Source organism: Triticum aestivum, chromosome 5A (assembly GCF_018294505.1).
Source record: "Triticum aestivum cultivar Chinese Spring chromosome 5A, IWGSC CS RefSeq v2.1, whole genome shotgun sequence".
In the NCBI taxonomy this organism is placed as follows: domain Eukaryota; kingdom Viridiplantae; phylum Streptophyta; class Magnoliopsida; order Poales; family Poaceae; genus Triticum; species Triticum aestivum.
In genome coordinates, this window is record NC_057806.1 from 600,999,750 (window position 1) to 601,071,838 (window position 72,089).

General features: G+C 46.5%; 2 protein-coding genes across 4 annotated transcripts; both read right to left on the reverse strand.

Moving 5' to 3' along the window:
* Positions 1-33,908: 33,908 nt before the first annotated feature.
* On the reverse strand, positions 33,909-37,611 carry LOC123105199 (protein NRT1/ PTR FAMILY 6.4). 2 transcript variants are annotated; one of them, XM_044527213.1, is made up of 5 exons: positions 37,361-37,611; positions 37,133-37,247; positions 36,790-37,007; positions 36,158-36,708; positions 33,909-35,026 (listed from the first exon to the last, which is right to left on the reverse strand). In XM_044527213.1, the coding sequence occupies exons 1-5, from the start codon at positions 37,361-37,363 to the stop codon at positions 34,129-34,131; spliced, it is 1,785 nt and encodes a 594-aa protein (XP_044383148.1). In that variant the 5' UTR covers positions 37,364-37,611; the 3' UTR covers positions 33,909-34,128. The 2 variants fall into 2 exon arrangements, with proteins under 2 accessions (XP_044383148.1, XP_044383147.1); XM_044527212.1 differs by lacking the exon at positions 37,361-37,611 and having other exon boundaries at positions 37,133-37,253.
* Positions 37,612-46,900: 9,289 nt separating this feature from the next.
* Positions 46,901-54,683, reverse strand: LOC123105201 (scarecrow-like protein 21). 2 transcript variants are annotated; one of them, XM_044527214.1, is made up of 4 exons: positions 54,425-54,683; positions 52,886-52,960; positions 50,976-52,486; positions 50,359-50,872 (listed from the first exon to the last, which is right to left on the reverse strand). In XM_044527214.1, the coding sequence occupies exons 2-3, from the start codon at positions 52,905-52,907 to the stop codon at positions 51,003-51,005; spliced, it is 1,506 nt and encodes a 501-aa protein (XP_044383149.1). In that variant the 5' UTR covers positions 52,908-52,960; positions 54,425-54,683; the 3' UTR covers positions 50,359-50,872; positions 50,976-51,002. The 2 variants fall into 2 exon arrangements, with proteins under 2 accessions (XP_044383150.1, XP_044383149.1); XM_044527215.1 differs by lacking the exons at positions 50,359-50,872; positions 50,976-52,486; positions 52,886-52,960 and adding an exon at positions 46,901-48,740.
* Between the last annotated feature and the right edge of the window lie 17,406 nt (positions 54,684-72,089).

The following is a 72,089-nucleotide window of genomic DNA, read 5'->3' on the forward strand; positions in this document are numbered from 1 at the left end:
TAGGCTCACTTTCATATTCCGCATTTGTGCCTAAAATTGCTAAGTAACAATTAAAATTTGTAATTGTACCTATTCACCCCCCCCCCTCTTGGTCCATCTCGATCCTTTCAATTGGTATCAGAGCCTCGTGCTCTATTCTTGTGGCTTAACCGCCCTAGAGCGAGATGAACCCCGATGGGACTCCCCTTGTTGTAGATCCGAAGGATAAAGGCGAGGCTTCTTCTGAAGTAAAGACCTTTACTTCCGAGGATCTAGAACAGGCCCTTGCTAAGCAAAAGGAGGAGCATGATGCTTCTCTTGAGGCCTTGGTCCAAATGAGGATAGCCACGTTGTCCACGGTGCTTGCACCACTTTCGGGTGGTGCGGCTTCGAGGCCAAATGTGCCTACTCCGTCACTTGGTCAACAACCTCCTAGCAATGAACACTCCAGTGTTCCTTGGCTTTATGCAAGACCCCAAGTTGAGAAACCTAAATATAACCCTCAAGGCAAACCTCCTTTACTTGATGCCACTTCCGATTTTGCTTTGTGGAGAGTTGCTATGCAGGATCATCTTCGATATGGAAATGATGAGATGCTGGAGATCTTGGAGTATGGTTACCATGTGGTTGATCCAAAGAATCCTACACCAAGAGAAATTTATGACAAGAATCTCAATGACACTGCAACCATGTGTATAAGGAGAGGTATGGTTGAAAAGCAAAGGAGACCTTTTATACACATCACAAGTGCCAAGGAACTGTGGGAAAGTATTATAAGATCCAAGACCGGTACCTCCACCCTCCGGAGTGCTCAATATGAAATTGCCAAGGGGCAATTGCAAAACTTTTGTATGGAGAAAGGTGAAACTCCCAATCAACTCCTTGAGCGTCTCATGACTCTCACAGCTGATATTGAGTCATGTGAGTGTGGCAAGACACAAGATGGATTCAACATGACAAAGCGATTCCTTGTGGACAAGTTGCTTCATGCTCTTGCTCCATATCACCATCAAATGGTATGGGACATAAGACAACACCATGCCTTCAAGGAAATGACTACAGACGACATCATATCCACTTTCCAACTATTTGAAGAGTCAAAGGCAAATGCTACAAAACATCTTGCCATGCATGGTACTCCATCGTCAAAGATCAATCTTGCATTGAAGGCTAAGCATGCATGTGAAGATGAGCAAAGTGAAGAAGAAGATGATGATGATAATGAAGAAGATGGTGATGAGGTTGAATCCGATGAGGGCCCTTCATATGAAGACATGGCTCTCTTTGTCAAGAAGTTTAGCGCAGGAAAATTTAAGGGAAGATTTCAAAAGAAGAAAGTAAGAAAATGCTACAACTGTGAAGAAACCAACCACTTCTCAAACGAGTGCCCGTATGAGAAGAGAGAAGACAAACCAAGGTTTCCCAAGACCTTTCCCAAGAATAAGTTGCCAAATCCTTTGAACTCCAAGCTCAAGAAGAGAGATGGGAAAGCAATGGTTGCTCAAGAAGAATCCGATCCGGATGATGTTAGTGGTGTTGTCGGAGTTGCTCAAGATTCTCAAAACACATTGAGGCTAGTCAACAAGAGTGGTGAAGTTGTCACCTACAACTACATGAAGGATTACAAGGGCAACGCTCACAAGTGTCTCATGGCGAAGGCCGTGGTAGAAGATGGAGAGGACCAACACTCTCCTGACAAGGTCAAGGTAACCCCACGATCAAATCCTCCTCTTTTCACTCCTTCTACTCCTAGTGATGAGTATCCTGATGCGGAGGATAGTTATGAGGATGATGATATAAATGATCCTATGCTTGCTAAACTAAATAAGTTCATGTGCTCCCTTAAGGGAAAGAAGCTCACTATGTTTCGTATGCTTATGGAGATGGTGAGTAAGCACACCATTTCCATTAAGGAAATCGAAACCCTCGTCACCGAGGAAAAGGAAAAATATGAAGTCCTTGAGTGAAAAGTCCAATATGAGGAAGCACGCAATGATGAACTATGCTTAAACATTGGTGCAAACATTGATGTTCATACTAGAGATCTTGCCTCCTTGAAAAAGGCTATCGACTCTTGCGAAGAGTTGATGAATGATAAAAGTAAACTTGTAAAGTCTAATGCTTCTCTCTCTAAGGATTGTGAGCTTCTATCCGTGTCCCTCAAGACCAAGGAAGAAGAGCTCACCCTTCTTACAAAGAGTTTTGAGACACTCAAGCTTACTTATCTTGAAACTCTAGCCAAGGCTTACTCTTCTCCTATTATCAATGTTGACGCGTGTACTACTAACTCTAGTAGTGATCTAGCATCTATTCTTGAGGAGAATCGCTTTCTCAAAGCTCAAATCGAGAAAGGGCTCATGACATGTGCTCAAGGGCAAAAGAACCTCAATGAGGTGTTGAGCCAACACAATGAAGTGTTTGCCAAAGAGGGACTCGGGTTTGACCCGAGCACAAGCAAGAAGAAGACATCCTCTCAAAAGTGCACCACCCCTCTAAAAGAAACTTTTGTACAAGAAGGGCACAAGGAGAAAGGTAAGGTTGATTGTGGTAAGGCCACAAGGGGCATGCCCACTGTCAACAAGCCAAAAGAGTTCATGCATGCATCCTATGTTCTTCGTAAGACTAAGGATGGAGAAGTTTATGCAAAGTTTGTTGGTCCTCGAAATGCATTTCGGTTTTATGCTATTTGGGTCCCTAAGACCCTTGTGACTAACTTGAGAGGTCCCATTGCAAAATGGGTGCCTCTAACCAAGTAATAATTGTGTGTAGGTTGCCTTCTCCGGTGGAGTAAAATGGGTGATTGATAGTGGATGTACCAATCATATGACCGGAGATAGCAAATTGCTCTACGACTTCATGGAAGCTATTCAACCATTTATGAGCATTATGTTTGGTGGAGGATCAAAAGGACAGGTACTCGGTTTGGGTAAGGTGGCTATCACAAATGACATGTCTCTTGCAAATGTCATGCTTGTCCAATCCCTTAAATATCATTTGCTTTCTGTTCGCCAATTGGCTTCTGTTGGCTATGATACACTATTTGGACTAACGGATGTGAAAGTCTTTAAGAGAGATACTCTCGAAGTGGCCTTTGTTGGAGAGTTGGATGGCAACCTTTACACGGTTGATTTCTCGAAAGAGAGCACATTCCATGCAACTTGTCTAATGGCCAAGGCCGACAAGGGGTGGCTATGGCATCGCCGGCTAGCCCATGTCGGCATGAGAAATCTTCAAGATCTCTTAAAGGGAAATCACATCCTTGGACTAACAAATGTCTCTTTTGAGAAAGATCGTGTGTGTAGTGCATGCATAGCCGGGAAGCAACATCAATCAAAGCACCCACCCAAGAATATTGTGTCTACTTCAAGGCCTTTGGAGCTCCTTCATGTGGATCTTTTTGGGCCTCCTTCATGGGATAGTCTTGGTGGGAAAAAGTATGGACTTGTCATTGTGGATGATTACTCAAGGTATACATGGGTCTTCTTCCTCAAATCCAAGGACGAGACGAAGATCACCTTCATTGACTTTGCCAAGCAAGCACAACGCAAGTTTGACAAAGAAATTCTGGCAATAAGAAGTGATAATGGATCCGAGTTCAAGAACTACACCTTGGAAGAGTTCCTTAGTGATGAAGGGATTGAGCATCAATATTCAGCTCCATACACTCCCCAACAAAATGGTGTTGCAGAAAGGAAGAACCGCACCCTTGTGGAGATGGCAAGGTCCATGTTGGATGAATACAAGTCGCCACATAGTTTTTGGGCCGAGGCCGTCAACACTGCATGGCATGCATCAAACCGGCTCTTCCTCCGCACGATATTGGAAAAGACTCCATATGAGCTCCTAACCGGGAACAAGCCAAATGTCAAGTACTTTCGTGTATTTGGGTGTAAATGCTTCATCCTCAACAAAAGAGAGCGGTTAGGAATCTAAAACCATTGAGGGCATATTTGTTGGCTATGGATCAAACTCTCACGCCTATAGAGTCTACAACAAATCCAATGGATGTGTTGTAGAAACTTGTGACGTGGTGTTTGATAAATTTAATGGCTCCCATGGGGAGAAAGTTGATCTAAGTGATGTAGGTGAAGATGATTCTTCTCAAGATATCTTGATGATGGGTGTTGGTGCACTTCTTCCAATGGAACAAGACCCTCATGATGATGAAGAAGAATATGAAGGCCTCACACACCATCAAACTACTTCAACACCCATACCACCACAAGCCCCTCTTACTCAAACAATGCCCATAGTCCATGTACAAGATGATGATCAAGTTCCTCTTCATGATAATCATCAAGAACAAGATCATCCTCAAGGGCAAGAACAAGAAAGTGGAATCATTGACAATGAACCTCAACAAATGCAAGAAGAAGAAGAACATTTTCCACCACACATTAATGATCCATATGTTGAGGACGTGGATGATGGACATGAAGTTGAACCTCGCGAAACCTTAGCCTCCATCATGCCTCGAGTGGCCGGTCGTGTTGATGTTGATAAAATCCTCACCGGCATATCGGAAGGTAGAGTCACTCGTAAACAATTGACAAACTTTTGTGCTCACTTCTCTTTTGTGTCTAGTGTTGAGCCTCTCAAGGTACAAGATGCGTTGATAGACAACGATTGGCTCATTGCTATGCAAGAAGAGTTGAATAGTTTTGAACGCAATCAAGTGTGGTCATTAGTCAAGAGGCCAACTACGGAACACAACGTCATTGGAACAAAGTGGATTTTCAAGAACAAGCAAGATGAGAATGGCGTAATCATCCGCAACAAGGCAAGGTTAGTGGCACAAGGGTACTCACAAGTTGAAGGTTTGGACTTTGGTGAGACCTTTGCCCCCGTTGCCCGTCTTGAATCCATTCGCATCTTACTTGCTTATGCTGCTTTCAATGGCTTTACATTACATCAAATGGATGTGAAGAGTGCTTTCCTTAACGGTCCTCTACAAGAAGAAGTATATGTATCACAACCACCTGGGTTCATTGACCCCGATCACAAAGACTATGTGTATAAACTTCATAAGGCTTTGTATGGCCTCAAACAAGCACCTCGTGCTTGGTAAGATCATCTTAAGAAGTTTCTACTCGATGATGGTTTTGTGAGAGGGGTGATCGATCCCACTCTTTTTACTAAGAGGGACAAAGGTGATTTGATCTTATGCCAAATCTATGTAGATGATATCATTTTTGTTCTCCTAACATTCATTTATGCAAGAAGTTTGCGGCATCAATGACCAAGAATTTTGAAATGTCACTCAATGCGGATTTGAAGTTCTTCCTCCGCTTTCAAATCCAACAATTTCAAGAAGGAATTTTCTTGTCTCAAGCCAAATACCTCAAGGATATCCTAGCAAAATTTGGTATGACTGATGCTAGCCCATGTAAGACCCCCATGCCAACCAAAATTGTACTCACTGAAGACTCAAACGGTATCCCCTTCGACCCGTCTAAATACCGCTCTATGATTGGTTCATTGCTTTATCTTTGTGCATCTAGACCAGACATCATGTTTAGTGTATGCATGTGTGCTAGATTTCAAGCTTCCCCTAGGGAAAGCCATCATAAGGCGGTTAAGCATATTCTTATATATCTTGTTCACACCCCAAAGTTGGGTCTATGGTACCCCAAGGATGCTAAGTTTGATCTCGTTGGGTACACAGATGCGGATTGGGCTGGAGACAAAGTGGATCGTAAATCCACCTCCGGTGCATGTCAATTTCTTGGACGCTCCTTGGTAAGTTGGTCCTCGAAGAAGCAAAATTGTGTTGCCCTCTCCACCGCCGAAGCTGAATATATTGCAACCGCCAGTTGTGCAACTCAGTTACTATGGATGAGGCAAACTTTGAAGGATTACGGTATCACCTATAGACATGTGCCTCTTCTATGTGATAATGAAAGTGCCATTAATATTGCTGAGAACCCCAAAGATCATACCCGCACCAAGCACATTGACATTAGGTACCACTTCTTGAGAGATCATGTGGAGAAGGGTGATATTGACATTGCTCATGTTGGCACAGATATGCAACTTGCAGATATTTTCACCAAGCCATTGGATGAAGCAAGGTTTTGTCAACTTAGGCGTGAACTTGGTATCTTGGAGCTTGACAACATTATGTGAAATCTAGTACTCATTCATGCATGAACATTCTGTCTTGTCTTGATGTAGGCATATATTTAGGGGGAGACATTCAATTCATGAATATTCTCACCCTACATAATGCATAAATAGAACAAACACTCTCAAAGTTTCATGGTTCTTGAACTATGGGCTTTAATATGATGGAGTCATGACCATGTGCTCAAAGTCTACATCTTTGCGGTCCTATGGTCCATATGCTCAAACATGTGACCTCGGTCACCGCTTTTACCTTGCATGTATGGACCTTTCATTACTTATTTAAGTTGGGTGGTTATTTTTATCTTAGTATGACCATAGATGACTCAGACTTCTACCCATATAAATCACTAAAAACTCCTTGGCGGGGTCTATATTCAAGTCTTTGTGTTGACTCCTTGAAAATCCATTCCCCATCCTTCTCTCTGTCCAGTGGCCGGACATCCGGCTCCTCTGCCGGACATCCGGGCCCTGTAACAAATCCCTGCTGCTGCGCAAGCCACCATCCTACATCTCCGGTGGTCGGATTTCCGGGCTGGTCCCCGGATGTCCGACCCATTGAACCTATTTCTTCTGCTCCCTGACCTCCAACCGCCGGATATCCGGGCCATGCCACGGATGTCCGGCCCGTCACCGCACCATATAACGGAGGAGGGGCTCGGGCTTTATGGGGAGTTACTCACTCGCTCCCGTTTCCTCTCCCCATCTCACCACACAGCCCGTCGCCGCCGGGGTGTGCTCCGGCGCTGCCCCGGCCAGTCTCCGTCGATCTCCGGCCCCGATCTCCTGCCCACGGACTCTCCTCCTCCCGATCTACGACTCTATCTAATCCATCTCTTGGGTTGTGGCTTGAGTCTCTCGGGAGGGGCCGGTGTTCGGAGGGATTCACCGTCGGAGTTCTTCATGGCTCGCACCAAGAACTGTGGTCCCACGCGTCCTGAGGTGTCTTCTCGGGTTGATCGCTGGCAAGGCTCAACCGGCATGCTCGGCCTAAGAAGAAGAAGACCACCACCAAGAAGAAGAAGCAGGCACCATCCACCAGTCCATCGGCCTCGGATCTAGATGATGCGGACTATGTTGGAGAGGAAGAGGATGACAGTGCACCAAGACAGTCTGTTGGACAGTCCAAGCCCGGTACTAGGAGGGCGCCGGTGCCTCAAGTTCGTGGTTCTGCCATGCCCATTACCCATGGTCGTCGCATCTCCATGGAGCTTCCTGACAGTGGAGGTCGCCCCACTCACGACTTCACAACTGTGGGGGCGGGGCAATATCTTCAGTTTCATCGGGATGTCAATCAATATGAGATGGTGGCTGATGCCGAAGATCCTCGGTTCCGGACTCGTATGCAGCAGGATCTCTATTCCAGTTTTGTCCATGGGCGTGGCCTTGCTCCTCACTCATACTTGGATCTCAACTTCCTGCGTGATAATCCTGCCATGTTCCTTAACGATCCGGTCAAGATCATTGATGATATGACTCTTGGTCCCGCAATGACCTTCAGGTGTGATTGGAGTGAAGCTGCCATCCTACAGTTCTATGCCACCTGTTTCTTTGGTCCGGACAACACTCTCACTTGGATGACCGATGACACCACACTGAGCATCACCTATGACAGGTTTGTTCAGATTTTGGGTCTCTCCGGTGTTGGCCATTGCATCCACAGTATGGATCCAGAGTACAAGCCCAAAGGGATTGATGCTTGCATGCCTCTTGTAAAACCTCCCTCTCAGCTCACTGATGAAGAGAAAGCATATCCAGTCAATGAGGTATCCATCTTTCGTGCTCCCTTCTTCATCCTCTATCAGTGTGTGCTTCGCACACTCTACCCTAAGAAGGGAGATCGCTCGAGGGCTCGCAACTATTGCATTGACTTGATGGTTCGTATGCATGAGAAACCCACTGAGCCTCTGGACACAGCCAACTTCATTTGGCATGAGATCCGTCTTTGCAGCTTCATTCAGACGCGCCAGTTCCCTCATGCTCCATTTATTCAGGCTCTGATTGATCACACTGCTCCCTTTGAGGTGGTTAAGCCAACTGTGCACTCCATTTGGAAGCCTCCTCCTCATATGCGCGTGGTAGCTCCTGCTCCTACTCGGCCTAGGAGGTCTGCTGGTGGGAGGACGGCTGCTCCCACTCCGCCCACTGGTTCTTCTATTCCATCTTCCTTGACTGCTCCTCGTGGTCGTTTTGCATCATTCTTGGGTAAGGCTCAATCTGCTATCATGAAGGCAATCACTTTCAGCTGTCAGCAAAATCATGATGTTCAGAAGCACCTAGTCATCTCCAAGAATCTGCTCAAACAATGCCTCTGTGACCGTGGGAGTCCCGTTAGTGATGATGATCCTCTTCCCGCAGCTCCATCCTCGTCCACTTTCGGCTTTCCATCTCGTGCTGAGTACCCCGAGTTCTTTGATGATGATGATGACATCTGTCGGGAGTGATTGAGACTGTTTAGTTCTTCGCCCCTTTTTACTTGTTGTTGTCAAAGGGGGAGAAGTAGTATCTTAGTAATATGGTCATGCTATGAGATGTTATTTCAACTTTATGTTGCTACCTCTGGTACTTGTTCGTTTGAGACTATGTTACTATCGTGTGCCTGCTTGTTCGTCTGAGACTATGTTATGTTAGTGTGTGGCCATGAAATGTTCTCAGTCTATTTGATGTGTTATGATGATTTCATATGTGCTTGTCTCTCTTTTTTTCTTATCTCTTTGTGTTACATATGCTATCATACGAACTTTTGTGTGGGTCATCCTAATATACTCATCGCATGCACACAATGAGGGGGGCTAAAAGCAAATTGTAACTAAACATATTTTGTATCCTTTTTGCTCTCATGATTGTCATTGCTAAGATTATTTATTACATTTATGATACTACATGTATGATTGTCATCAACAAACAAAAAGGGGGAGATTGAAAGTGCAATCATGCCCTTATATTATGTTTTGATGTTAATGACAATCTACATGTAGGGGACTAACAATGGTTGTCAAGTGAATCTCAGGTGTTGGTCCCCGGTTCGTCAAATTGTGTGTGGATCAAGAGCATACGAAGTGGGTTCTCTCAAGGATGAAGTGTTAAAATGATGTTACATTTTGTTTCCTTGAGTATAGGATCCCGCACTATTAAGAGGGGATCGATTGGGTTCGTAACAGACTTGCTCGAGTCAAAAATACTCATTTCCATAGTTCTTTTTATCCTCTCTTAACTTTGAATCTTTCTGTCTCTGGGAGTGCCAGATGTCCGGGCCTAGTGCCGGATGTCCGGGCTGCTCCCCGGATGTCCGAGCCTCTCGCCGGATATCTGGGCCTAGCCATTCCAGAATGCACTTTTGTGCAGTGCTACTGCCGGATGTCCGGCCCTCTACGCCGGATGTCCGGGCTCCCAGTGCTCGCCGGATGTCTGGCCTCCTTGCCGAATATCCGGGCATAGCTGTCCAGAGGATGTTTTATGCTGGGTTGCGCGCCGGATGTCCGGCCACCTGACGGATGTCCGGGCCTTCCTGTTATGCCGGATGTCCGGGCTTGACCCCCGGATGTCTGGCCCCTCTGTTTCCTGCTCTGTTTCTGCCTTGCTCTTCAAGTGGCTTGCCAGGCCGGATGTCCGGCCCCTAGCCCGGATGTCCGGCCTGCCCGTTCACTTGCACTACAACGGCCATATTTGAGCTCACACTATATATAGCCCTTCTTCCCCATGGGAGAGGGTTGACCATTCACTTTAAACAAACCCTAGAACACATTTCACTCTCTCTCTCTCTCACTCTTCCACACCAAATCTTAGATCCCCAAGGGATTTGAGAGCTTTCGAGAGAAGTTGTCCAATCAAGTGATAGATCCACTCCTTCTCCTTCTTTGCACCAAAGGAATTCGTGATTTGAGCAAGCCTTGAGCTTTTCCCCTATGATCTTGTTACTGTTGGAGGTTGGAGACTCCTAGGCGGTAGGAGTCTTTCGGAGAGGAATCGACCTTTGTGATTACCCCCGGAAAAGTTTGTGAGGGTTTGGAGACCACCCCAAGGTCTACCACTAGTGGTTGAGAAACACCGTCGTGGTGTTGTCTCAAAGGGAGAATAGGGTGAGCCTTCGTGGCGTTGGTGTGCCTTCGTGGTAACATCCACCTCTCTAACGGTGATGTAGCTTCCCTCCAAGGAAGTGAACAGCGGCATACATCCTCGTCTCCCGGAGTTGTGGTTACTCCTAACCCTAACTCTCTACTTGTGGTTACTTGTCTCTTAGCACTTACTTATATCCATTGTGTTTGTTTATCTACTTACTTGTATTACTTATTTATCTTGCTTAGCACTTAGTACTACACTTACAATTGTTAGGCTCACTTTCATATTCCGCATTTGTGCCTAAAATTGCTAAGTAACAATTAAAATTTGTAATTGTACCTATTCACCCCCCCCCCTCTAGGTCCATCTTGATCCTTTCAGATGGCTGGCAGTTATGGTTTTCTCCAACATCCAGCCATTTCGAAGATCTGGCACCCCCGCACGACTAAGATCTGAAGCTCGATGACGTGTCCGAGGTGCTGCCCCGGCAGATTCGTTCAACGGCAATGACTTTGTCTTTGGGAAGCTACTTTTTGGAAGTCCGCAAAGCTGCATATCAGCGATGGAGCCAGGTCGATCTCGGGTGAATAGGTGATTCGTCGCATTTTTTTGGTGGCCGCTGCGATGGTGCCGAAGGCAGATACTGGCAGTTGATGTCATGCTCAAAGGCTAAACGTAGTATGTACTGTCGACACATGATGGACATGTACAATGGTTAAATCTTGTGATGTTTACTCATTGATACTAGCTAGTGGATAAGGAAGCAATATGCATGCATGTAACGATGGGTGACAATGTAATATTGCAATGTTTTACAACTTCTTATAGGGTATCAATCTAATATGTATGTATTATGTGCAAAACGCTGCCATGTCAGCAAAATGCCTCCTCAACAGTCTTATTTATTAGTTTCCCCATGGATTATCAGTGGTGGATTAGTGTTGATGCCCCCCCATAACACTATTATCAGTAGCAGGCACGAGGTTTGCCATTGATAACATGTTAGCAGTGGCGGGCGCCCTTCACTTCCTCGCTCGTCACTGGTAGGCCTTTGCACTCACTATTGCTAGGTTGTTTTGCAGTAGTGTTCCAGTGAAATACGAGACATGATAATGATGCTCATTTGGAGAACTTGGAGTGTGAAGTTGTTGGGGAACGTAGTAATTTCAAACAAATTCCTACGCACACGCAAGATCATGGTGATGCATAGCAACGAGAGGGGAGAGTGTTGTCTACGTACCCTCGTAGACCACAGCGGAAGCGTTGACGCAACATAGAGGAAGTAGTCGTACGTCTTCCCGGTCCAACCGATCCAAGCACCGTTACTCTGGCACCTCCGAGTTCTTGACACACGTACAGCTCGATGACGCACCCCGGGCTCCGATCCAGCAAAGCTTTCGGGGAGGAGTTTTGTCACCACGACGGCGTGGTGACGATCTTGATGTTTAACCGTCGCAGGGCTTCGCCTAAGCACTGCTACAATATGATCGAGGTGTAATATCGTGGAGGGGGGCACCGCACACGGCTAAGAAAACGATCACGTGGATCAACTTGTGTGTCTATGGGGTGCCCCCTGCCCCCGTATATAAAGGAGCAAGGGGGAGGCCGGCCGGCCCTTGTGGGCGCGCCAAGGAGGAGTAGGATTCCTACTCCTAGTTGGAGTAGGTTTCCACCTTTCCTAGTCCAACTAGGAGAAGGGGGGAAAGGGGGGAAGAGGGGAAGGAAGGGAGAGAGGGTCCGCGCCCCAAACCCCTTGTCCAATTCGGACTGGGCTTGGGAGGGGCGCGCGCCACCTCCTGCTCCTTTCCACTAAGGCCCATTAAGGCCCATTGCTTCTTCCTCGTATTCCCGTAACTCCCTGGTACCTCCGAAAATACCCGAAACACTCGGAACCTTTCTGATGTCCGAATATAGTCGTCCAATATATCGATCTTTACGTCTCGGTACTCCGAACTCATCCGGGACTCCGAACTCCTTCGGTACATCAAAACTCATAAACTCATAATATAACTGTCATCGAAACCTTAAGCATGCGGACCATATGGTTTCGAGAACAATGTAGACATGACCGAGACACGTCTCCGGTCAATAACCAATAGCGGAACCTGGATGCTCATATTGGCTCCCACATATTCTACGAAGATCTTTATCGGTCAGACCGCATAAAAGCATACGTTGTTCCCTTTGTCATTGGTATGTTACTTGCCCGAGATTCGATCGTCGGTATCTCAATACCTAGTTCAATCTCGTTACCGGAAAGTCTCTTTACTCGTTTCGTAATACATCATCTCGCAACTAACTCATTAGTTGCAATGCTTGCAAGGCTTATGTGATGTGCATTACCGAGAGGGCCCAGAGATACCTCTCCGACAATCGGAGTGACAAATCCTAATCTCGAAATACGCCAACCCAACATGTACCTTTGGAGACACCTGTAGAGCTCCTTTATAATCACCCAGTTACGTTGTGACGTTTGGTAGCACACAAAGTGTTCCTCCGGCAAACGGGAGTTGCATAATCTCATAGTCATAGGAACATGTATAAGTCATGAAGAAAGCAATAGCAACATACTAAACGATCGGGTGCTAAGCTAATGGAATGGGTCATGTCAATCAGATCATTCACCTAATGATGTGATCCCGTTAATCAAATAACAACTCTTTGTCCATGGTTAGGAAACATAACCATCTTTGATTAACGAGCTAGTCAAGTAGAGGCATACTAGTGACACTCTGTTTGTCTATGTATTCACACATGTATTATGTTTCCGGTTAATACAATTTTAGCATGAATAATAAACATTTATCATGATATAAGGAAATAAAATAATAACATTATTATTGCCTCTAGGGCATATTTCCTTTAGTCTCCCACTTGCACTAGAGTCAATAATCTAGTTCACATCGCCATGTGTTTCAACACTAATAGTTCACATCACCATGTGATTAACACCTATAGTTCACATTGTCATGTGACCTATACCCAAAGGGTTTACTAGAGTCAGTAATCTAGTTCACATTGTTTATGTGATTAACACCCAAAGAGTACTAAGGTGTGATCGTGTTTTGCTTGTGAGATAATTTTAGTCAACGGGTCTGTCACATACAGATCCGTAAGTATTTTGCGAATTCTATGTCTACAATGCTCTGCACGGAGCTACTCTAGCTAATTGCTCCCACTTTCAATATGTATCTAGATCGAGACTCACTAGTAGAAAACAGGGCTTTGGTCCAGGCCGGGTCAGCCCATTAGTCCCGGTTCAGTCTAGAACCGGGACCAATGTGGGCATTGGTCCCGGTTCGTGAGCCCAGGGGGCCGGCTGGGCCACGTGGGCCATTGGTCCCAGTTCATCTGGACCTGTTGGTCCCGGTTGGTGGGACGAACCGGGACCAATGGGCCTCGCTCCTGGCCCACCACCATTGGTCCCGGTTGGTGGCTTGAACCGGGACCAAAGGCTCCCCTTTAGTCCCGGTTCATGCCACCAATCGGGACCAATGAGGTGCCTATATATACCCCCTCGCGCAAGAGCAGAGCACAGTGCTTTGTTTTTTCTGGACGAGGGGGAGAGGGCTTTGTGGTGCTCTAGCTCACCTCCTATGCACATGAGGTGTTCGATGGAATGCCCGAGCCACACTACTTAAGCTTTCTCCTCTCGAAGCTCGACCTCCAAACTCCATTTTCCTCGAGATTTGTCTAGATTTAGCGGTCCGTCACGCCCCGTCCCCGTCTTCACCGCCGTCGATCACCCGCGCCGATCTCATCACCGACACCACCGTGGTGAGCCTCTTGTTCTTATCTTCTTTCTGAAAGGAAAAATATTCTTACTTGTATGTTTAGATAGATACTTGTATCATTTTCTTACATTTATTATTGCATCTTATATAGTGCGATGGTTTTGGTATCCGCCCCCGTCGGCCCTCGTCCTGTCTATGATTCCGATGTGGTATGTATATTATCTTTATAACTATTGGTTCATTTATTGTTTATGAAAATTATGCCGACCAACGTGACATAGATTTTATTTATCTAGGATGTATGTGAATCGGAAATGCCAACCGACCCTATTGTCGAGAGGTTAAATTTAGTTGAAGAAGAAAACAATTTGTTGAAGGAAAAAATAAAAAAATTGAGGAGGAGAAGATGATATTAGAGTTGCATGTTGCGGATGTCATCGATGATCACAAGATCAAGATGGATGCAATGCGCTTGAAGATTAGAAAGATTAGAAAATATGCCATTCATACCGAGGCTTGGTATCATTATGCCGTTGGATCAATTGTTACCTTGCTTGCGATTATGATCGCATTTGTTTTCGCATTGAAATGTTTTACATAGTTTCAATGTATGGTTTGATTAATTAGATGCTCTGGAGAGCTATATGTTGTTAGATGAGAACTATGTATGCACTTTGGTTTTAATGTGATGATGAACTTCTATTAATTTGGACACTTAATTATATATAATGCACGCAGATGAACCGGCAATGGATGTACGGTGACAGACACACCCGCAAGTACATTAAGGGTGTGCATGAGTTTCTCGATGCGGCTGAGGCAAACAAGCAGAATGGTTTTATGTGTTGTCCATGCACTGAATGTGGGAATACGAGGTCTTACTCTAACCGAAAAATCCTTCACTCCCACCTGCTTTACAAGGGTTTCATGCCACACTATAATGTTTGGACGAGGCACGGAGAAATAGGGGTTATGATGGAAGACGGCAAAGAAGAAGAGTACGATGACAACTATGTGCCCCCTGAATACGGTGATGCTGCAACGGGGGGAGCTGGTGAAGATCAAGAGGAACCAGACGATGTGCCCAATGATGCTGCCACGGGTGAAGCTGCTGAAGATCAAGAGGAACCAGACGATGTGCCCGATGATGATGATCTCCGCCGGGTCATTGTCGCTGCAAGCACGCAATGCATTAGTCAAAAGGAGAAGCTGAAGCTCGATCGCATGTTAGAGGATCACAAAAAAGGGTTATACCCCAATTGCGAAGATGGCAACACAAAGCTCGGTACCGTACTGGAATTGCTGCAGTGGAAGGCAGAGAATGCTGTGGCTGACAAAGGATTTGAGAAGCTACTGAAAATATTGAAGAAGAAGCTTCCAAAGGATAACGAATTGCCCGACAGTACATACGCAGCAAAGAAGGTCGTATGCCCTCTAGGATTGGAGGTGGAGAAGATACATGCATTCCCTAATGACTGCATCCTCTACCGCGGTGCATACAAGGATCTGAACGCATGCTCGGTATGCGGTGCATTGCGGTATAAGATCAGACGAGATGACCCTGGTGATGTTGACGGCGAGCCCCCCAGGAAGAGGGTTCCTGCGAAGGTGATGTGGTATGCTCCTATAATACCACGGTTGAAACGTCTGTTCAAAAATGAAGAGCATGCCAAGTTGATGCGATGGTACAGTGAGAACCGAAAAAAAGATGGGAAGTTGAGAGCACCCGCTGACGGGTCGCAGTGGAGAAAAATCGAGAGAAAGTACTGGGATGAGTTTGCAAAGGACCCAAGGAATGTATGGTTTGCTTTAAGCGCGGATGGCATTAATCCTTTCGGGGAGCAGAGCAGCAATCACAGCACCTGGCCCGTGACTCTATGTATGTATAACCTTCCTCCTTGGATGTGCATGAAGCGGAAGTTCATTATGATGCCAGTTCTCATCCAAGGCCCTAAGCAACCCGGCAACGACATTGATGTGTACCTAAGGCCATTAGTTGAAGAACTTTTACAGCTTTGGAATGGAAACGGTGTACGTACGTGGGATGAGCACAGACAGGAGGAATTTAACCTTAAGGCGTTGCTGTTCGTGACCATCAACGATTGGCCCGCTCTCAGTAACCTTTCAGGACAGACAAACAAAGGATACCACGCATGCACGCACTGTTTAGATGACACTGAAAGTATATACTTGGACAAATGCAGGAAGAATGTGTACCTGGGCCATCGTCGATTTCTTCCGACCAACCATCAATGTCGAAAGAAAGGCAAGCATTTCAAAGGCGAGGCAGATCACCGGAAGAAGCCCGCCATGCGCACCGGTGATCACGTGCTTGCTATGGTCAATGATTTACACTACGTAATCTTTGGAAAGGGTCCCGGTGGACTAGCTGTTCCGAATGACGCTGAGGGACACGCACCCATGTGGAAGAAGAAATCTATATTTTGGGACCTACCCTACTGGAAAGACCTAGAGGTCCGCTCCTCAATCGACGTGATGCACGTGACGAAGAACCTTTGCGTGAACCTGCTAGGCTTCTTGGGCGTGTATGGGAAGACAAAAGATACACCTGAGGCACGGGAGGACCTGCCTTGTTGAGCCCTTCCCTCTCTGCCTTGTTGAGCTCCTCTCAAAGTGAAAATAGATGCCCTAATAGAGAAAAGTTTAACCTAAATTCACAGTGAATTTCTCTGAAATTCATAGAAATTTACTAGGAATTTAGGTTGAATTTTCTCTATAAGCGCATCTATTCTCATTTTTTTAGTAAGTTAATCACAGACTTGTGATTCAAACAATTTTCAAAGAATTCAAATTTTAACTATTCAAATTTGAAAACTAATGGCACTAACAGAAAGTTTATAATTTTGCTGACCTAAAAGCAAAAAGAATTAAAAAATAAAGCAAAAAACAAAACAAAATAAATAATACAGAAAACAGAACAAAAAAACTGGAAAAAAATAAAAATAGCAACAATAAGTATTTTGTTGTAAGTAGAAACAAAATAAAATAAATAAAGCAACAAAGAAAACAAAAAAACTAAAAAAGTGTTTTCAAATTTGAAAACTAATGGCACTAACAGAAAGTTTATAATTTTTCTAAAACTAAAAGCAAAAAAGAATTAAAAAATAAAGCAAAAACAAAAGGAAATAAATAATGCAGAAAACAAAACAAAAAAACTGGAAAAAAAATAGGGCTCACCCCTATAATATTTGTTATGACTAACTAAAATTACCAAATTGAGTATAATGATAAAACACAGTAATATTAAATAGCAGGAAAAAGATTAACTCAAAAATCAATTTTTATAGTAAAGTTATTCATAAACTAGTGATTCACACAAATTTTAAAAAATCAAATTTAAACTATTCAAATTTTAAAACTAATGGCACTAACACAAAGTTTATAATTTTTGTGACCTAAAATAAAAAACAAATCACTATAAGTATTTAGTTCTAAGTAGAAACAAAAAAACAAAAAAAACAAAAAAAAAGTGCCACCTACTGGGCCCCCACGGCCTGAATACGACTAGAAACCCTTCCGTGGGCCAGGATTCAGGCCCGCGGGAGGCCCAGTAGGCCCACAGGCGCAGATTGCAGTGTTAGACCCGAAAGCCTTCTTTAGAGAGAGCTCGAGAGGGAGGGCGCACCGCACCTTATAAACAGGTGCGCCTCCCTCTCAACTAGCGAGGTGGGATTAAATATTTGGGTTCGGGGCAGCACAGGCCTTTGGTCCCGGTTGGTGGCACCAACCGGGACTAAAGGGGGCATTGGTCCCGGTTGGTGCTACGACCCGGGACTAATGCCCCCCTTTAGTCCCGGTTGGTGCCACCAACCGGGACCAAAGGCAGCCCAAAGGGCGGGAAGCGGCGGCCTTTTGTCCCGGTTGGTGGCACCAACCGGGACTAAAGGGGGGCATTAATCCCGGGTCGTGCCACGAACCGGGACCAATGCTCTCAGTATATAAGAAAACACTTGTGAAATTTTCATTAAGTTCCTCATTCTCCCGCTGCCCCGTCGCCCGTGCCCGTCGCCGCCGTCGTCGTCGCCGTCCCCGTCGCCGCGCGCCACCCCGCGCCATCGCCGTCCGCCTCACCGTCGTCGTCGCCGCCCCCGTCGCCGTGCGCCACCCCACGCCGTCGCTGTCCGCCTCATCGCGCCGCCCCGCTCCACCGCTGCCCCGACCTTGCCGCCTCGATGCCACCGCTGCCCCGCGTCGCCCCGATGCCGTCCCTGCCCCACGCGCCACCGCCTTTGCCTCAGGCCGGCCCCGACCCCTCCCCGCGCCCGTCGTCGCTATCGTCCGCCGCCACACCGATTCCGGATGGCGACCTCGATCCCTCCCCGCGCTGTGAGCCCCTGCCTCCTCCCCTTTCCTTCTCATTGTTGTCCCCGCATGCCATCCGTAAGCGCCACCGCCAACCATCGTCGCCGTCGCCGACCATCGCGGCCTATTTTTCATTTTTTCTGTCAAGATGTATGTATGTATGTATTTTCAATGTATATATAATGCTCTTTATATGTTCATATGTAACATTTAAGAAAAAAAAGTGTTGTGTTGGAGAAGAAAAGAGGAAGGAGGAAGAAGGAAAAGAAGGAGCGTGTATATGCCCTTTTTTAGATTTTTTGTTTTTTGCATTTTTATAAAAATGTATATATGTATGTATGTTCTCTGTGTATATATATGTTCATGTATGCAAAAGATAGATTTTTAGAAAAGTTAGGATTTTTTTCTGTTAATAGAAGAAGAAAAAGAATGAGAGGAAAAAGGAAAATAAGAAGAGGAAGAAAGGAGAAGAAGAGGAGAGGAAGAAGAGGAGAAATAAATAAGAAGAAGAAGAAAAAGAAAAAAAAAAGAGGAAAAGAAGAAGAGGGAGAAGAGGGAGAAGAAGAGGGAGAAGAAGAGGAAGAAGAATAAAAAGAGGAGAAGAAAGAATAGAGGAGGAGAAGCTCCTCTATTCTTTCTTCTCTTCTTTTTTCTTCTTCTTCTTCTTCCTCTTCTTTTTTTATCGGGAACGAGGGTCGTCGAGGGGTCGAGGGGGAGGGGGGACGGCGAACATTCATGAGAGAGGCGGGGAAGAGGGAGAAGAAGAGGAGAGGAAGAAGAGGAAAAAAAGAAGAGGAAGAAGAAGAATAAAAAGAGGAGAAGAAAGAATAGATGAGAAGAACTTCTTCTCCTCTATTCTTTCTTCTCTTTTTATTCTTATTCTTCCTCTTCTTTTTTTATCGGGAACGAGGGCATGTCGAGAGTGTCGTCGAGCGGTCGAGGGTCGGGAAACTAGGGCTTACCCGAAGAAGGAGAAGAAGAGAAGAGGAAGAAGAGGAGAAAAAAAGAAAAGGAAAAAAAGAGGAAGAAGAAGAAAAAAAAGAGGAGAAGAAGAAGGAATAGAGGAGAAGACATTGTCAGTTCTTCTTCTCCTCTAGCTATTCCTTTCTTCTTCTCCTCTTTTTTCTTCTTCTTCTTCTTCTTCTTCTTCTTCATAATTTTTATCGGGGGTTCGAGGGGTCGAGGATCGCCGAGGGGTCGAGAGAGGTTTCCTAGTGTCAAAGTATTGAAGAAATCCATGCCTTCATCATTAGCCGGAAGTAACCAGGGCATGTTGGTATGAAGTTCTGCAAAGTTGTTCTGGAATGGAGTCCCGGATAGAATAATCCGCCTTTTGGTACGAATTCAGCAAAGGCCTTCCAAATAGCGATATTCAGAAGGCTCTTGCTGAACTTTGTACCAAAAAGCGAATTATCCTATCTGGGACTCCGTTCCAGAACAACTTTGAAGAGCTTCGTACCATCATGCACATGTTACTTTCGCCTAATGATGAAGACATGGTTTTGTTAAATCCTTTGACACTAGGCAACCTCCCGACCCCTCGGCGATCCTCTCAAACATGAGAGGAAGAAGAGGGTCGTCTAGGGGTCGAGGGTTCCAGGGTCATCGAGGGTTCGAGGGGTTGAGGATCGCCGAGGGATCGAGAGAGGTTTCCTAGTGTCAAAGTATTGAAGAAATCCATGCCTTCATCATTAGCCGGAAGTAACCAGGGCATGTTGTTACGAAGTTCTGCAAAGTTGTTCTGGAATGGAGTCCCGGATAGAATAATCCGCCTTTTGGTACGAATTCAGCAAAGGCCTTCCAAATAGCGATATTCGGAAGGCTCTTGCTCAACTTTGTACCAAAAAGCGAATTATCCTATCTGGGACTCCGTTCTAGAACAACTTTGAAGAGCTTCGTACCATCATGCACATGTTACTTTCGCCTAATGATGAAGACATGGTTTTGTTGAATCCTTTGACACTATGCAACCTCCCGACCCCTCGGCGATCCTCTCGAACATGAGAGGAAGAAGAGGATAAAAAAAGAAGAGGAAGAAGAAAAAAAAAGAGAAGAAATAATAGAGGAGTGCTTCTCCTTTATTCTTTCTTCTCCTTCTTTTTTTCTTCTTCTTCCTCTTTTTTTTATCGGGAATGAGGGTCATCGAGGGACATAGATGTAGTGTCGTCATTGTCGATATATACCCCCTCCCGGTAGCTTGCTATGATTAGGTAGCTAGTTCTACGTTTGGCACTAATATATCCATCTGTCATGTTTGAATAATAATTGCCATGTTGTAAATATTTGTAGAAACTATGGACACCGCCAAAGACGAAGCAAAAGAAGCGTTGTTGAGGGACATAATCGCAGAAGGAAGTGATGCCGTCTCGTTGTTTCTCAACGACACCGATGGTCTGGAAGGAGAGGGTGAACAAGCTGGCTAGGGTGACCTAATGCCGGTGCAAGAAGAAGAACATGAGGACGGCTCCGGTGCCCAATGCCAGTGCAAGAAGGAGACCGTGATGACGGCTCCGGTGACCGAACCGAGTCTGGCCAGGTATATATATTAGTTAAGCCTGTGCTGACTAGCTGATTGATGCATTCATTGTTTTGGTATGTACACATATTGATTAAGTCTTTGTTCTTTTTTCTAGCCCTCCGGATCGAGCACAACTTCGGTAAAGAGACGAGGCCCAAAGAAAGAGTTGAGCTCGGATGAAAAGTTAGAGATCATAGCAATCGCGCCCGACGGCCAACCGATTGAAACCCTCCGGACAAAGAGCGCATTTGTTGCTCAGTGTGGGGTTCTGGTTAGGGACAAGATCCCGATAAGCATCCAGCAATGGTTTAAGCCGGCTACAGAAGACCCTGAGGTGTCTTATGTCAATGATATGCAGAAAAATGATCTTTGGACTGAGCTGAAGTCAAATTTCACCCTACCCCCAGAGGATGATCCGGAGAAGCCAGTTAAAGAGCAATTAATCAAGTCTTTTGCTCTTAAGAGGATGGCAAATCTATTCAGGAGGTGGAAGAAAGAGCTGAATAGGTTTGTCGATAAAAAAGAGACACCAGAATTCAAGGGCAGATATGAGAAGATCAGAGATCACTGGCCCGCATTTGTGGCCCACAAGACATCGGAAAAGAGTAAGAAGATGTCGGCGACAAACAAGCAAAATGCTGCGAAGAAGATGCTTCACCATCGCACGGGGTCAGGTGGCTACCTCGTAGCCCGGCCTAAGTGGGCCAAGACTGAGAATGATCTGGCTGCTAAAGGGATCGAACCAGAGACAATTAGCTGGCCAGACCATTGCCGGACTTGGTTCTTTGGGGCTGGCGGAAACTTGGACCCTATAACAGGGAAGTGCATTTGGACGAAGGATCAAATGGACATACCAGTCAGGAAGCTTAAGCAGTATATCGAAGCAGCGCAGCAAGGGAAGTTCTTTCCAGACAGAGAGAACGAAGAGCTCACAATGGCCCTCGGGAATCCTGAGCACCCTGGACGGACACGAGGCACGCTAGGCTCCATTCCATGGAAGGTTGGGTTTCCGGACGCAGGCGGTTACAAATCCCATGAGAGGAGGAAAAAAGTGCAGCAGACCCAAATGCAGGTGCTGCAAGCAAGGGTAGACGCGATAGAGGAACGAGAAGCAAATCGCAGCAAACGTACTGCCGAAGCTTCCCCCGAAGCTACCCCGCCATCTCAGCGCAGAAGCAGCGTGGCTTCCACCGAGCTGCTTCAGCCGGAGCATGCCTTGACGGCTCCTGCCAGCTATCCCGTGGATGCTATAACGGAGTCTCAAAATTGCCACCTTATGACGCAATGGATGAATTTGAAGGTCAAGTCGGCTATTGGCTCTGTTTATCCTACTGAACTCGGCGCAACTTTTCACTGTCGGCCGACTCCAGAAGGATATGCTAGGGTGATGGTGGATGAGATAACGGAGGGATTTGAGGACCTCCAACTTGACCACCCTACCGGTGAAGGGGAGACTCGGCTGGGGTCTGCTCTGAAGACTCCATGCCTATGGCGGAAGGAGCTCATCAACCTTCCGAACTGGATGCCTCCGCCTCCTCCTCCTCCTCTGGCAAGTCAGGGCACTCCGCCTCCTCCATCGCCCCCTCCTCCGGCGAGTGATGATCAGGGCCCTCGGCCGGCTCCTTCTCCGGCGCGTGGCGGCACTCCGCCTCCTTCTCCGCCTGCGCCGACGCGCCCGAGCAGCCAGCCTCCTCCTTCTCCGCCTCGTCAGCAAGGGCGGAAGAGACCAGCCGTCGCTCCAGCTGATCCGGCGCGTCGTAGTCCTTATCCTCCGCCTCTTAAGCAAGTAAAGAAGACAACCGCTCCGTCTGCTCGGTCGGCGTCTAGCAGTACAACCAGAGGTGGGAGGACATACAGATTCGGTCCTTCTCTGAAGACTCCAGAGAAGTTACCATACGAGAGGACCCCGGAGGAGAACGTGAAGATCACGCAAACCGAAGTGGATGACTGGTTTCAAGGGTTGAAAGCAAAGAGACATCCACCTCCGGAGGAGAAGGTAGATCCGGTGAAAGTGAAGCGCACTCTGGCTGCCCTGGCAAAACCACCCAAGTCTCTGCCGAAAGGCAACTATGAGCGCATTATTGCAAAGACATGGGCCGAAGCGGAGCGGTCGGGAAGTACAGTCAGTGATCAAAGGCTGAAAGAACGATGAGCAGCTGGGAAACAAATTGCCCAGCTCGGCGAACAAGCGAAACAATCGTGCCCCCCCCCTCAAGGTGCCTACCGACATCGTCGATCCGAGGATGGTACCTGGTTATGGCAATGTTGACGATTACCTGCCCGACGATGTACATTATGATCCCATGGAGCAGCAGATACACAGATACGAGTACGGGAAGCCTCTCGTCAAAGATGAAAAATCTTTAACAACGATGATGCGAAGATTACATGATTGGTACTTGAAAATCTGCAGAGAGTCTGGGGGGAGGAGTACTTTGTATGCGAGAGTTAAACCGGAGCATGACCTCGTTGGAATTGAACTGTTGCCTATTCCATTTGAGGAGTTCTATCAGTTTTTCAATCAATTGGCCCTCGATAAAACAACGATCACCTGCTACTGTCTATAAGTACTACTACTTCTGTCATTAAGTCTCTCTATATAGCTCATCTCTTTCATTGCATGTATTTATAATTATCCTCACTATATTATGCAGAATGAAGATTGCCGAATTGAAGAAAAGACAAATCGGTGATATTGGGTTCGTTAACACATATCTCATAGGTGCAACTGAGGTTGAACGTCGTCCCGGAGATACCGAGGCCAACTTGCTACGATCATTCAAAAAAAATGAAAACAAAGATATAATACTCTTTCCTTACAACTTCAAGTGAGTGTTACTGTCTTGTGCATATTCGGTTTCCCTTATATATTAGTCCAGGTTATAGTAATGTAATTGATGAGTTATGCATGCGTGTGCAGATTCCACTATATTCTCCTAGAGATTAGGCTTGAGCAGGGAGTAGTAACCGTCTTGGACTCTAAACGAAAAGATCCCCAGGAGTATGCGGACATGACTGAAATCCTCAAGAAGTAAGTCAAATCGATCATTATCCACCATATCAGCAACTTTGTTCATTTCCTGATATCAAGTAATTGTTTTCTTTGTCCGGCGAGGTTTGGAGAAAATTCACCAGAAAAGTTCTGGGACTGCCGAAGGAGCTGGAATTTAGACACCCGAAAGTAAGTACTATAGTAGCATGTTCCGCGCATCTCCTAGCTAGTGATTCAAGCGCTAGTTTCATCAATACCATTTAGCATTCTTGCTTATCAGTTTGATTGACCTCTATTTTTGTAAAGTGGTTGTGGCAGGAAAAAGGGAATGATTTCTGTGGATACTACGTCTACGAGTCCATCCGCCACACAACCTGTGAGCGGGGCGGGTACTCTGACGAACAATATGAAGTACGTAAATAACAACATTCACAATTTTATTTTATTACCATCATCTGTGTTGAGTTTCATTCATTCATATATATATGTATTGACCCCCTTCTTCAAATTAGATGTTTCGGAAGCGGGATGAACTCCTAGCACCAGCTCACATGCGAGCAATTCAAGAGGAATTGGCGGCATTCTTTCTTGACCACGTGATCGCTGAAGACGGAGAATACTATGTGAACCATGAGTCCGTATGATTATATTTGTAAGAGATAATTATTGTATATATGTAGCCGGTAGTGTCGGATAGATATACGAGAACTTGTTGTTCGACCAATCTCTCGGAGAAGGAGAGATGGTCGATATCACTTCTCTCTGTATGCATATATGTTCATGACGATCTTCTGTTTCCTTTGTTTGCTTACTAGCTAGCTAGCGTGTCTAGTCCTCTCTATACGTATGTATAGTACGTAGCGTCAACCAAGCACGGACATAAGAGAGGACACTTCTCTCTATTAATTATAGCTAGCTAACACAATGTATGAAACACCTAAATTAACCCCCCAAAACCCCCACCCCCCCCCCCCCCCTTCAAAAAAAACAAAAACCCCAGCCACAGAAATGCTGACGTGTGGATGCCTATTGGTCCCGGTTGGTGCCACCAACCGGGACCAAAGGGTCTCCTGCCTGGGCTCTGCGCACTGCCCACGTGGAGGCCCATCAGTCCCGATTCTGGATTGAACCGGGACTAAAGGGTCGGGGCATTAGTACCGACACTTTAGTCCTGGTTCAGGAACCGGGACTAAAGGCCCTTACGAACCGGGACTATAGGCCCTTTTTCTACTAGTGACTAAGAGTCATCCAGATCTGTGTCAAAACTTGCATCGACGTAACTTTTTACGACGAACCTTTTTGTCACCATCATAATTGAGAAATATTTCCTTATTCCACTAAGGATAATTTTGACCGTTGTCTAGTGATCTACTCTTAGATCACTATTGTACTCCCTTGCTTAACACAGTGTAGGGTATACAATAGGTACACAGCATGGCATTCTTTATAGAACCTATGATTGAGGCATAGGGAATGACTTTCATTTTTTTCTATCTTCTGCCATGGTCGGGCTTTGAGTCTTACTCAATTTCACACCTTGTAACACAGGCAAGAACTCTTTCTTTGACTGTTCCATTTTGAACTACTTCGAAATCTTGTCAAGGTATGTACTCATTGAAAAAACTTATCAAGCGCTTTGATCTATCTCTATAGATCTTGATGCTCAATATGTAAGCAGCTTCACCGAGGTCTTTCTTTGAAAAAAAACTCCTTTCAAACATTCCTTTATGCTTTGCAGAATAATTCTACATTATTTCCGATCAACAATATGTCATTCACATATACTTATCAGAAATGTTGTAGTGCTCCCACTCACTTTCTTGTAAATACAGGCTTCACCGCAAGTCTGTATAAAACTATATGCTTTGATCAACTTATCAAAGCGTATATTCCAACTCCGAGATGCTTGCACCAGTCCATAGATGGATCGCTGGAGCTTGCATATTTTTTTAACACTTTTAGGATTGACAAAACCTTCTGGTTGCATCATATACAACTCTTCTTTAAGAAATCCATTAAGGAATTCAGTTTTGTTTATCCATTTGCCATATTTCATAAAATGCGGCAATTGCTAACATGATTCGGACAGACTTAAGCATAGATACGAGTGAGAAACTCTCATCATAGTCAACACCTTGAACTTGTCGAAAACCTTTTGCAACAATTCTAGCTTTGTAGATAGTAACACTACTATCAACGTCTGTCTTCCTCTTGAAGATCCATTTATTATCAATGGCTTGCCGATCATCGGGCAAGTCCACCAAAGTCCAAACTTTGTTCTCATACATGGATCATATCTCGGATTTCATGCCCTCAAGCCATTTATCAGAATCTGGGCTCATCATCGCTTCCTCATAGTTCGTAGGTTCGTCATGGTCAAGTAACATGACCTCCAGAACAGGATTACCGTACCACTCTGGTGCGGATCTCACTCTGGTTTACCTACGAGTTTCGGTAGTAACTTGATCTGAAGTTACATGATCATCATCATTAGCTTCCTCACTAATTGGTGTAGTAGTCACAGGAACAGATTTCTGTGATGAACTACTTTCCAATAAGGGAGCAGGTACAGTTACCTCATCAAGTTCTACTTTCCTCCCACTCACTTCTTTCGAGAGAAACTCCTTCTCCAAAAAGTTTCTGAACTTAGCAACAAAAGTCTTGCCTTCGGATCTGTGATAGAAGGTGTATCCAATAGTTTCCTTTGGATATCCTATGAAGACACATTTCTCCAATTTGGGTTCGAGCTTATCAGGTTGAAGCTTTTTCACATAAGCATCACAGCCCCAAACTTTCAGAAACGACAACTTTGGTTTCTTGCCAAACCATAGTTCATAAGGCGTCGTCTCAACGGATTTAGATGGTGCCCTATTTAATGTGAATGCAGTTGTCTCTAATGCATAACCCCAAAACGATAGTGGTAGATTGGTAAGAGACATCATAGATCGCACCATATCTAATAAAGTACGGTTATGACGTTCGGACACACCATTATGCTGTGGTGTTCCAGGTGGCGTGAGTAGTGAAACTATTTCACATTGTTTTAACTGAAGGCAAAACTCGTAACTCAAATATTTTATTTCCGCGATCATATCGTAGAAACTTTTATTTTTGTTACTATGATTCTCCACTTCACTCTGAAATGCTTTGAACTTTTCAAATATTTCAGACTTGTGTTTCATCAAGTAGATATACTCATATCTGCTCAAATCATCTGTGAAGATCAGAAAATAATGATACCTGTCGCGAGCCTCAATATTCATCGGACCACATACATCAGTATGTATGATTTCCAATAAGTCAGTTGCTCGCTCCATTGTTCCGGAGAACGGAGTCTTAGTCATCTTGCCCATGAGGCATGGTTTGCAAGCATCAAGTGATTCATAATCAAGTGATTCCAAAAGCCCATCAGCATGGAGTTTCTTCATGCGCTTTACACCAATATGACCTAAACGGCAGTGCCACAAATAAGTTGCACTATCATTATTAACTTTGCATCTTTTGGCTTCAATATTATGAATATGTGTATCACTATGATCAAGATCTAACGAACCATTTTCATTGGGTGTGTAACCATATAAGGTTTTATTCATGTAAACAGAACAATAATTTATTCTCTTACTTAAATGAATAACCGTATTGCAATAAACATGATCAAATCATATTCATGCTCAACGCAAACACCAAATAACACTTATTTAGGTTCAACACTAATCCCGAAAGTATAGGGGAGTGTGCGATGATGATCATATCAATCTTGGAATTACTTCCAACACACATCGTCACTTCACCCTTGACTAGTCTCTGTTTATTCTGCAACTCTTGTTTCGAGTTACTACTCTTAGCAACTGAACCAGTATCAAGTACTGAGGGGTTGCTATAAACACTAGTAAAGTACACATCAATAACATGTATATCAAATATACTTTTGTTCACTTGCTTGCCGTTCTTCTTGAAGTTCCCCTTCTTCCCTTTGCCCTTTTCTTGAAACTAGTGGTCTTGTCTACCATCAACACTTGATGTTTTTCTTGATTTCTACCTTCGTTGATTTCAGCATCACGAAGAGCTTGGGAATTACTTTCGTCATCCCTTGCATATTATAGTTCATCACGAAGTTCTACTAACTTGGTGATGGTGACTAGAGAATTCTGTTAATCACTATCTTATCTGGAAGATTAACTCCCACTTGATTCAAGCGATTGTAGTACCCAGACAATCTGAGCACATGCTCACTAGTTGAGCGATTCTCCTCCATCTTTTGGCTATAGAACTTGTTGGAGACTTCATATCTCTCAACTCGGGTATTTGCTTGAAATATTAACTTCAACTCCTGGAACATCTCATATGGTCCATGACGTTCAAAACGTCTTTGAAGTCCCGATTCTAAGCTGTTAAGCATGGTGCACTAAACTATCAAGTAGTCATCATATTGAGCTAGCCAAACGTTCAAAACATCTGAATTTGCTCCTGCAATAGGTCTGTCACCTAGCGGTGCATCAAGAACATAATTCTTCTGTGCAGCAATGAGGATAAACCTCAGATCACGGATCCAATCCGCATCATTGCTACTAACATCTTTCAACACAATTTTCTCTAGGAACATATCAAAATAAACACAGGGAAGCAACAACGCGAGCTATTGATCTACAACATGATTTGCAAAATACTACCAGGACTAAGTTCATGATAAATTTAAGTTCAATTAATCATATTACTTAAGAACTCCCACTTAGACAGACATCCTTCTAATCCTCTAAGTGATCACGTGATCCAAATCAACTAAACCATGTCCGATCATCACGTGAGATGGAGTAGTTTCATTGGTGAACATCACTATGTTGATCATATCTACTATATGATTCACGCTCGACCTTTCGGTCTCCGTGTTCCGAGGCCATATCTGTATATGCTTGGCTCGTTAAGTATAACCTGAGTATTCCGCGTGTGCAACTGTTTTGCACCCGTTGTATTTGAACGTAGAGCTTATCACACCCGATCATCACGTGGTGTCTCAGCACGAAGAACTTTCGCAACGGTGCATACTCAGGGAGAACACTTCTTGATAATTAGTGAGAGATCATCTTAAAATGCTACCGTCAAACTAAGCAAAATAAGATGTATAAAAGATAAACATCATATGCAATCAAAATATGTGACATGATATGGCCATCATCATCTTGCGCCTTTGATCTCCATCTCCAAAGTACTGTCATGATCTCTATCGTCACCAGCATGACACCATGATCTCCATCATCTTGATCTATATCAATGTGTCGTCACATGGTCGTTTCGCCAACTATTGCTCTTGCAACTATTGCTATCGCATAGCGATAAAGTAAAGCAATTATTTGGTGCTTGCATCTTATGCAATAAAGAGACAACCATAAGGCTTTTGCCAGTTGCCGATAACTTCAACAAAACATAATCATCTTATACAACAACTTATATCTCATCACGTCTTGACCATATCACATCACAACATGCCCTGCAAAAACAAGTTAGACGTCCTCTACTTTGTTGTTGCAAGTTTTACGTGGTTGCTACGGGCTTAGCAAGAACCGTTCTTACCTACGCATCAAAAACCACAAAGATAGTTTGTCAAGTTGGTGTTGTTTTAACCTTCGCAAGGATCGGGCATGGCCACACTCGGTTCAACTAAAGTTGGAGAAACTGACACCCGCCAGCCACCTGTGTGCAAAGCACGTCGGTAGAACCAGTCTCGCGTAAGCGTACGCGTAATGTCGGTCCGGGCGGCTTCATCCAACAATACCGCCAAACCAAAGTATGACATGCTGGTAAGCAGTATGACTTATATCGCCCATAACTCACTTGTGTTCTACTCGTGCATATAACATCAACACATAAAACCTAGGCTCGGATGCCACTGTTGGGGAACGTAGTAATTTCAAAAAAATTCCTATGCACACGCAAGATCATGGTGATGCATAGCAACGAGAGGGGAGAGTGTTATCTACGTACCCTCGTAGACCGAAGCGGAAGCGTTGACGCGATGTAGAGGAAGTAGTCGTACGTCTTCCCGGTCCAACCGATCCAAGCACCGTTACTCCGGCACCTCCGAGTTCTTGACACACGTACAGCTCGATGACGCACCCCAGGCTCCGATCCAGCAAAGCTTTCGGGGAGGAGTTTCGTCAGCACGATGGCGTGGTGACGATCTTGATGTTTAACCGTCGCAGGGCTTCGCCTAAGCACCGCTACAATATGATCGAGGTGTAATATCATGGAGGGGGGCACCGCACACGGCTAAGAAAACGATCACGTGGATCAACTTGTGTGTCTATGGGGTGCCCCCTGCCCCCGTATATAAAGGAGCAAGGGGGAGGCCGGCCGGCCCTTGTGGGCGCGCCAAGGAGGAGTAGGATTCCTACTCCTAGTTGGAGTAGGTTTCCACCTTTCCTAGTCCAACTAGGAGAAGGGGGAAAGGGGGGAAGAGGGGAAGGAAGGGAGAGAGGGGCCGCGCCCCAAACCCCTTGTCCAATTCGGACTGGGCTTGGGAGGGGCGCGCGCCACCTCCTGCTCCTTTTCAATAAGGCCCATTAAGGCCCATTGCTTCTTCCTCGTATTCCCGTAACTCCCCGGTACCTCCGAAAATACCCGAATCACTCGGAACCTTTCCGATGTCCGAATATAGTCGTCCAATATATCGATCTTTATGTCTCGACCATTTCGAGACTCCTCGTCATGTCCCCGATCTCATCCGGGACTCCAAACTCCTTCGGTACATCAAAACTCATAAACTCATAATATAACTGTCATCGAAACCTTAAGTGTGCGGACCGTACGGGTTCGAGAACAATGTAGACATGACCGAGACACGTCTCCGGTCAATAACCAACAGCGGAACCTGGATGCTCATATTGGCTCCCACATATTCTATGAAGATCTTTATCGGTCAGACCGCATAACAACATACGTTGTTCCCTTTGTCATCGGTATGTTACTTGCCCGAGATTCGATCATCGGTATCTCAATACCTAGTTCAATCTCGTTACCAGAAAGTCTCTTTACTCGTTTCGTAATACATCATCTCGCAACTAACTCATTAGTTGCAATGCTTGCAAGGCTTATGTGATGTGCATTACCGAGAGGACCCAGAGATACCTCTCCGACAATCGGAGTGACAAATCATAATCTCGAAATACGCCAACCCAACATGTACCTTTGGAGACACCTGTAGAGCTCCTTTATAATCACCCACTTACGTTGTGACGTTTGGTAGCACACAAAGTGTTCCTCCGGCAAATGGGAGTTGCATAATCTCATAGTCATAGGAACATGTATAAGTCATGAAGAAAGCAATAGCAACATACTAAACGATCGGGTGCTAAGCTAATGGAATGGGTCATGTCAATCAGATCATTCACCTAATGATGTGATCCCGTTAATCAAATAACAACTCTTTGTCCATGGTTAGGAAACATAACCATCTTTGATTAACGAGCTAGTCAAGTAGAGGCATACTAGTGACACTCTGTTTGTCTATGTATTCACACATGTATTATGTTTCCGGTTAATACAATTTTAGCATGAATAATAAACATTTATCATGATATAAGGAAATAAAATAATAACATTATTATTGCCTCTAGGGCATATTTCCTTCAGAAATGACTTGGTTCACGGGAAGAGTAATCCTCATATAGAAGCATTAAACATTTTTTTGTGTAGCTACTTCAACTCCCTATGTAATATAGGTTCTTGAGTATATAGCAGATTATCAGGCAAGGCTAATGTTGATAATACCTATAGTAGGAGAGACTCATCATGGCATCCACTAGATCAGTTGTGGTCACTGCCACTGACAAACCGGCGCTCTTAGTTGATAATTTTTCTCATCATTGACTTCCATAAGGCCTACGACACCGTCCACGGGTCCTTCCTTAGGGAAGTATTGATCCGCAAGGGATTTCATGATCGTTGGGTGACAAGGGTTGTGCAACTTGTCTCTAGTGGCCGCACGACCAAATATTAAAAGCGAGGTAGGGCCGTTCTACCCAAGTTTCTATGAGGTGAGATAGGGAGATCCCTTCTCTTTGTTCCTATTTAATATGGTCATGGATGCTCTTTCCGCGATCCTTAACAAGGCCAAGGCATCCGGTCACATTTAAGGAGTGGTTCCTCACCTCGTGGTTGTAGGGCACTCTATGCTGGAATACGCGGACGACACCATCATAATGGTCAAAGGATCTGACGCGGATATTTTGAGCCTCAAATTTCCCATAATTTGCTTCCAACAGATGTTGGGATTAACCATCAACTTTCATAAAAGTGAGGTCATGGTCATGGGGTATGATGAGACCATGCATCAAAGCATTGCCGACAGATTGAACTGTCGATTGGGGACCTCTTATCTAGGGACCCCATTAGTGATTCTAGACTCTCGGTGTCGGATCTTTGTTTGTCCGTCTCCAAGATTCAATATCGAGTTGAGCCTGGCAATGTAGGTGGCTCTCCAGATGGCATGGAAAATGCCCCTAAACTCGCCCCTGACTAGCCTTCTCATGTTCATTATGGGCTTCTACAGCCTCCATGAAACTCTTCATCATGAGATAGCCACTGTCCAATCAAAATTCGTCTAGGCATGCAAGGGTGATAAAAAAATACCATATGGTTAAATGGTCTCATTTGCAAATCTAATGACCGGCGAGGTCTAGGTATTGTGTCCTCCAAGTGGATAAACATTGATCTCCTGTCCAAGTGCCTTTGGCGCATAGCGAACAATGAGGGTGGGCTTTGGCTGGAGATTATCCGATCCAAGTACTTGCGGGGCCAAGCCTCTGGCGTTTTGTCAATGCTTCGGGGCCTCCCAATTCTGACAATCTATAATTCAACTCCTTTCGGTTCTCCGGATTGGTACTTCGATTTTTGTAGGGTCTAGCTCATCCACTCTATTTTGGATTGACCGTTCGATGGGTGATATGCCGTTTACTGTCCGCTTCTCGGAGATTTTCTCCATTTGCTCCTTGCCCTATATCTCGATTGAGGCTGCCATTATTGATCTTGGGAGCCATGCTTTTCGTCATGCGTTTGGCATTGCTGAACAAGATGCTTGGAAGGGCCTCTTGGAGTGTGTGGCCCTTCACACCCCGAGTTCCGATCGGGACCGGGTCTCCTGGCACCTTCAATCCGGTCACCGGTTCTCCACTAGATCCCTCTACCATGCCATTGCTCCCTTGACTAGCCAAGAACCCTTGATTTTACTTTCGAAAATGAAACTCCCCTTGAAGATCCGGATTTTCATTCGGCGGTGGATTCATGGTCCAGTACCTTCAGGGGTAGAGGTACTCAAACTTCATGGACCGGATGATGGTTTGTGTCCTCTTTGTGATACGGCACCAGAGGACTGAAATCTATCTTATTCTGGTGTGTTTTAGTGTAATTCTTGTGGAGTTGCTTCAGGGAAGTGGTAGGTGGTGCCACACCAGCTTACCTGACCTCTTTGAGGAATTGATGGCCTGCCGGTAGGGACGCGCCACATTATGTGGATTGGGATCGGGGCCCTTTATTGGACCCTTTGGACGATTCATATAATTAGCTAGTTATCAAACGCTTTCCGTTGCGACGCCCGATCGATGTGATATATAAATTTTGTGGCTTTATACAAATTTGGAGGCCGCTTAGCAGCACCGCGGATCACGCAGCCATTGATGTTCTATTGGTTGGCTTCAGGACCTTGGCTCTTCGCTTGTCTTCGCCCCTTCCGTCGCCATCTCCAGAGCCAGATTAGCCGTGATTGCCGCTAACCCCTGTGCGTCATTTTGTGGTTTTTTGCTTGTTGAGTTGGGGCCCTCAACATGGATCTGTTCCTATGTTTCATTTGTACTCTGTGAGTTGTTTTCATTCTTTCTTTTGTTGGTACCCGTCGTGGTTCCATTTGTTAACTTTGGATGCTTATGCCCTATGGTGCTTTATTTATAAAATGAGGCGTAAAGCCTTTTTTAGTTGGTGCAGGTATGGTACTCACAAATGGTGCAGGAGAGGTCATCATTGCCTCCTGTCAACTGTTGTTCTACTAAAACGAATACACTTGATTTTTTTTTGAGAAAGAAATTACAAATGCAACGCTCACATACACACGAACACTCATCATTATGAACATACACACGCATACCCCACCCCTAGGAGCATCTCTGAAAGACTGAAGCGGCAAACCTTGGGATTGACAAAGTCACCCGATGCACTTTCCAATCGATGCGAACATCATCTCCCGCTGAATACACATCTCCGGAATGCCTAAAATAAAATTCAGAAAAATGTGAACACCCATGTCAAGTCTGAGAGACTTGAACTTTGATGGGCTGGTTCCACCAAAAAAATCTAACCATCTAAGTTTACACTCAATTTGCTATTTGTATGCATATCTTACAAACTCACACTCCCTACACATCCATCCCCACAGTGTTCTCACTAACCACAAGGACGCCGTCCGTCTCCTTTTTCGTGGTATCGTTGTCCCCCTCAGTGGGAGCCACAACCACTGACGTGTTGGGCTTGTACTCGTGCTGCCTCGCAATCACCACGAACACAACGAAGTTGACCACCCCAAGCACAGCCAGCATCCAGTAGAACAAGTCAAGCCTCCCCCTATCCAGGTTATTCCGTATCCATGCCCCTCTTGTCACGGTGTGGACAAGGAAAACGAGGAAGCTACTCAAGAAGAACCCCATGGACAACGTGACCAGAAAAAGGCCCGTGCTCATGGACTTCATCCTCTCCGGCGCCTCGCGGATGAAGAATTCGAGCTGCCCCACGTACGCGAACGCCTCGCCGGCGCCCACGATGAAGAACTGCGGCACCAGCCAGAACGCGCTGATGGCAACTTGCGACTCCCCGTTCGCCGCGTCGCGGCGCATCTTCTCGACTAGCGCGGCCACGACCATGGCCACGGTTGCGAAGACAAGGCCCGTTCCTACGCGCTGGAGCGAGGTGAGCCCCTGCGCGCGGCCGGTGAGGCGGGCGGCGAGCGGCACGAGGAAGCGCTCGTTGAGGGAGGTGAAGAGGAGGATGGAGAGGAAGAGGAAGACGGAGAGGGAACCGGCGGGGATTTCGAAGCCGGCATTGAGGCGACGGTCCATGTGGGTGGCTTGCTCCACGGAGAATGTGGTCATCTGGGAGTATATTGTCCAGAAGAGGATGCAGGTGGACCAGATAGGCATCAACTTCACCACCATCTTCACCTCCTCCACTTCCGTCATTGTTGAGGTTGATGCCTGCTCCTGCTTTTTCGGAGTTGCGGCCAGGTCGACTTGATCCATCACTGCAGCTTTGTCGAGGCACCTGCATGGGGATCACAAAAGTTAATCATGCACATTTTAAGCAAAAACATGGACAAATATCGTATATAATAGCAGTCTTGATAAATCTCGGTCGATTGAGACTTCGTTATGTCTCGGTCGATGATACATTGATAAGACAGTCTATCTTAAACCACCCCACATGATTTATTTTTTCTCTATTTTTGGATCTGGATCCATTTGAGTTTGGAGCAGAAGATCCATGTACCCGAGTTATCCTTTTTGTTAGCTTCCCTGGCAACTCCATCTCAACGTCGACACAGACATGACACGGGGACAAGTGGCGTGCTCGTACTAGCGGAAGAGTACACATCATAATTATGAAGTCCTAGCTGTCCCGGACGAACGGTGCTAGTCCACAGTCCATGTTAACCATGGGAAATTATGTGGCTGATATCCAAAACACCATTTTGTTTATTTCGAATGAAATAAGATAAAATGATGATGGAAACAACGAACGATCGAGCAGTGATATTTGATATTATAATACGAACAGCTAGCCACATGCATATGATCCTACTCAGACAGCAAGTAGCACATCTTGTCAGCATCTTTAGGATGGAAATGGCCCATCCACCATTATTATTTTTGTGTGGTAGCGTTTACAATTTCGGTAACAGAAAAATTTGTATCTCATGCATGTATCCAAAATTTAGGTAATTTAAAAAGTGGATTTCAATCTATCAAAATCGACTTAACTTTAGTAAAAAATGGTCAAATTCAAATATTGTTTGAACGAACTTCATTAACATGCTTGAAAATAGCACGTAGTTACTCGTCGGCATCTAGTTAATGCAAATGGCCTCCAAAAAGAGTGATGTAAACATGGTTTTCACTCAGTGAGATTTCGATGAAATTCACTGAATTTCATTAATTTCAGCAGACATTGAAATATCTACCTTCTGGCCAAAATATTTCAGCAATTTTTCAGTAGTACACATGAATTCAAATATTTTTCAAATTATTTTTCAAAAAAATTCAAACATGTAATTGAATTCAGGTTAATATTTCAGCGTTTTGACCGAAATGCAAACTGAAATCACTGATATTCACTGAAATTCGGTGATTTCGGTTGGTGCTGAATTTTTCTTGAAATATAAATACTAATAATTACCTGAGCCTGTCAGTATGGGCCACCTTGGCCGTGTGGAATCCATTGAGCTCATCGGCATTGGCAGGGGTCGGCAGCTTGCGCTTCTTCCACGCCGTCCACAGCACCCTACCGATGACCGTGAGCGGGCTCCCCGCCGGCCGCCGGTACCTGTACTTGGACGTCCCCGCCACGAGCACGACGACGCCGAGGGCCATGGCGGCGGCCGACACGCCGTAGCCCCAGCCCCGTCCGACGTTGTCCTGCACGTACACCAGCACGGTGACCGCGAACAGGGACCCTAGGCTGATGCAGAAGTAGAAGCGGTTGAAGAAGAAGACCATGGCGCGCTCCTCCCGCGGGTTCCGGCCGTCGAACTGGTCCGACCCGAACCCCGACACGTTGGCCTTGAGCCCCCCCGCGCCGGCCGCGATGACGTACAGCGCCACGTACAGCAGCGTCAGCTGCCCGCCGCTCGCCGGCACGCACTCGTGCCCCTGCGCGCCCCGCGCGTCCACGCACGGCGGCGGCCTCATGCTCGGCGCCACCGTGTCCACCGCCAGCAAGCTCACGCCCTGTGTTGGTCCATCGGTTAGCGACGCAATGCATGCAAGCACGGTACAAGTGGAAGTGGATGCGTGTGGTAGGTTAATTACTGCGGCGGCGATGGTGGCCGAGACGGCGATGGTGAGGTACCGGCCGAGCTTGGCGTCGGCGAGGAAGCCGCCGACGATGCCTAGGAGGTTGAGGGTGCCCATGAAATTGGTGACGATGGTGGCAGATTTGGCGTTGGAGAGGTGCAGCTCGCCGACGAGGTACGTCACCAGGTTCATGGATATGCCCATCACGCACACACGCTCCGCAAGCTCCGTCCCTGCACCAGCAAGTCCAGATTAACGCCATTGATGGCTTTACACGCGCCCTGAGCTCATTAATACAGCCTTCAAATTCAAGTGCGCCGGCTGAATGCGGCGCACATGACGGCGTACGTATACGTACCTAGGATAAGTCCGGCTCCGAGCCATCCCCCGGTCTTGGATTTGTCCACCGGGTTGCCGCGGAAGTCGACGGCATCATCGGCGTCGCTGTAGCCGCCATGGCCGCCGGCAGAAACCTGCATGTGTTTGCACAGAACCGTGAGCAACTCGCCATGCAATCTCATGCAGATAACTAATCATCCTCATGCAAGCATGTGCATGCCCACCCAGCTAATGTCTGGGCACTCACCATTGCCGGTGCTAGCTTGTGTACGTAGACAGGGAAGGAGGAGAGGAACGTTTGTGTTGTGAGGCAGGCTGAGAGGATGAGCAAGAGATCGATGATTTAAGCTCTCGTGGTTGTGGTTGATGCTGAGTTTCGCTGGTTGCTTGTCTGGATTAACTTCCGTTTTCTGGCCAGGTAGCGCGAAAAAGAGAAAAAGTGGAGATGATCTAGCGGCAGTGAGCGGGCAGGGACTGGAGGATGTATGCTGGCCACGTCTTTGCCATCGGACGGACAAGTAAGATGATGACCTGGGCGGTTGCGTGGTTTGTGACTTTGTGGTGGGTGGCTCTGGCTTGGCCAACATTTTCCGTGTAAGCTTTCTCCGTGTGGATTATGGACTCCGTACTATAAGCATATTCCGTACCGGTCCACCCGTAGGTGTAACACAACATCAGTATTTTTGAATGATGTGAAGATTGCTCACCACGCCTGCCTGCCGCGCGGTAGGTGTAACATCAATATAATCCTAAACGTGCGGACCTATTACTTGAGTTTTATGCCCTGTTCGATAATCACCCACTCACGAAATCTGCGGAGCGAGGAAACTGCAACTCCACCATTTTGAACTACATCTCCGCCAACTCCGCTCCCGGAGGTGTGGAGCGGAGCGATACCGAACAACGCCTTACTCTCTGGCTCTCTGCCCCCCTCTAATTTCAGCCGGTGCAGGCCCCTGTCACTAATCCTACTGACCCATGTTAATAGATCCGTTAAATACATAACAAAGCCCCCATAGCTCTATCATTACTCGTGTAAGATTATCGACTCCGTGATAGCACTTTTCTTTTGTATTTTGTTTCTCGAAAAACTTGTAGCTAAACCTGGGTGTATTGCACCCTTGATGATTTGTGGCTTCGAATATGCATCAATATTTTAGAAATGCATGTGTTTATGGCCAATGAGCGGCTCACATTATGTCACACATACGGGATAACTTGCACGCAAGATAGGGCACTTAGAGTTCTCATTTTTATGTAAAAAGATTGTAATCCCCTTTTTAATAGTTTTGTAGCCATATCTCGCCATACTACAGTGGTAGTAGTGAAGACGTAGGGGTTAGCCGAGAGAGTTAAGTTGGACAAAAAAGGCATGATGGAGAGTTTGGCTTGGTGGCTTTGGAAGCACCAGAAATGGGTGCATCTTTGACAGGCAACACCCCTCCATCTCGTGCCTGGTGCAACAAATCCAAGACGACACATGCCGATGGGCCAAGGCAGGGGCCTTCAGGTGAGATAGTTTGTTGCCCGAGAGATAGGCTTTTGTTATGGTGGGCAGAGCATCCCATGTCTCTGCTCCGGTCATTCACCTTTGTGCCATCGTCAATGAGCACGTGCAAGTGATGACCGTACGTCTGTACCATGTACACCCAACTCTTAGGGTGTGTTTGGTTCGAGAACGAAGTGGAATGGAATGTCATGGTTTCATTCCACTGGAATAGGTTGGTTCCGTCCTTGTGGAATTCACAGGAATGGAATGGTTACATTTCGGTGTTTAGTTTCTGAGATGGAATGGAATGAATTTGTTGATTGCACCACTCAAATTATTGACTTTGGCATCAAGTACAAACAGGATACATGTAATAAAAAATTGTCAAATAAATGCTAGTTATTCCGTCATACACATGTTAAGAATCTGTCAAAATACAAATATCTACATGTCAAAAATCTGTAAAAAATACAAGTATCTACATGTCCAAAAACTGTCAAAATACAAGTCATCCATCTACATGTTGAAAATCAAGCTTGCCATGATTAGGAAAAGGTACCAAGGTGTTGTGATTAGGGATAATACAAGGCATCCACCCCTAAACGGTTCCCAAATCTTGTTGTGATAGCTACGAATGAAATCAATCATTGTCGTCGCCGCTTGCAGCTACTTGCCCAGTCGCCGGCCAGCGCCAGAAATTCGCCACCGAGGGGCTTGCGAGGTGCAGCCGCTCGTTGTATTCCAGCTTCAGCTAGCGGAGAACCGCAGCGATCCGGCGCGGAGCTTGGGCAAGGAGGCCGGAGGCCGGCGGAGCTCTGGTAGGCGATAGAGAGAGGCGTTGCCGGAGAGTGAGAGACGAGGAGACGCGGCGCCGGAGAAGGGGATAAGAAAGGGCGCAGAACGACAGGGAGTGGTGGCGCTGGGATTGGGTTCGGAGACGAGGGAGTCGTGGGGGAGGCAGGAGATGCGAGGCGTTCCGCGTGGTTCCTCCAAATCGGAGGTACGAGTGTGTTCCGCATCTCACGCGAATATTCCGTTTGAGGGAATGGATAGGTTCCAATTCTTCGCTGCTACCGAACACAGGAATCAGGCCTAGGAACGTAATGGACCCGTTACATTCCACCCCATGACCTGAAACAAACACACCCTTACTTTCCTATCAATGTAGTGATACTCAATCTTTGCACATTCGGGAAAAAATTATGGAGCTTGTCAACGAAACCATGGCGGAGGCACCTAGTGTACTTTCATTGTGAGCTGACGCCCATCAGCCAAAGATGTGACATATTTCTCGGAACAAGCTTTCACCCCCTTTATATATAAAGCAATCACCGAACCAAGTACACGGTCTAAACACCTAAGCTTCATGACTACGCCCCCAGGAGGGAAAACGGCCCAAAGCGTCGCCGCTGCCGAGTCCAGAAGGGACAAGGGTCTTCATCCGAAACCCTGGCACGAAGAGGACCACCACGACGACGTCTTCAAAAAGAAAGTGGCGTCCGCAAGCGTCGTCGTCGTCAGCGTCAAAGCGCAGAGCTTTCGCTCGGTGCCAAAGTTGTGCCATATTGGCTTAGAAAATACAAGAGTATGCAAGCAGACACTAATAAACCAAAAACTTAATCACTTAAACAAAAACCAAATTTAGTGTCATGACAAAACATCGTTTAGAGTAAGACATATATTCTTTTTGACAATCTAAGTATATATAGTAAGAGCAACTCCAATGTTTCGTCCGCTCATGTCCGTTAGGGTTCGTGCGGACAAAAACGACTGCCCAACGTGCGGACCCATTTCCATTTTGCGTCCGCTTTGTGTCCGCGCGGACCCATTTCGGTCTCAAATTTGGGTTGCATTTGGATCCGCGGCGGACACAAAGTGGACGCTTTGTGCGTGCTCCTCGTCCGCTCCGTCCGCTGCATGCGAGGTATGGCCTACCTGTCACAGGCTCACTTCTCTGTCCTCCTTTTTTCTGTACTGGCCCACCACCCACGCACCAATCTCGTCCCACACTGTGCTCCTCGCCGGCGCCCGGAACTACTCCTCGCAGGCGTCCGCAGCTACTCCTCGCTGGCGCCCGTCCCCCGTCCCCTGCTGGAGCTACTCTGCCCAGGCCTTGCCCTGCCCCGCCGCCGCATGTGCTCGCCCTGCACCGCCGCTGCACGCGCCGCGCGCCACCGCGCTCGCCCTGCGCCGCCGCCGCACGCGCCCCCCGCCACCGCGCTCGTCCTGCGCCGCCGTCGCACGCGCCCCCGCCGCCGCACGCGCCCCGCGCCGCTGCTCGCCCATGCGCCGCCGCCGCACGCGCCCCCCGCCCCGCACGCACCCCGGTAGCCCCGCTCGCCATGCACCGCCGCACTCGCGCCGCGTGGTGGCCATGGTGCAGCTCCGGGACCCCCCCCCCCCCCCCCCCCCGCGCGCACATCCAAACCGCGGGTACGGCGAGCTCGCGGGCACGGCGACAGGCGCGGCAGGACACGGAAGCGGGCGTGCAGGTGGTTGGACGCGGATGAGGTAGGACGCGGGCGCGCAGCAGGACGCAGGCGCAGGCGCGGCGTGGTAGCAGGTCAGCGCGGGGCGCGCGGGCGGCGGATACGGGCAAGGCAGGATGCGGGCGGGGCGACGGGCATGGCGACGAGCACGGCGAGCGCGGCGCCCATCAGGTGTTTGTTGAAATGTCGGGACGTACATGTCCAAAATGGGTCAGCTGACCCAAATATAAAAGCGGACACGGATGTCCGTTTGGCCGACCCAAACGGACAAAAAGCGGATAAAATCCGCGTCCGTCTGGGTCTTCCCGTTGGAGTTGCTCTAACTTCTTATTTTCTATCGAATGGTCTGATCTGGAGTAGAATCAAGAAGTGATGCTTATATGGTTTGCATTTATTCATGGAATGGAACAAGTTGAATATGCTATAGAGGAAGTACATGACACTCGGTTCAAAGTACGTCTCACCAAGATACCTCACCCCCGTACGTATACTGCATCGTGCGTGGACGCACGTCATGTGCGCGTGGGCAGTGCAAAACACAGCCAGTTTGGTGGCGAGGAAGATCCGATGGATTTGTGGGGAGCCACCGCGTGAAGCCGGCCGTCGACGTGCCCCCCGGCCCGCGTGGACGCACAGCGCCGCCGGGCCACACGTAGAAGTCGGCTACGGAACTGCCACCAGGTGGCTGGCTCCGGGACGGAGGTTGCCGTCGACGCTGACTTGTCAAGATCTCACTGGCTGCCGCGGTTCGACGTGGACGGACGGCTCCTTCCTGCGCGACGGCAAGTCTGCCAAGCAGCCAGCTCCACCGGCCGAATGGAGTTTGAGTTGTTGGACTGGCCGGATGGGGACACGCATCCATGCAGGCCAGGCAATTCCGACGCTGACGTGGCGCCAGCTAGCTAGCGATTACCGGATGAACCCGCCTCGGATGATTTGCGTGGCGGGACGTCTCTACAATCTCAGTTCATGCTTCTCATCGGGTTTGATGATATTTTCGGTAGAGCTGAGCAGTATTTTCTCCCTGTTTGTCCACTACCGAGAAAACACGCACTCAGACGATGCCATACACGCGTGTGTAATCAGCACGAGGTTTTGGGAAAACGAAACTATTTTGTGCACGGCGACTGGTGGCCGATTTATGCATGATCCATAATCGGACGCTGTTGAGGCTCGTACTACGTGTTTTGCTGGCTCATCTTTGGTAAAGATTGATCGGGTCATCAGCCGTTCGCCTCTCTTCTCCGTCCATCTCTCATGACAACACAACCCATGTTGTAAACCTTGTTGCAACACGACCCATGTCGTCCCCGGCGTCCCCCACAACATCGGCTCCAGCACCGGCGACCGGCGTTTGCAACTTGGCGGTGTCTCCCACAACTCTCGCTCGCCGTACCCCCCAACCCCCCCCCCCCCCCCCCCCCCCCCCCCCACGTGCCCGTCGCCGTTGGATCGAACACACAGATTCAAACCGTAGACAAAGTCATGCGTAGGTGCCTGCGTAGCTGCTGGTTGCTACAGGGTTGCATATTGCGCACTCTGGCAGTCGTTATAAACAGGGCCATACCAGGGAAATGAGAGACCCTGTGCAAATCAAAATTAGGCTCTACAATCATTTTTTTTGTCAACACTGTAATTTTTCATAAGAAATTACACCAGCTGGAAGCACAAGTTCAAAAGACCTAACGACGTCACATACTAGATTGATGGATTGTGATTGGAGATAGATACATAGGGTTACTTGGCGTAAAGTACTTCCAACAGTTATTTACTCTAGCATTAATGCTTCAATTAATACCTTGATTAACAAAAAAATTGGGGGCCCTCCGATGCTGGGGGCCCTGTTCAGTTGTTCATGTTGCACATGTGGACATACTGCCACGTTCATGCACAGAGAGGCTCGGGATGTTGGTCTTCGTCGTCGGCGCCAAAGATGGCCACTCCCGCGGGCGGGAGGGTGAAAGAGAAAACTGAAAAGGGATTGGGGGAAGAACAGCTACAGCAGAAGCCAGAAGGAACCAATGATAATCTCTAGTGGTTAAGAGGAAGGGGAAGGCCACTGGGGTTTGATGCCCGCTGGAGTCCGTTGTTCTTATGGTCTTCTCTGGTTGTTCCAGTTTCCTATAGTCTTCCCCCGGGATGTTGTTGGGCAGTGGTTTAGTGTTGTCATATTTTCGCCCCATGGTGGGTGATCCGTTTTAGGGTCGTTAACAGTGGTTTTTCTGGCGATGCGTCAACTCGCTCCCCCCCTTTCAGTCTCCTTTTTGCTTCTAGTCTGTCTCATTTAGCTTTGGCTTGCCTAGTGGATGATATTTTTGACAGTACTCAAACAGACTGATATATTTCCGTTAATTGCAAAGTTAATGGAAAGGGGTGTGAGCCTGGTTGGAAGAGGAAGGGGAAGGCCACTACCGCGGCACGATGGCCCCTAACCCTAGCACGTCTGGGCAGCGGCGGCTCAGACTAATCTATCGATTTTCGGCCTCATACCATATAAGTACTTTGCACTCGTTTTGGACCGAGAAATCCTATCCCAACTCAAACCTACCTGGTCAGTTCTTGGGCACAACCCAAACCCAAACCGAACCAAACTGGCTTTCCATCTCTCAATCCAATATAGAGACCAGACCTTCATATACATAGACCAAATCAAAAACCAAAGAGACCAAAAACTAAGATTCGAAAAAAATTACTATTCCCAGATTTACATGAAGCTCGAGTGAAGTGCACGACACAGCCACCCTCTAGAAATAATCGACCCCGGCCGCCGCAAATCTCTGGCAATCTGTGGATCCCGACGTCCACCACGATCGACGTCAATGGGGCAGAAAGGCAGGAAGCGTAAGGGCATCCCTCTCCTCCTCCCAAGTCGAAGATCGCCCGTATCAGTGAGCCTCTGACCTAACTGATCGACTCCACGCCCGATTATATATCTGAATGAACGGGCGGTTATTAGTTTTTCCCTGGTAACCTTCCCTCACTGCCTGAGTTTGCTTGCTTCACTTGCGTGCAGTTGACAAGTTGGGTCACAGTGGGGCCATCTTACTGCTGTTTGAGACACCCTCTGGCTTCGCCGTATTCGTGTATGATGGTGTCCAACTCTACTAGCAAAAAGCCGAGGAGGTAGTATGTTCTTCCTTCTGCTCATTTACTTGCTTGCCGGCTTTTTTTAGAAAAGGAGGAAGATCCCCGACCTCTGCATCTGGACGATGCATGCAGTCACTTTATTAACTATTCACACAAGACCTTACAAAGTCATATAACAGTAAGACTAAAGCCCCCGTCTGGCAACATCTGTCGCTACTCCTATCCAGTTGATGAAGGGATGCTGATAGTCTGGGCCTAATACTAAACAGACCTCGCAGCCAAAACTAAACATCTAAGACCCGAGGTCCCAATCAGGATGCCTGTCGGGTATGGGCCACCTACCAATCCGGCGCACTCCTCAACTAGGACGCCTGCCGGGTACGAGGCCGCCGCATACTTGCTTGCCAGCTGATCTTGCCTTGTCATTCACCTAACCTTCTGGATTTTCCTGCAGAAAATCTGGGCCAACTTTGTCAAGGACTACATGCCGCACAAAGTCTGTACACATTTCTTTCCTTTGCATCAAAATAATTATCATTTTCCCATTTTTTTGTACTCTGTACTTTTGTATATTGAGGTCATTAGTTGTTTTTTTTCTTTGTATTCTGTTGGCAGAGCATATAGTTGACGCTGTTGCAGGCATGCCAAAAAAAAACCTTTTTTTCCCTGAAAGTTCAACATTGTGTGAGCAAAGCGATTTATGAATAATCACCTGGTACAGGTTGGAACGTAAGGAGTGTATTGCTGTGCATCAATTTTTAGCTAGTAGTAACTGCTAGCTAGATATAATATGGTTTAGCCCTGAGACTACCAAAATAGACCACTAGTGTCCATGCATTTTGAAAGACATTATCTTAGCTCATGAAGTTATTTTCATTTACGTACGCTGCACGAAAACCAGGACTTGGATAAGGCTATATCTTCTTAGACATAACTACTGAATTGGCCTCCTCTCATGATTTAGAGTTTGAATAATTATTATTATTTACTTTTCATATCTTGATCAGGTCATTTGGCTACAAGAGTTCAGGAGATTCGAGAACAAGGCCAATGTATTTAATCATACTGGTGTCAGCAAAGAACTTGCAGAGATGATCCAAAGATGGCACGCCCCTGGTCAGCTGCTAGCTGTCGGAAAGCCTGAGCACAAAGAAATCATCGAAGCAAAATTGGTCAGTATTAATTAGCTCCCTTCTTTGCTTACTATGTCCAGGAGCAATTTTGAGCAATACTTTCACCGTGGCAGAAAATACGCTGCCTGTATAATGAAGCTGTGTTGGAGGTCATGTGGGGCATAAAAAATCTCATGAAGAGTTTAGTGCCTCTTGAAGATGGTGAGCTGAGCAAAGAAGACCGGCTTCCGATGAGTTATGGGATGAAAACTGTCCTCAATCGTCATGGATTCGATGTCACGCCGGAAATGGTGAGAATACCTTTCGCTTAATGTCCCCCTACGTCTGGCATGAAATGCTCTGCTTTATAGCTCCTTGACATTCACTTTCCAATAGTTCGCTGCAGTGACCGAAGTTTTCGATGCAATGTTATTCGTCTAGATGTTTTCCTTTTTGCAAACATTTTTCTGCTAGAGAGATGATTATGCAATGCTCCTTGTATCCTGCCAGGTTAATGACAAGATTATCGAGTATGCGTGCGTCTTGTATGACTGCTAGTTAGTATGCGGGCCCAAGCATTCTGAATGTTTGCAAAGATGTGGTGAGATCCTCCAAGAGGTGTCCAGCATTCAGTGTGAGGGATGGAGCGTGATGAAAATTGCGACAGCTTTGAAGATTTTAATCTTCCCTCATGACGATGATGATGACGATGATGACGACGACGATGATGAAGCATATCCCGAACTGGTAAATCATAGACCAAGTACAATATTTTGTAAAATTGTTCTTAGCATCTCCCTGATGTAAACTTCGCATTCACTAAGTTGTCAGGACTCAAGAAAAGAAGTACTTCGCCCTTTTCCTTCAGTAAATACGCCCATGGTTGTTTATTTTCAGGAATTCTCAGAAGAAGAGCTCTGTAAGTTGAGGAATGATGGATCACTCTACGACGGAAAACTTCTGAAGCGGTCCTGTATGTGCGTGTACAACGAGATGGTGCGGGCCCGTAAACTTATGGCCACTACGGAGATACGACTGGAGCTGTTGATCCTAGAGTCCCAGGAAGCGCATCAAGAGCCTGAAACTGAACCGGGGTAGGATGTCAGATGGGTCTGTAAAAATCGTTGGCACTGTCCTGAATATATTATCAGACAGCTGAATAATTCATTACCTGACGCCTTGCGCTGTTGCTTCCTCCTGTCTCATATGCAACCTCAGCCTTCTCTTCCCCCTCCAGCTCCGGCGAGCTCAACAAATTATTATCAGGAGTATGGCTAGACTTGACTCTTGTCAGGAGTGACGTCCGCCATGATCTCATCGAATGTATTTGACGTTGTCGAGTGGGATTTATGTGTTCGTACCAAACTTCATGTAGATAGCCTCATTTCTCGACTACTCCCTCTGTAAACTAATATAAGAGCGTTTTATATTAGTTTACAGAAGGAGTACATTTGTTTTTTTGGGCCAAGGACGCAATGGGTCGTTTAGTAAAGATAAAGGAGGAAAAAGACGATGAAGTCGCATTGTCTTCATGCGACTTCATGGCTGCCACACAATACAAGATTGTATTAGAGTTGAGAGCTGCATTTGAACTCCAGCAAAAGGCTGAGGAAGGGGTAAAATATGGACTTGTCTCATCTCCACAGTAACATGGGCACATACAGCTATAAGTAAAACACAAGAGTATAATAATGACCTATTTATTGACCTATAGGATAAGGATACATCCTTGCACTTGTGTTTGCCAGATTAGCATTTATTCCCATGTTTTTCTTGGCGCAAGATGATTCCTCCTGCTGACTTTACGACGTGGTTTCTGTTTCTCAAAAGTAACTATGTAGTCGCGGTAAGGTGGGATCCGAGATCTCCATGCCAACACATCAAACTTGTCTTCATCATCAGGAATTTCAGCACCGGTTAGCAGTTGTTGCCATGTCAGTTTTGGCAGCTCACTTTGCTCCGGGCCAGTCTCCCTCAAATCGTAAGCCCAACATCCTTGAACCTTAGCCCCCACATAGGACAACTTGGTGAAGTTGATAGGGATATTTCTCTCGAAAAGGTCCTCAGGGTGTATGCCGAAGGAGCCATGCTTGCGAACTAGTTCTCTTATCCTCAGTAACATGCTGCACCAAAATTTAGTATCAGGATTAGCTCTTAATACCCCACCAATTATATTTGCACCAAGAAAAGATCCGTTTAGCTGAGTAGCCAACTGCATTCCCAGAGATGCCAGTTTTGGGTACTCATCAGGATCCATGCTTCCAAAGGCAAGTGCCTTGAAGAAGTACCAGTATTCTTCTTGCGGCAAACTCTTCATCCTGATGGGTTGGGCAGTTCCCATTTCAGCAACTTGATCTGTTCTGCCTATCACTACAATTTTACTCCCAGCACCTGGCATCTTCTGCAGACATGATCGGAAGTTTTCCCATGCTGCCGCATTCACATCCCAACTGAAATCAACAACAAATAAGTACTTCCCCGAGCCTGCCTTGCAGTTGACCGCAAATTCTCCGATATGCGGGTCATCGCCTTTATAGAAAAACATGTCGGAGAAACGACCCCGCACCCTCTCATCCCTGCAAGCATGTTGCACCAGAGTTTTCTTTCCGACTCTGCACGGGCCGATGATCGGAAGGATGCTGAAATTTGTTCCATCATGACTATCAACACCAGATAGTAAGAAGTTGAGGAGTTGCTCTTTCTCGATGTGGCGACCAAACATGCACTTATCCATGTGTAGATACGTATCATATGGCTGGCGAGACAGGCGAGGGCAGCTGCCAAGGAGCATCACAAACTCTCTCATATCTGCAGTATGAGCCTCCAAACTTTCAACAACACTTTTCAACTTTGTTGTGCTCCCGGTCCCAAATGCTACTGGTGTGTTCTTTGATATAGAAGCAGCAAAGCGAAGGCGCTTGGCGGTATTAAAAGTAGAAACGGCAAAAGATTGGCTCCGATGACTCACCTCGTCATCTTCGATGCTCTCTTCTCCAAGAGACTGGACCCTGAGCCTGTCCAGCATGTAGTACCCAAGATACATACCCTCGATGAGCGCCTTCAGCTGCCGGAGCATCCCTCGATTTGTGATGTGCCGCCCCTCTGCTTCTTCAACAACGCTGTGCATCCTCAGCAAGATGCGTTCCAGCCTTGTACGATCCTCCTCCTCGCATGTGTGGGTGCCATAACTTTGAGCCAGGAAAGAGATGAACCTGCTGACAAGATCGCCCGCAGCTGCTGAAATCAGAACCTCCATGCTGAACTGAGCTGAGATGAGACCTCCCTGGGAGCAATGACCAAATGGAAGATAATTTGCAGATTAAGAGCAGCAACACGATCCCAGAGGTGACTTGAAGGGGCCGGTCAATAAAGGCTGCAGTCTTCCAGAAGCATGACTTTTTCAACAAAGCATAATCAGTGACTTAATGCAGTTCAAACAGTTGAATATTCCTACACCACAAAAAGTATTTATTTCAGTCTTCTGTTTATACATTTTAAAGAATGCAGCTGGAAGAACCATTTTGTGGTTTGTAAATATCAACAAGTCTCCTAATTCCACAAGTGGACTGCCTCAAAACAAAAACAATTACAGAAACTCCACAAATGGACCAAATACAAGAGTGTCACTTTCAGACTATTTTGATGTTTCTCTTATTTTGTGCAGATGAGCAAAAAGTTGACAAAATAAAGACAGCTACTGATGGGATATAAAAATAATAAGATGGCTCACCAACCAAATAAGGTTTCCTCAAAACTTGTCACTGCATACTCTTACTGCAAAAAATAAGAACATCGTAGTCACAGTATGCTGGCTCGTAGCACAGGTCATCATGGGCATTTCCCTGAACAATACCAATGGTTACTCGGATGCTAAGCTCTCCAAAACATTAACAAATTTAGCACCCATGGTCACTCACGATTTTGTTTTACGTAATATTCCTCTGTAAATACTTTATAGTGATCTAAAACGTCTTATTTCTGTTTACAGAGGGAGTAACTATTAAGCACCCAGTAAGAATAAGGGAAAATAACCACGTGAAGTCCAAAACTGCAAAGCCTACGTAGTATTGGTGGAAGGTGCATTGTACTATCATACTACACTGTAACAGCTACAGTACAATATATAGTATTTGTTTCAAAGAGGCAGTAAGGATGTGCAGGCATCATTATTTCAGATGAACTCACGACGACAAGTTGCTTGTTTTTCAGGCACGGAGATTATTCAGTTATGGTTGTGGCGAGAAAGAATCAGAAATTCAGAATGCAATGCCTAAGATAGTAAGATGCCCTTTACTCTGGGACCAGGGACGAGACAGAGCATGCATGCAGACGCAGCTAGCGGAAACAGGGGAGCTGCTTCAGGCATGATCTGTTTCCGGCAACCAATGCAAGCCAATTTTTTTTGTACGGCCATCTTATTACATGCTCTAGAAGATAATTTTGCTATTCTAAAAATTTAGACCATAATGGGAAAGAAGAAAAAATTTAGACCATCTTACTACAGCTGGGTATATGCTCCTCGCAGCTCCTGTTGCTGTCATAGTTAGTAACACACTGATCATCTCAGCAATTATATTTCTTTTCTTTTCTTGCGGATGGGCAATTATATTTCTGGTATAATCATTCACCTTCCTTTTTTTTCACCCAGGCATCCCCCTTTCCATTAATCGCTTTACAAAAAGATAGCAGTATCCAGCGTATTACAACCATTCAAAGACCAGCGCACCAGCAAAAACAAAAAACTACTACATTAGTGTCAAAAACACTCTTCTATTATGGGACGGAGGGAGTGCAGACTACACTAGTGTCAAAAAACGCTCTTATATTATACTGTAGGACGGAGGGAGTCCAGGAAACCTGCACCTATTAGAGGAGAAAAACCTGATACCACCAAAACTACCCAAACAGTATCATAGCAGTCTCACAAGACAGTAATAAAAAGACTAAAGCAAGACCAACAGACACATGACCAGACAAACGTTCCACGAACAAAAGCACCAGGCCACGATGAAGGATGAAGCGAGTCCCACGATCCTAGACTTTTCTCCTGAATCAGTACGCGATGATCGATGATATTCAGTACTGTAGTATTATTTCAGGGCAGCAAGCAGCACAAGAGGTTACAATAAACCATCACGTCATCATTACCAGGCCTGATCATTACACAAATCAACGACGGTTAGGACACATGCAACAGGCGCCGCTTGTGCCTGCATAGCTTTTAATCATCTCTAAACACCCTCTAATTAGCACAGTATATTACAAGCATGTCAATCCTACAACGGGAGCAAACCACAACACACCAAATTCCTAGCTATAAACATATTTATTTATTTATTTAATAACTACGCCTGCTTCTACATTACGGCTGTCGCGGTATTATCACAGCAACTCCTGGTGCCGACAAGCAGCAAAGCCCTTACATAAGCTCAGGTTCCATCTGAAACTGGAGAAAGCACAAATCACTCAAGCTCAGGTTCCAGTGAAAATCACTCAAGCTCAGGTTCCAGTGAATTAGATGGCCAGTGAGCAGACAGACAACTGAACCGACAAGCAGAAGCCCTTATAAGCTCAGGTTCCATCTGAAATTGGGGAAAGGACAAGTCAGGCTACAGAAATATCGTGGATCAACATAACACGAATCACTCGAGAATTAAGTTTCAGCAATAAAAACAGCGCACATACATGACATGAGCTTCTCCTCAGGACATGTCAGCACCATGCAGAAGACACGACCAACACTCTGCTCTTCCAACCAAGGTAAAGGACTCCGTCCCTCTCCTCAAGCCTGTAGCAACTGTGGTAGCTATCCAGCAGTGTTTTGATGGTGTTGTTCACCACCGAACTCAGCGGGTACGGCCTGAATCCAGCCATTGCAAACCTAGCCTTCCATTTCCCAAACACCTCATGCCTCTCAACCCTTTCAGCACCCTCACACGCGATTAAATTGACGATATCCCTTGCGACACAGTGCTGCTCCGTGCTAATCCGTCTCTTGTCATCCCTTGGGAGAGCAACGTCTATTGACTCAAACATTGCCATATAGTAGTCGAGAGTCTCCAAGTACCTTGGCAAGAATGCACTTGTGTTTGTGTTCGACTCCTGCTCAACAAGAGTCACCACCCTAGGGGACAGGCTCTTGATCATTCTTGCAATCCTGTCCCGGTGATTTTCCACGCTCACGCTTTCATCAGGAGTATGGTGCAGCTGATAGGCAAAATTCACTACAATAGCCTCCCCAGGTCTTATGTCCAGATGCTGAATATAAACCTCATGGCTAGCAGCACGAACAGCATTGAACTCAAAGGGCAGGCCACACGAAGCAGAGACACTATGCAATTTTGTCCCAACCATATCCAGTCCACCACCTCGGGCATAAGCAGAGTTTGAGTCATCTATACCAGTGATTCTTAGGAATGGTGGACCCCCGGGCCTCGCTGCAAGAGCCTGAATGATAGTTATCCACTGGCTCCCCTGTGCGATTTGGAAATCAATGATGTGAATGAAGTTCTCGCCTTTGATAGCTTCTGCTATGGCACCATTGGCTGACATGTAACCAAACTTGTAGAATGGGCAGATCTCACAGAGGAGATGCATGTAAGACATGAGCTCAGAGCCTGTAGGTTCTTTGCACTTCAAGGATTTATACAGCTTACTTCCAGAGAAAGAGAGCCTGGCCACAAGCCCTTCCAACATGTATGCTCCTAGGCGTTGCATTGGATCTCCAGAGACAGACACCAGCTGACCTAGCTCAGATATCAATAGTTCTGTCGCATACATATCATTCGCAGCAACAGCCTTACCACATGCTATGATCACCTGCTTCAAGTCTCCCGTGTCAATTCCCAAAAGCTGTCTCCAGTTATCTTGTTTCAAAGGATGGTTGGCTTGCAATAAGCTCTCGGGGCTGTCAGAGGCTATGTCCAATTCAGGTCCAAGAATTGCATTTTCTAGCTCCTTTAGTTTACTCTGGAAATCCGGTATCTCGGTAACACATGAAGCAGTTGGGGGTGAATCATATGTGTGGTATGAGTGGCTATCATTCTGAGACAGGGGGCTCCCACTTATAGGGGAGATGCTATGAGAAGATGTCGAACTCTGTGTAGGATAAACACCATTTGCTGATGATGATTCGAGTGTGCAGTACTGTGCTTCAAATACTTGAGGATTGGAACTAATTTTCTGTGACCCATCACCTGAAGATGTGTAGTGAACATCCAGATGATTTCATCAGATGATACATGAGTCCCTAATTCCGAATCAAGAGATTTGTTGTGGAATTTGTCAATTGAGTAAAGTAATAATATTAAGAACTAGATCATCTAACCCCATTGAATGAAAAAATGAAATTCGATTTTCAAGGAAATTTTTGAATAAGAGATAAATAAACAATTGAATTGAAAAAAAAAAACTTCTTTCTATTTTGGATAATTTCTTTTTCAATAGGACCCTCTTTTTGGAGTGAACGATCGAATATTCCCCTATTCCTTCTTATTTTAACTGATTGTATTCCATATGGAACCGTCCATTTTCTGCTAAAGGCACCGAGTTGTTGTAGTACGCCATTTGTGAATCATCTGAGCATCTATACGTACGTTCTGAAGCCTTAGCTGACATACTGGTGATTGCAACCTTGTGGGACAAGCTCAAAATGAAGTTGATCCTGCCATCTTTAAAGTAAGTATAATTAGTATGTTGCTATCATCAACTGCACACCATCAAAGTCACAGAAGCCAAGGAAGGAATGCATAAGCGCATCCTGAATCAATTTTGAAGTTAACACCTGAACTCACATCAATTTTACATGGGCATATGGTTTTGAACCAAATTATATTTCAGAAAGTATAGAGAAAATGCAATGAAGACCATATGTTCAAGTAGACAAACATCATTTCAACAAACTCATATAAATTTAATTGTTGACCAAACAGTGTCAAGCCACATCAATTTGAAGTTGATGTTTCTAATCATTTCACGGTAAGAAGTAAGAAGAAGCAATTTCACCATATGCTTTCTTGCCACTCCTTGTTTAGCTACCAATATTTTGATAAGACAATTGCGAATCAAACAGACTGAACGCAGGTTATTAGATAAAGGAAAGCTTTTATTGAACCTCAGAAAATCAGATCAAGATGATTCAATTACTGAGATTCTATTTTGAAATACATCAATAACAGCTCACATTCAAGGCCATAGTTCCACCATGTAATCATGTATACACCCCGCCGTCCCCTACCGAACATTGGTGGCTTCAGGCTTGTGCATAAGTCTGCTTCTGGCTGGCTGAGTGGCTGTGCAGAAGCCAAGTAGCAAAATGAACGGCTGACACGAATGCATTATTCTCTGGTCAATTTAGGCTCCACTTTATTCCCAGTTTGCTTTTAGGCTTTTTCTTTTTTCTTCCTTTCCTTTTAGATTATGTTTAATCGCCTAGTTGTAATTCGTTTTTGTTTTGTTTTGTTTGGTCTTTGTATCACTGGTGCTACCTTAGCGATGTGTTGCAGCCGTGTTCCAGAAAGAAAGAAAAAAAAAGCATCCCCACTTTAGTTGTCTTTTCATCTACTACAGCATAGCCAATAGCAACCAGCGAGAATTCAATCGATGCATTTTTTTTAAGAAACTAGGCATACTTTCATTCCCAATTTCGTCGAGAAGAAGCCTATCAAATTGGAAAAAAGAAATTGAATTATGAACCTGAGGGTGACCAGGCCCCATAGGACTTGAAGCAAGTGGATGAGCAGAGAAGCAATGGTATATCAAGAATAGGGCATAAATTAAATTACAGATCTTTCTCTTAAAAACAATAAAACAGACTATTATCACTGGGAATTTAGTTGTATTGAGCCGCAGATAAAATAGACTTCTATTTATACAAAGAAAATAATACACGAGTGTGACTAGAGATAATAGAGGCAAACAGCTAAACCTAGTTTATTCTTCCGAGGTGCGGCGTGGGGGCATTTTTTGAGGGGCAAACCGAGGACAAATTCATGAAATTGGTTAGCAGCAACAGCACAAAACGCCATGAACTTACAAAATTCAAGAGCAACCAAACAAGTAGCAGGGCTGCTGAGCAACATGAATCACATCACAAGCAAAACAAGCGCAAGAAAGACAGGGCAGGGCCGCCATACCTATGCGGCCATCAAGAAACAAGCGGCGGCGGCGGACAGGATCTCAGATTCTTGACCGGACAGCGCAAGAAACAAGAAACGGCTGGATGGGCGGTCAGGGTAAGGGTCAGGGGTGGAGGTGCTCCGAGTAGTACAAGAGAGGGAGGAAGGAGATAGGGGGGATTGACGGAGGAAGAGCGGGCGGGGAGAGAAGGGGGAGGAGGGGAGGGGAAATGGGTGATGGAGACGGGTGGATGGATGGTGGGGAAGAAGAAAATGAGACGAGGCCTCTGGACTCTGGTTGATTAGAATAAGTAAAGTGGCAGCAGCATTACCAGCCGGCAGAACCGGCGGTGGGCCAGTGCTGGGGCCGCCGGTAGCACTGGATATTTTCCACCCGGGGACAGTAGCGGCTGCGATTTGGGGGGCGGGGCGGGGCAAAATTTCATGTTTTGACCCTTTTTGCAAATAAAATTAGAATCTGACCCCGTTTAAAAATATTTCGGGATCTGACCATTTTGCCTATCGTTAGGGGGTCTGGCGGTAGGTTTGCACGTCCTATCGCCGCCCCCTCTGACGGTAGGTCCTTTGACGGTGACTGACGGCCGTTGGCAGACGCTGACGTGGAAAAGGGCCTACCGCCATCGGGTACGGCGGTAGGTTACTGAAGCCTACTGCCAGACCCTCTGGCGGTAGGGTCATGTGTGGTGGATAAGGTGGGAAGGGGCTTGTTTGTGGGCCCCACCACCACTCTTCTTCCCCACTCATCTTCTTCCTCGTGCTCAGCTCCTTTCCCCCATCTCTCCCCCTCACAAACCCCCCTAGATGCACTCCACTTGCTTGAGATTTCATCGGTGGATCCGGAGCATTTTCATCACCCAAGGTACCTCCCCCATTCCTCCTCCTTTTGATTGGTTGAGATCTTTGTTTTGTGTTGATTTGGTCAATTTATTGCAAACCCTAGGTGTTGATGTTGTTGTGTGCATTTATGATGCATTTGTGGTTAGGGTTATGGTTATGTTAGGTGTTAGGGTTAGGGTTAGGATTATGGTGGTTATGTTGGGGGTTAGGGTTATAGGGGTTATGGTTAGGGTTAGGGTTAATGGTTAGGTTAACTTTAGTATGAATAGTAGTTACTTGTCCAATTTATACAAAATTTAGTTCATTTGTACATTTGTGTTGGTTGGAGGACATATATGGATTGATTATATTGTTTCCAATTTCTTAGATGCATAAGCTCGTAAATGTTTATTATTTGGACAAGTCGACATTTATGCTTGGAAATGACGATGAAGGGGAAGAGGCTATGGTTTTTGACACAAGTCCAAGCTTTGATGATCTTGTAGTTAAAGTGAGAAGCGTTTTACATTGGAATGTCTCAAATGCCGTGGTTAAGCTTATTGGGAGGTATGACGTTGGATTGGGAGTAAAGTCCCGATTAAAGAGTATGCCCATCACCTCCCAATTGCATTGGAATGTGTACAAGGAAAAAGTAGACGCATCACAAGACAAGTCTCTTGAGATCTTTGCCACAAAGGTTGATCCTCCTCCTCCTTTGCAAATTGATCTCAACCGCAATGCATCCTCCCCCATACATGATGATAGTGCCAAGGTGTATGTCCCCAATTGTTCTAGCCAACCACCAAGTAGCCAACCCAATGAAGATCATATCAATGCTAGCGCCATAGTACTCCGTCATGATGCTATTCCTCATGTTGAAGAAGATGCTATTCCTCATGTTGAAGAAGATGCTAGTGGTCATGTTGATGATGATGCTATTGTTGCTCAAGAGGATGCTTACTCGGAGAATGAAGAGATTCATTACAATCCAATTGGTAACTTGGATGTCATTGTGCGGCAACAAGACACGCACCGTACCCTCCCTTATAACTGTATGTGTGGGTATACCTCGGATGACGAGGGTCCGGAGGAAGAATTGGATGAGGATGGGTTGACTGCGCAAGAAAATGAAATCTACAAGAAGGTGACCGGCAAGGAGAGAGGACCGTCGTTGTTTAGGGATGTGAGTCTTGCGGACAATGCCGTCGTTGACGGTGGGCTGAGATTCTGGTTGTCTGAGCCAACGTCGTGCCCCAAATTCAGTGATCCTCGACCAGAAAATGAGGATGAGAATGCTCATTTGAAGAAAGGCATTGATGTCTACTACACAACCTTCTTCTTGTAGACGTTGTTGCGCCTCCAAGTGCAGAGGTTTGTAGGACAGTAGCAAATTTCCCTCAAGTGGATGACTTAAGGTTTATCAATCCATAGGAGGCGTAGGATGAATATGGTCTCTCTCAAACAACCCTGCAACCAAATAACAAAGAGTCTCTTGTGTCCCCAACACACCCAATACAATGGTAAATTGTATAGGTGCACTAGTTCGGTGAAGAGATGGTGATACAAGTGGTATATGGATAGTAGATAATAACTTTTGTAATCTGAAAATATAAAAACAGCAAGGTAACGAATGATAAAAGTGAGCGTAAACGGTATTGCAATGCGTTGAAACAAGGCCTAGGGTTCATACTTTCGCTAGTGTAAGTTCCCTCGACAATAATATCATAAATGGATCACATAACTATCCCTCAACATGCAACAAAGAGTCACTTCAAAGTCACTAATAGCGGAGAACGAACGCACAGATTATGGTAGGGTACGAAACCACCTCAAAGTTATTCTTTCCAATCAATCCGTTGGGCTATTCCTATAAGTGTCACAAACAGCCCTGGAGTTCGTACTAGAATAACACCTTAAGACACAAATCAACCAAAACCCTAATGTCACCTAGATACTCCAATGTCACCTCAAGTATCCGTGGGTATGATTATACGATATGCGTCACACAATCTCAGATTCATCTATTCAACCAACACATAGGACCTCAAAGAGTGCCCCAAAGTTCTACCGAAGAATCACGACGAAAACGTGTGCCAACCCCTATGCATAGGTTCATGGGCAGAACCCGCAAGTTGATCACCAAAACATACATCAAGTGAATCACGTGATATCCCATTATCACCACAGATACGCATGGCAAGACATACATCAAGTGTTCTCAAATCTTTAAAGACTCAATCCGATAAGATAAATTCAAAGGGGAAACTCAATCCATTACAAGAGAGTAGAGGGAGAGGAGAAACATAAGATCCAACTATAATAGCAAAGCTCGCGATACATGAAGATCGTGCCAAATCAAGAACACGAGAGAGAGAGAGAGATCAAACACATAGCTACTGGTACATATCCTCAGCCCCGAGGGAGAACTACTCCCTCCTTGTCATGGAGAGCACCGGGATGATGAAGATGGCCACCGGAGAGGGGTTGCCCCCTCCCTCAGGGTGCCGGAACAGGTCTAGATTGGCTTTCGGTGGCTACGGAGGCTTCTGGCAGCGGAACTCCCGATCTATTGTGCTCTCATATGTTTTTAGGGTATATGGAGATATATAGGCGGAAGAAGTACGTCAGGGGAGCCACGAGGGGCCCACGAGGGTGGAGGGCCCAGGGGGTGGGCGCGCCCCCTACCTCGTGGCCTCCTGGAAGCTTCCCTTACGTGCACTTCAAGTCTTCTGGGCTTCTTTCCTTCCAAAAATGGGTTCCGTGAAGTTTCAGGTCAATTGGACTCCATTTGGTTTTCCTTTTCTTCGAAACCCTAAAACAAGGTAAAAACAGAAACTGGCACTGGGCTCTGGGTTAATAGGTTAGTCCCAAAAAAGATATAGAAGTGTATAATAAAGCCCATAAACATCCAAAACAGTAGATAATATAGCATGGAGCAATCAAAAATTATAGATACGTTGGAGACGTATCAGGCATCAAGTTTGGTTTTTTGGTAGAGTTCAAGATATGGTTGTGTGACTATGCCATTAGGAACCACAGGCCGTTTGTTGTTGGTCATTCAAATCAAAAACTTCGGTACACAGTCAAATGTGACTAAGAAGGTTGCAAATGGATGGTCCGCGGTAGAAAAATCAAGGAAACCGGGCAATGGGTGTTGAAGAGTCATGTTGGCACTCACACGTGCGTACCCAGGACAAGGCCGACCGAAGCAAAGGACACCGTCAACTCACGTCTGAGTATCTAGGATACAAATTGTTGCATCAAATAGCACATGATTCAACCGTGAAGGTCAAGTTTCTCATGTCTTCGATTGAGGAAATTTTCGGATTCCCGGTCAAGTATGGGAAGGCATGGATGGCGAAGGCAAACGCTATTAGGATGTTGCATGGTGATTATGAGGCCGCATATAACATTCTTCCCAAGATGTTGGCAACCATTGCTCATCGAAACCCGAGAATGCACCATCGGGTGGAGTCAATTGACGGAGTGTTTTGTCGTGCCTTCTGGAGCTTTGGACAATGCATTGAGGCATTCACGTATTGTCGCCCGGTCTTGTCTATAGATGGTACATTCTTGACCGGCAAATACAAGGGCACATTGATGGTGGCGATGGCCCACTCTTCAAATGATAACGTGTTACCAGTGGCATTTGCATTGGTGCCTTTGGAGCACGATGATAATTAGGAGTGGTTCATGGGGCATGTGAGAACCAAGGTGATAGGCAAGCGAGAGGTATGCATTATATCAGATCGCCATCATGGGATTCTCAAAGCAATAGACATTGATATTCCCGGTCTTCCAAAGCTTCAATACTGTTGGTGCATGAGACACTTTGTTGCAAACTTTTACCGGGCATGCAAGAGCAAGGAGTTTTGCAAAGACCTTACCCTTGTTTGTGTTGCATTCAACACCGACACATTCAAAAGCCAATATGATAAACTCCTCAAGGCTTTGGAGAAGAACAAAGGGGGGAAAGAATTCTTGCTTAGGCACGAGCCGGATAAAGAAAAGTGGTCACGCGCTTACGATGAAGGAGGTATGCGATATGGGGACATGACAAACAACATGGTGGAATGTTTCAACAATGTGTTGAAGGGTGTCTGTTCCTTGCCAGTGACCGCAATACTTAAGTACACTTTCATCAAGCTCAACGAGTATTTCCTAAAGCATTCTGAAAGCACGGCCAAGTGGACTGGCGAAAAGATGGACTATCCATTCAAGGTTCAGGATTGGTTGTTCCATCAAGTGCGCAAGTCTGCCAAACAACAAGTGGTCACGTATAATGAAAAAGAAATGATTTATCAAATCGATGAGCCGGGTGGGACAACAAGGTACGGTAGGTCTTATGGTGGAGTTGCTTACGAGGTGCACCTCAAAAACCGTTGGTGCCAGTGTGAGAGGCCACACAAGTATCATTGGCCTTGCTCGCATTTGATGACCGCAACACGGGCGAGAAACATGCGCGTATCCGATGGCACAACGGTGTGGTTGCACGAGTTCACATTGGAACGAACAAGGTTGACATGGGCGCCTCGGTTCAATCCTTTCCTTGATGCCTCATAGTGGCCTAAGTATGTTGGGCCAGACATTGTGCCAGATCCCGCACTCATGGTGCCTATGAGGGGAAGAAGAAGAAAGAAGAGATTCCGGAGTGACATGGATGATCTAGCTGGATACACCGGAATGAAGCAATTTGGTAGTGGTCATTTCATGGAGCCACCGGAGAACAAAAATTGTGGAGAATGCAATGACACATGACACAATGTTAGGACATGCAAGAAACCAAGAACCAACATGGGCACTAGTCAAACACGTGGACGAAGGGCTAGCCTTGGAGGGGGTCGTAGTCGTGGAGGAAGGACTAGCCTTGGAGGTGGCTGTGGCCGTGGAGGAAGGACTAGCCTTGGAGGGGGCCGTGGTCGTGGATCCGGTGGATCTAGGACACGTCGGGTTGATAGGGGAAGGCCTATCGACGTGTTACTCAATCTGGATGGTTGAAATAGTGTGAATGGTACTACTTTTAATATGTTCATGCATGTGTTGATATATTTGCCTCTTTACATGTCAATGTGTTCATATTTGACTTAACATCTTTATTTGTTGTAGGCATGGCTTCATCCGGTTCCATGACGAGGCCACTATGTGCTCACCAAGAAGACATGCCACACAAGTGGAAGGACGCATCTTTGGACAAGGTGAAAGAGAAAGATGTGAAGATTCCGCCATGTTGGTGTGGAGATGTTTGCAAGGTGAAGGAGTCCACCGACTGTGACGCCCCCGATTCAATCGTACACTAATCATACACGCAAACATGTACGATCAAGATCAGGGACTCACGGGAAGATATCACAACACAACTCTAACAATAAAATAAGTCATACAAGCATCATATTACAAGCCAGGGGCCTCGAGGGCTCGAATACAAGAGCTCGATCATAGACGAGTCAGCGGAAGCAACAATATCTGAGTACAGACATAAGTAAACAAGTCTGCCTTAAGAAGGCTAGCACAAACTGGGATACAGATCGAAAGAGGCGCATGCCTCCTACCTGGGATCCTCCTAAACCACTCCTGGTCGTTATCAGCGGGCTGCACGTAGTAGTAGGCACCTCCCGAGTAGTAGTAGTCGTCATCGACAGTGGCGTCTGGCTCCTGGACTCCAATGTCTGGTCGCAGCAAACGGGTATAGGAAAGGGGGAAAAGGGGGAGAAAAGCAACCGTGAGTACTCATCCAAAGTACTCGCAAGCAAGGAGCTACACTACATATGCATGGGTATATGTGTAAAGGGCCATATCGGTGGACTGAACTGCAGAATGCCAGAATAAGAGGGGGATAGCTAATCCTGTCGAAGACTATGCTTCTGGCAGTCTCCGTCTTGCAGCATGTAGAAGAGAGTAGACTGAAGTCCTCCAAGTAGCATCACATAGCATAATCCTACCCGGCGATCCCCTCCTCGTCGCCCTGTTAGAGAGCGATCACCGGGTTATATCTGGCACTTGGAAGGGTGTGTTTTATTAAGTATCCAGTTCTAGTTGTCATAAGGTCAAGGTACAACTCCAAGTCGTCCTGTTACCAAAGATCACGGCTATTCGAATAGTTTAACTTCCCTGCAGGGGTGCACCACATTTCCCAACACGCTCGATCCCCTTTGTTCGGACACACTTTTCTGGGTCATGCCCGGCCTCGAAAGATCAACACGTCGCAGCCCTACCTAGGCACAACAGAGAGGTCAGCACGCCGGTCTAAATCCTATGGCGCAGGGGTCTGGGCCCATCGCCCATTGCACACCTGCACGTTGCGTACGCGGTCGGAAGCAGAACTAGCCCCCTTAATACAAGAGCAGGCTTACGGTCCAATCTGGCGCGCGTCGCTCAGTCGCTGATGTCACGAAGGCTTCGGCTGATACCACGACGTCGAGTGCCCATAACTGTCCCCGTGTAGATGGTTAGTGCGTATAGGCCAGTAGCCAGACTCAGATCAAATACCAAGATCTCGTTAAGCGTGTTAAGTATCCATGAATGCTGACCAGGGCCAGGCCCACCTCTCTCCTAGGTGGCCTTAACCTGCCCTGTCACTCCGCCACAAAGCAACAGTCGGGGGCCGTCGGGAACCCAGGCCCACCTCTACCGGGATGGAGCCACCTGCCCCTTCAGCCCCCATCTCCGAATAGTATCATAAGTAATGTAACAGTATAAGTATATATCATATGCCCGTGATCACCTCCCGAGTGATCACGGACCAGTAGTATAGCATGGTAGACGGACAAGAGTGTAGGGCCACTGATGGAACACTAGCATCCTATACTAAGCATTTAGGATTGCAGGTAAAGGTAACAACGGTAGTAGCAAGGACAGGCTATGCATCAAGATAGGATAACAGAAAGCAGTAACATGCTACACTACTCTAATGCAAGAAGTAGAAAGAGAGTAGGCGATATCTGGTGATCAGGGGGGGCTTGCCTGGTTGCTGTGGCAAGAGAGAGGGGTCGTCAACACCGTAGTCGTACTGGGTAGCAGCGGCGTCGGTCTCGGTGTCTAGCGAGAGAAGAGGGGGAAGAAACAATAAATATTAAGCAAACAGATGCATAGTGATGCATGACATGACAAGTAGTGGTGCTAGGGGTGCCCTAACGCGGTAAGAGGTGGTACCGGTGAAGGGGGGAAACATCCGGGAAAACATCCCCGGTGTTTCGCGTTTTCGGACAGACGAACCGAAGGGGGAAAGTTGCGTGTTCGCTATGCTAGGGATGCGTGGCGGACGAACGGGTTGCGTATTCGGATTCGTCTTGCTGTTCTGAGCAACTTTCATGTACAAAGTTTTTTCCATCCAAGCTACGGTTTAATTTATATTAATTTTCAAATTTTAATCATTTTTGGAATTAACAGAATTAAATTAATTTGGAAATGCCATTATGATGTCAGCATGACATCAGGGTGATGTCAGCAGTCAACAGTCAGTTGACTTGGTCAAACTGACGCATGGGTCCCGCATGTCATTGACTGTTTAGCTAATTAGCAATAGTTAATTAAGTTAATTAATTAATTAATTAATTAAATTTATTAATATTATTATTATCATCATTTTTATTTAATTTTTAAATTCTTTTAATTCTATTTTTTAACACATTCTGTGGGCGGGGCCCATATGTCATTGGGCCAGGGGGCCGATGCGGGTTTAGCGAGCGCTTGGCGCTGCGGGCGCCCGACCAGGAGAGAGCCTACCGGGCGCAGAGGGGCGCCGGTGCCGGTTGCGTGGTCGGCGGCGCAGCGCGGGCGGTCACCGGAGTGGGACGCCGGCGTAAGGGCAGCGGCGGGCACGGGCCGATGAGAGGAAGGACAGGGTCGCGAGCGGATGCGCGTGTGGCGGCAACGGATGTAGGCGGAAGGACACGACCACGCACGAGCGGGCGAGCGCGAGGCCGCGCGGGCGCTGGCTGGTCGCTATGGACATGGCCGGTGAGGGCTGCGGTGCGCGTGGTCGCATGGGGCCGGCATCAGCAGACGCGGCAACAGGTGGGTGTGAGCGATGATGGTGTGATACGTCTCCAACGTATCTATAATTTTTGATTGCTCCATGCTATGGTATCTACTGTTTTGGGCAATATTGGGCTTTATTATCTAATTTTATATTATTTTTGGGACTAACCTATTAACCGGAGGCCCAGCCCAAAATTGCAGTTTTTTTGCCTATTTCAGTGTTTCGAAGAAAAGGAATATCAAACGGAGTCAAAACAGAACGAAATCAACTAGAGAAGTTATTTTTGGAAGGAAAGCTACCGGAAAAGCTTGGAGTGCACATCAGAAAAGAAGGGAGGTGCCCACGAGGGTGGGGGCACGCCCACCCCCTAGGGCGCGCCCCCCTGCCTCGTGGCCCCCCCTTCAGTCCACCGACGTACTTCTTTCACCCATATATACCTACGTATCCTAAAACTTCCAGAACGGACAATAGATCGGGAGTTCCGCCGCCAGAAGCCTTCATAGCATCCGAAAGCCAATCTAGACCCGTTTCGGCACCCTGCCGGAGGGGGAATCCCTCTCCGGTGCCCATCTTCATCATCCCGGTGCTCTCCATGACGAGGATGGAGTAGTTCTCCCGCGGGGCTGAGGGTATGTACCAGTAGCTATGTGTTTGATCTCTCTCTCTCTCATGTTCTTGAGGTGATACGATCTTGATGTATCGCGAGCTTTGCTATTATAGTTGGATCCTATGATGTTTGCTCCCCCCTCTACTCTCTTGTAATGGATTGAGTTTCCCCTTTGAAGTTATCTTATCGGATTGAGTCTTTATAGATTTGAGAACACTTGATGTATGTCTTGCCGTGCATATCTGTGGTGACAATGGGATATCACGTGATTCACTTGATGTATGTTTTGGTGATCAACTTGCGGGTTCCGTCCATGAACCTATGCATAGGGGTTGGCACATGTTTTCGTCGTGATTCTCTGGTAGAAACTTTGGGGCACTCTTTGAGGTCCTTTGTGTTGGTTGAATAGATGAATCTGAGATTGTGTGATGCATATCGTATAATCATGCCCACGGATACTTGAGGTGACATTGGAGTATCTAGGTGACATTAGGGTTTTGGTTGATTTGTGTCTTAAGGTGTTATTCTAGTACGAACTCTAGGGCTGTTTGTGACACTTATAGGAATAGCCCAACGGATTGATTGGAAAGAATAACTTTGAGGTGTTTTCGTACCCTACCATAATCTCTTCGTTCGTTCTCCGATATTAGTGACTTTGGAGTGACTCTTTGTTGCATGTTGAGGGATAGTTATGTGATCCAACTATGTTATTATTGTTGAGGGAACTTGCACTAGTGAAAGTATGAACCCTAGGCCTTGTTTCAACGCATTGCAATACCGTTTACGCTCCCTTTTATCATTCGTTACCTTGCTGTTTTTATATTTTTCAGATTACAAAAACCATTATCTACTATCCACATTGCACTTGTATCACCATCTCTTCGCCGAACTAGTGCACCTATACAATTTACCATTGTATTGGGTGTGTTGGGGACACAAGAGACTCTTTGTTATTTGGTTGCGGGGTTGCTTGAGAGAGACCATCTTCATCCTACGCCTCCCACGGATTGATAAACCTTAGGTCATCCACTTGAGGGAAATTTGCTACTGTCCTACAAACCTCTGCACTTGGAGGCCCAACAACGTCTACAAGAAGAAGGTTGTGTAGTAGACATCATGGTGCAGCGCGCGCTGCGGAAGGAGCCGGCCGGAGCGGGGCCCGTGTAACGCCCTCGATGCGGCTATATCTCCCACGTGTCGAAGCACGACTTAGAGGCATAACCGCATTGAAAGCAATGTCGCAAGTGAGGTAATCTTCACACAACCCATGTAATACATAAGGGAAAGAGATACATAGTTGGCTTACAATCGCCACTTCACACAATTACATGAATAAAGAATTACATCATCCAGATACACACAAGGTCTGACTACGGAACCAAAATAAAAGAAGACTACCCCAAGTGCTACACAGATCCCCGATCGTCCCAACTGGGCTCCACTACTGATCGACTAGGACGAAACAACACAAAGCACAAGATCTTCATAGAGCTCCTCCTTGAGCTTGGTTGCGTCACCTGCACGATATCATCAGCACCTACAAACTGGTTTTGGAAGTATCTGCGAGTCACGGGGACTCAGCAATCTCACACCCTCGCAATCAAGACTATTTAAGCTTATAGGTAAGGTAAAAGGTATGAGATGGAGCTGCAGCAAGCGACTAGCATATATGGTGGCTAACATACGCAAATGAGAGCGAGAAGAGAAGGCGAAAGCACGGTCGAACAACTATGATCAAGAAGTGATCCTAGAACAACCTACGTCAAGCATAACTCCAACACCGTGTTCACTTCCCGGACTCCGCCGAGAAGAGACCATCACGGTTACACACGCGGTTGATGTATTTTAATTAAGGTCAAATTCAGGTTTTCTACCACCGGACATTAACAAATTCCCATCTGCCCATAACCGCGGGCATGGCTTTTGAAAGTTCAAATCCCTGCAGGGGTGTCCCAACTTAGCCCATCACAAGCTCTCACGGTCAACGAAGGATATTCCTTCTCCCAAGACAATCCGATCAGGCTCGACATCCAGGTTACAAGACATCCTCAACAATGGTAAAACAAGTCCAGCAACACCACCCGAATGTGCCGACAAATCCCGATAGGAGCTCCACATATCTCGTTCTCAGGGGACACTCAGATTGTCCAAACTTCCGGTAGGCCAGCCCAGAGTTGCCCCTGGTGGCCGCTGGCGGCTGACAGGCTGGACCAACACTCATAGGAGCACTGGCCCGAGGGGGTTAAAATAATGATGACCCTTGAGTCTGCAGAACCCAAGGGAAAGAAAAGGCTAGGTGGCAAATGGTAAAACCAAGGTTGGGCATTGCTGGAGGAGTTTTATTCAAGGCGAACTGTCAAGGGGTTCCCATTATAACCCAACCGCGTAAGGAACGCAAAATCCGGGAACATAACACCGATATGACAGAAACTAGGGCGGCAAGAGTGGAACAAAACACTAGGCATAAGGCCGAGCCTTCCACCCTTTACCAAGTATATAGATGCATTAATTAAATAAGAGATATTGTGATATCCCAACAAAATAACCATGTTCCAAACCTAGAACGAACTCCAATCTTCACCCGCAACTAACAACGCTATAAGAGGGACTGAGCAAAGCGGTAACATAGCCAAACAACGGTTTGCTAGGACAAGGTGGGTTAAAGGCTTGGCTTAACAATATGGGAGGCATGACAAGCAAGTGGTAGGTATCGCAACATAGGCATAGCAAAAGAGCGAGCAACTAGCAAGCAAAGATAGAAGTGATTTCGAGGGTATGGTCATCTTGCCTGAAATCCCGCAAAGAAGAAGAACGAGTCCATGAAGAAGACAAACGGACGTAGTTGAATGGGTCCTCACAAATGCGATGTTATCAGAACCAACCCGAAGAAGTAACACCGGAAAAAGCACACAACATAGTAAACAACCAACACATGAACATGGTATGATATGCGGGATGCGGTATGTGATGCATATGCATGATTTGGAAAGGAATGATTTAATCTGGCCTCAACTTGGAAATCCAAGAATGCCACTGGAAAGGTGAGATGATTTCAGTTGAAATCAATATAAAGATCACCGGAATCGGATGCGCGGTTTGGAAATGGCAAGCAAAACAAATATGGCACCGGTCTGTGATAAACAGCAAGTAGCCATCTAAATGCATCAAGATAAATATGCTACAGCATTCAAACATGGCAACAAAATACATGGCAGGGATCCACTCAAGATGCTTGACAAAAGATGAACACTGAGCTACGGCTAATTGACTCATTAACAGGTTCAAACAAGCATGGCAAAAGAGCAAATGATAACAGATTTCAGGCTTAGTGAAATTAACACAAGTCTGGAATTTATCATCAGGAAGCAATCTTTAGATCATGAAAACTACATGCTATAGGAACTTAACATGGCAAAGCAAGGCATGGCATGAAGCTACTCAAAGCACTTAACAAAAGTCCCTTAGTGACCTTCAGCCAAAAGGAATCAGAAAATACAATTGCAAGCATGTGAACATGGCAAAAACATAAACAGATTCGGACTTAGTGAAAAACTGGAGCATGCAAAACAGTTAACGAGTAGGCATGTTTACGAGCTCGATGCACTCACTATAGAGCATGGCATGACAAACTAAGCATACAACCATCAAGAAGACATGGCATAGAAGCTAGACATGGCAAGAACAACAACATAGCATGCACGGATCAATAGCAACATCCTCGGCAAAATCGCTAAACATGTCAACAATCCGCCAGGATTCACTTTATAGCAAAAGTAGAGCTCGATTGACTCAAGCTAGAGTGCTCCATAATTGAAAACAAAGACATGGATGGATAGAGCACCACAATTTTAACAAAACATCCTTAATGATCATCCTCAAAAGAGGCACGGATCACTAGGAAACTACATGAACATATGGCATAACAACAAAATCAGGACAAGGACTTGGTGAAATTCTAAGTCCCTGAAAACAGCATCAACGATTACGCTACTTTGCAAGCTTGTGCTAGTCACCACAATTATCACAAAAATACATGGCATATAACAAAATACATGTAGAGCTCAGGATCATAGCATGCACACATCAATCATGGCAAAAATGACAAAATGCCATTTGCTGAAACAGAGCTGACATATTCCTCACATAGCCCTCTTCCAACAGCATTTCAGGCATCAAGATGAACACAAATGAAAATGATGCAATGAGATGAAATGATTTACTCGTCGAGATGAACATTTTGATATGCTACACGCACGAATTGGAGCAATGGGTGCAAAGTTATGATGCGATGAAGATGCCAAAAGGTTAGGGTTTCGGAAGGAGAAAGTCAACCCTCGAGATATTTCTAGATCTGAGATCTGGCACGGGCACTTTAGCAGTTCGCAAATGGAGGCTCGCCGGAGATGGCCGCGACGGTGGCCGGAGAGGGTGCCGGCGACGAGGAGGGGCCGGGCGCAGCGGCGCGGCTGCCGGAGCGTGGGGCGGCACCGACAACGAGGTCCGTGGCGGCGGGGCGAACGAGGCGAGGCGCGGCAGATCCGGCGACCGGCGGGCGACGCTGGTGATGGAGGTGACGATGGCGGCGGGCGGCGGACGCCGGCGAAGGCACGCGGTGGCCGGCGCGGGCTCCTGGAGGCGAGGGGCGGCGCGGGTGAGAGGAAACGGGCGGCGGCGGCCGCGGGCCGGGAGGGCCTCCCTCGGGCCCGCGCGGGCCGGCGGCGGCGGGAGCAAGACAGGGACACGTGGCAGCGCGTCATTGGTGCTGGGCGGCGGCGCAGTGTGTCCGGCCGGAAACGGACATGTCCGGCCGGCGAAGGAGCGGGTTTTGCTAGGTTAGGGGTGGATTTGATCCGGAATTTCGGGGGAGTGGCTATATTTATAGGTAGGAGGAGCTAGGAGTCTCCAAATAAGATGCGGTTTTCGGCCACGCGATCGTGATCGAACGACCGAGATGATGGAGGAGGTTTAACTGGGTTTTGGGCCACTTTGGAAGGGTGTTGGGCTGCAACACACACGAGGCCTTTTCGGTCCCTCGGTTAACCGTTGGAGTATCAAACGAAGTCCAAATGGCACGAAACTTGACAGGCGGTCTACCGGTAGTAAACCAAATCCGCATGGCAAGTCTCGTTCCAATCCGAGAACGTTTAACACCCGCACACGAAAAGAGGTAAAAGGGGACACCGGGTGACAAAGGAGCGCCGGATTGCAAAACGGACAACGGGAAAAATGCTCGGATGCATGAGATGAACATGTATGCAAATGAAATGCACATGATGACATGATATGAGATGCATGACACACAAGCAATGACAAGGCAACGACAGCGAATAACTGGAGGACACCTGGCACATCGGTCTCGGGGCGTTACAGCGCGGCTCGGCGGGGGCGCCCCGTGGATACGGGCGGTGAGGCGACGGCATCAGCGGGTCCGTGCGGCGGCAGGCACGCACGAGAGGCGTCGGGGCGTGGCCCGGGACGTGCAGGGTGAAGGCTGGTGCGTGAATCGGGCACATGGAGGGGGAGAGGAAGAGAGGCCGGGGTTGGCCTCACCGTGGTGCGTAGGGTACGGGGCAACGGGAGGGCGAGGAGGAGGACGGAGACGACGAGGACGGAGAGGATGCAGTCCAGCGAGGGAGGAGGTGAGGACGTGCAGCGGGGCGGCGATCCGAGCGGCGACGGGGTGACCGAGGTGGAGGCGTTCCGGGTGGCGTCGAGGTGGCGGGGTAGGACGACGGGGTTGGGGCGGTTCGTTTGCCCCTTCTCGATCCAGATCTGGATCGGGGGAAGGAGAGGGCGACGTGGGAGGGAGGAGTGGAAGCGAGTGGGGGATGGGGTTAGGTTTTCGGTTGCTCGGGGGGGGGGGGGTATGGACGAGTGGGGTGGGGGTGGCTGGGCCGGTTGGTTGGCCTGGTGGCCAGCTGGGCCACGGCCCAGTAGGGGGTTTTCATTTTTGTTGTTGTTTTTTTCACTTTTTCTTTTCTGTTTAGTTTTTCTACACTGTTTGCATTTAGTAGAGCCACCAATTGATTTTTGTAAAAAGTGTAACTTGCCTCATAATTCAAATTGCATTAAATGGCACTTCCACAAGAGGTTTTACTCCAAAATGAATTAGTTTAATAGTTTATAAAATACAAAAGGCATTTAGTTAATTGTTTTTGCTGCTGTTTTGTTTATATAGAGCATTTAAATACTTTACAGAAGTGTGGTTTCTTCACAATAATTACATACGCATTATTTGGCACAACCCGAACATTTTAGTTTTAATATTTGAGAACTTTTATTATTTTCTTGATTTTTAATTTGAATTCAAATCAGTTTCGAACTAAAGTGAGATTAGCCACTGTAATCGAGGTGACGTGGCATCATTAGTAGAGGTTCACTATAGCTTAAGTATCCGGGCGCCACACCGACTGAAAGAAGTCATGGACCGAAGGAAGGAGATATTTTGTTTGCCCCAATTATGCTTAGGATCGTGCGCTTCCAACTAACGCCTATGACCTTCCACCGGTATGCTAGAGAAGTAACATGTTACTCTAAAATGTGTGTAAACACCAACATCCGTTTTATATGCAGTCACCGCCTCCTCTATGCAAGTACTTCAGCTGGATAGATCATGAAGTGCCAAAAGATATCCAAAAGGACCAATTAGAAGATTGTCTTAGACGCCAGCGGCTGTTCGAAGAAAGGTTTCAAAGAGGCTTGGAGGAAGAGCGTCGTCAGAAAGAGAGGATGGAGCGGAAGCAACGCGAGGAGGAGAGGGCACGCCAAGCGAAGCTTGCTCGTGAGGAGGAGAGGGCAAGAAAGCTTGCAAAAGCTCGCAAGGCACAAGAGGAGGATGAGGCACGTGACAAGAAGGGGAAATGGCCCCATATGACTCAGTAAAGCCATCGCTTCAGTGGATTCGTCATGTAACCGGATGAAGCCATGCCAAATTTATCATGAACTATGTAGTACTAAGGCAAGAAGCCATGTGTCGTGAACTTGTCGTGAATGAATTTGCCATTTGTATTTAATTTGGTGTGAAAATGTTTGCAAGGTGTCGTGAATGAATTCAGTTTGTCATCATATTCTGTGATTTGGCATGATTCTTATTGAAAAACTGTTGTGCTGGGAAGAGAAGGGGGATAGAACAGAACAGAGTGCTCTGTTTTCAGAGTTTTTAACCCTACCGCCACAGGCCCTGGCGGTAGGCTGCTGGACCCTACCGCTAGAGTTAGTGGCGGTAGAGGGGCAAACTTTCTGTAACGGATAAACCAAACGGCCTGGCGGTAGGATCAAACCCTACCGCCACAACCGCTGGCGGTAGGCTGCTGGACCCTACCTCCAGGGACCATGGCGGTAGGGGGGGGCAAACCTTCTGTAACGGATAAACCAAACCTTCTGGCGGTAGGATCCGCCACAACCGCTGGCGGTAGGCTGCTAGACCCTACCGCCAGGGACCATGGCGATAGAGGCGCTACAAGAAATATGCTCAATTGTGACCTTCTGACAGTGACCGTGGAAGAAATCGTCATAAATCTATGACCATTTCGATCAAATTGGTCATGGCCTGTTTAGGAGAGTCGAAACCATAAACCATAGTGACTATTTTGGTCAAAAAGGTCGCAATTGCCTTACACAAAATGGTCATAAGCAGACAATAGTGGTCGACAACCTTATTTCTAGCTGATTATGACCAATCCAGATGGTCATGGTGTTGTAACATGGATGACTGGACGTCCACATCATCAATTTTACCTATGTATCGTGTCATTTTGGCTTATGTGTCGGTTGTAGTGTCAGTCCGTCCATAGATTGACTTGTTGACTAAACTGGGTCTACATTTACAAACGGGGCCAACTAACATAGTACAAATGACATGTGGGACATGTCCCACAAAGGTGAATAAAGCAGAAAAAGGCGAAATTCACTTTGGCTCATAGGTGTATATGCACCCATTATCTAAATACATATTTTAAAAAGTTAAAAAAATCGAGAAAAAATCCCGCGTGTAAATCCGGACACTATATGTGTGTGCACCAAGTTTCGATGAAAAATGACATTTTCTTGGCTTGGGTGAAAAAGTCAATTTTCGATGCTTGATTACAGCTATTCACAAGGCATTTTTAATCTTTTTTACCCATGCAACAAAAATGCCCTTGTTCACCAAAATTTTGTGTGCGAACATAGGATGTCCAGATGTACACATGGGATTTTTCTATACATATTTGATGATAGGTGTATCTACATCTAAGATCCAGAACACCACTTTCAAAGAAAAA

Coding starts and splice junctions, on each gene's coding strand:
- LOC123105201 (XM_044527214.1), bottom strand. CDS start 52,907: ATGTCAGCTAAGGCTTCAGAAC. Junction 52,487..52,885: donor GTCAGCTAAGGCTTCAGAAC/GTACGTATAGAT, acceptor ACACATCTTCAG/GTGATGGGTCACAGAAAATT.
- LOC123105199 (XM_044527212.1), bottom strand. CDS start 37,253: ATGCAGGTTTCTGCCGGCGGCCATGGCGGCTACAGCGACGCCGATGAT. Junction 37,008..37,132: donor CGGAGCCGGACTTATCCTAG/GTACGTATACGT, acceptor TTGCTGGTGCAG/GGACGGAGCTTGCGGAGCGT. Junction 36,709..36,789: donor CGGCCACCATCGCCGCCGCA/GTAATTAACCTA, acceptor GGACCAACACAG/GGCGTGAGCTTGCTGGCGGT.